Source organism: Brassica rapa, chromosome A01 (genome assembly GCF_000309985.2).
Source record: "Brassica rapa cultivar Chiifu-401-42 chromosome A01, CAAS_Brap_v3.01, whole genome shotgun sequence".
NCBI lineage: Eukaryota > Viridiplantae > Streptophyta > Magnoliopsida > Brassicales > Brassicaceae > Brassica > Brassica rapa.
The window spans coordinates 17,537,148-17,595,322 of NC_024795.2; the positions used below are offsets into that span (position 1 = coordinate 17,537,148).

Genomic DNA, 58,175 nt, shown 5'->3' on the forward strand with positions numbered 1-58,175 from the left:
AATAAAAAGTTACATTGAAATATAAAAACAATTTTTATAGTGAAACAAAAATTATTTTTACACAAAGGAAATATTCAAATTATATTGAAACATTAGAATAGTAAGAATAAGAAAAGCTGAAATCTCAACGTCGATCATTTATGTCGGTCATGCCTTAGACCATCTCCAATGTATTCCTCTATTTTTTTTTCTAAAATAGAAGAATTTCATAATAGAGATGGATTTGTCTCCGATGTATTTTTCTATTTTCTCTCATAAAAAGAATATTCTTGATATATTCTTTTCTAAGTTTACAAATAATATTTTTTATTTGTGAAAGTTATAAACCAGTCCAATTTATTTTAGTATTTTATAAAATTATGATATTATTTACACTAAATATTTATTTACAAACTATTATGTAAATAAAAAAATATAATTATATTTATATAAATATTATATTTCACTAAAAATATTTTTGGTTATAATTGTTTAAGTAAAAAGTTAAAGGATCATTTTGTAAAAACAAATAGAGGAGATGTCATGGCAAAAACATAGTTTCTCATTGATCGATTATTTTCGTCTATGTTGACATTCTATCTGAGGCTTATATCCTACTTTTATTACTCTCAGTTCATCTACGCCAAATTGCTTGCTGAGTTCATCCCCTTCCCCGTCGTCCTCTCGCCAAAGGTAGTGAATAGGCCACTTTGATATTTTTAATTGTTTTCATGATTGCTATTTGTTGCTTTTCTAATTTTACGTTCATATTTAATAAGAAAGGAGTATATTTGTGAAATCATGCTACTGAAAATCTGATTATATCTTTCTTGTAAGTCTGAAAGTAAGGCAGGGAGAGTGAACTGTTTGGACTGATTAGAATGCTGATCGATGATATTCCTAGGAATCTGGTAATCTTTTTATATATTTCCATGGTGTGATTTATGTGTCCTTGTATGAATCAGACTCCTCTTCTTACCTTTTTCCTACAAAATATGTTAACCATGGATGTCATTATTTGCTTAATTTCCTATTTACGCAGAGGCCTTTTGAATGTAAAAAAATTGTGTCATCTAGTTTTCAGCGAGGTTGCTGAATATTTCTTTGTAGACTATATTGGTGATGCCGTTTTCACCCTTTGTTCCTGAAGACTCCTCAAGTATATTGGCAAAGTCACACAGGATAATGCAACTTGTTTGAGACTTTGGCCCTGACTCTTGTTAATGGTCATTGCATAACATAGCTACTGACGGGGGCAAAAGGTAAAGGGATGAACAGACTCGTTTGATGACAATTAGTGTATTAATATCAATTTACTAACCATAATTTTACTGACTTTTGTAGCTATTATTCTTTTTTTATTAACCATAATTTTGCTCAGGTCTCGAGTCTTCAAGATTTGATATGATTCTCGCTACTGCTATGTTTGAGTGCCTTTAGTTGACTAATAATGAGGACAGAACCCTGCGTGATTTTAATATATGTTTCATATACGTATCAAGTCATGTATTCCATAAAAGTGGGTTCATTATAAAATAAGAAAAGAGTAATATTAAAAACTTCAAACGTCTAGCAAATAGAAACAAAAACAAATGAAATTAGATAGTGGACCAACTGTCCTAGCATAAACTGAACGACAAAGACAAAGCGTATGTCAACACGTTGGCAAAGTTCCTCATATCTGCTACTTAAAGGACTTTGCATTCCGACCCTTTTTCGGTGGATTCCCTTCAGGTGAATCTGGTGGGACGTTATAAACAGTCTCAGAAGTGTATTATGTGTGCTCATGACTTGCTATGGTTTCCTCAGCATCAGATGGTTCCATGGGGTCTTCACCACCCTCAGCGGGATTACCGCCAGATGAGACACCAACATTGAACTTGGAATGCATATCATCATCAGGGGTGTGGCCACCACCCTGTGGATCAACAATATTACCTATTACTATCTTATATAAGGAGTCAAGTAAATAAATAAGTTTTGTTGACATACATGTGGTGCAGAAGAAGGGTTAAATGGTATAAGATGTGTGAATACAAAAATTAAATTCATAGCGACGAAGTACAGATGAAGACATACCTGGAAGCTCAACATTAGTATTAGCTAAAGACATGAGTTGCTCAATAGATCGAAACCTAAACATCTCAGTAGAAATCAGATGAGCAACAGCAGGAACTTCAACCATCTTCGTAAACTCGTTTAGATGGATGGCCACAGGAGAATCACAAAGCTTGAAATAATTGTTGCTTCTAGTCACATCGAATCCACTAAGCTCAAACATAGCTCACTCCCTAAGAAGTTCTAGGAATGTGTTCAGGCGATGGACATATACAGATGCTTCGATGAGATAAGACAACAAAATAAGGATATTTGTAATCAGAAGCTAGAATCCGAAAATATGGACGACATGACAACGAAGAAGTAAGACAGAAACTGGAAAAAAAAATACTTGATCATCCAAAAAACCTTATCGACGCCCATTAGTTCACCCCCTTCTAAACATTCCTTGCTTCCCAAAATCAGAGTAAGCAAGCGTGTGACAACGGTTCGAGTACAACATCATGTCTTCAACTCGGAAAGGGAGATCTGGGAAGCAGCCATCGTTATTGCAGGACTTTGTATGAGTTATGAGCTGGAAGGAGCGATGAATCTGTGAGGACCATCAAGCTGGAGACGCTTATTATAGGTTCATAATCCCGAAGAATCTGAAGAGATAGAACTTTCTGGAGTAAAGAGACGTAGTGGAGGTCGAATTAACTGTGATTAATTGCAAGGTTTAATGGCACGAAGGTGAAGCCGTTACAAAGATCTGCAGTTCGACGAAGAAACTGTGATTAGGGTTCAAAGGAAAGCGGCGATGAAGACAATAGAGAAAGGTTTTTTTACGCCTGGGCCATATTAACCGGGGGTCGAAATATAACTATTATACAAACCCACACAATTCAATATTTAGAAAGCCCAAATAATACATACCGTAAATGAAACAAAACGCAGGAGAGAGTTTGCTGACGTGGCAAAAGGAAGTCTCCTGATTGGCTGATTTAATTGCTGACGTGGATAGGCTCAATGGAGCTCATATATCCCTTTTAATATAGTATAGATTTTGGTCATTTTTATTTTTAGAGGCTATATTTGTGACAAAAAAAATTTTAATGCTATCCTAGTCATTTTCTCATATATAAATTATTTTAATGAATAATCAGTTTAGTCCCTAGTATAAAATAACTTTTCAACTAAAATAAAAAAGTTGATTTTTTTTCCAATTTTTAACTCTTATTTTTTAAATAATTTTAGAACAAAGTTTTAAGAACCATTTCCTATAGGTATGTAAATTATTCGTGAAATTAACATATTTTCAAACATTTTAAAAATACCTTTTAGACCTTAAAATATTCACAAAAAATATTTAATATATATATATATATATATATATTTATTTATTTATTTATATTCTAATCATATAATTAGGATTTAAAATTACATTATGCATGTCAAAATTATTTTCAAAAGTTTATTGTATTTTAGGAATCACTTTAAAATATGCAACTAATTCCTTAAAATTACTTTAATTTTTCTATAAATTTAATGACATTATATTAGGCTTCACAATATGGAGGATTTTCAAAAAACAATGTATCTAAAAATTAATTTTGAAATACATCAGTATACATTTTCTTCACTAGTTCACAAAAATTAGGTGACAAATTAAAAATCAGAAAATTATTTTTATAATTTTTACTTTGCAAATTCTGACACATATAAAAAGTCTACTCGATATATTCTATTTACAATCCAATCTATATTTTATCTCACAATTTATAATTTTAATTAAAAACACATTTGATTAAAATTGATATAAATTATTTAAATATGAAGTTTTTAAAATATGTAAATTAATATAATTTATTAAATTTTTGGGGTATAAAGAAAAACAGTTGATTTATAGTTTAGAGGAAACTTGTCATATCCCCGATCCTAGATAGGATCACTGGGATATACCATGGGACAGGGGAACATAAAAACCAATTGCAAAATACAAAGGTAAATGCTTCATTGTCTGAATATTGGGTTTATTTTGAGTCATGTTTGAGCATAAACAAGGAAACAAAGGAAATTGAAGAAATAGAGTTAGATCGAGCTAAAGAAATAGTGAGACTAGTTAGCCGACCTAGAAAGAACTTACGTCTGAGCTCAGTTAAATTAGGTCAGCTAGATCAGCTGATAGTCCGAGCTCAACTACCAGCTGGCGGAAGCTCAACTCAGCTAGGAAGAGTGTTCGGGGGAAATTATGGACCAGTGGTCGAGCATGGTTTGATTATAATCGGTCCATACTAAGGTGACAAAGCCTTAGCACATGTGGCAAGAGTGCTAAGCAGTTGAGGCTGTTTTTGTCCGAAGAGGCGCGTATGGACATGTGTTTCACCTAGGAGGTAGTTGGACGAGTTTTCTCTATAAATACAAAGCTTTTGATGCGATTTTGGACACATAATTCGTAGGAAAATACCCAAAAATCAGAAAGGAATGCAAAACATAAGAGAGAAACTTGGTCGTGGAAAGGGGAAGAACTGATTAGAGTCACGCTAAGAAAAAAATCCGAAAACAGTTGTTTGAGAGCAATCTGAACATGGATCCAAAGGATAAAGGGAAAGATGTGGGCACTCCTAAGTACACATCCAAGGTGAGTGGATGAACCGTCTATGTCATCGGCCATATAGTGGATCGATCAAATCGGTTCTAGGGTTGAGCGGTTGAAATCGGTTATATTCTTCTTTCTAACTTGACTGTTTAGTTCTTTTTCTCTGCATCTTGACCAATGGAGTTAGCCTTAGGGGCGAGTAATGGACCATGGAAGTAATCCGGTCCGATCAAGGGATCCATGTCATAAGGGCTGGACACGTTAGATCACAGATCATGGTCGATTGGCTTAATCAATTTATGGGTGACTCGGTTGTTCAGTGGTCATGCTAGTTGATCTAGATATGAAAACTGAACATATTTGACTTGAATAAGTGACTAAATAAGTCAATATTTATAAATGGGAAACTCATGTTAGACTTAGAAACAATCTGAATGTAAGATGCATGATAGAAACCGAACTCACTAAGCTATCGTTAGTTTGCTTATGATTATGTTGGTTTCAGGAACCAAAGGTGATTGTGGGAAAGAATTGTCTTAACCATGAAGACTCAAAGCCAAGGAAGATGGGTAGGGTGATAGACTGGTTTAGGATCAAACATTATAGTAGCTTATTATGCAACCTCAACAATTGTATTGAATCTTTTGTTTTATAAATAAAGAAATCAGTTTATCCTATCTATCTAAATTATTCATATTGACTCTAAACAATGAATAATAGAATGACTGGACTGAATGTTTTAAAGAATAAGACCTTAAATGGACTGATTGGCTTAGACCACTTAATGGTCAAGCAGTAAGAACTTCATTTGGCTTAGAAGCCGGGTCTTACATGGTGAAAGGTCTGTTTTACTGGAAAGAGTTAGCAAAAGGTATACATATGTATTTGAGAAGTTGTGTATTTTGTCAGAGATGCAAATATGACATTGCGAGTCCGAATTTATTACAGCCTCTCCCTATCCTAAGAACAGTTTGGATTGATATTTCAATGAATTTCACTGATGGTTTACCAAACTCGTTTGGTAAGACGGTGATATTTGTGGTCAACAGACTGAGCAAAGCTGGTCGTTTTGTGCTTTCGTCTCACCCTTTTACTGTCAATTTTGTCGCTCAAACATTCTTGGACAATGTTTTCAAATGGCACTGATTTCCTCCTTCCGTTGTCAGTGACAGAGATGTAATCTTCCTCAGTGATTTATGGCAAGAACTATGCAAGTTGCAAGGTTGTTCTCTGAATATGTTTACAGCTTATCATCCTCAGAATGATGGGATAACTGAGGTGGTTGATAGATGTTTGGAAACTTACCTTAGATGCATGACGAGTGGTAAGCCTTATATTTATATGTGGAGTAAATGGCTACAATTAACAGAATTTAGATATACCACCAACTATCATTCATCTACCATTATCACTCCATATGAAGGTGTGTATGGACCCCTGTTCGGAAACTCGCTGTGCTTTCCTCGTACGCTCGGGCTGGGCTTAGCGCCGAATGAAAAAATCGAAGATTTTGTGGGGATTAATCGGCGATTTATTTTCGATTTTATATGGTGTATTGGTGAAAAGTCCAAAGAAGTTCACTTGGTGTAGCGGTTAAGGGATGTTTTAATTACTTAGCAACCCGACTTGAGCAAGGATGATGGCTTTTTGCCATTTTTTAGCTATAACTTAAATGAGGGGTAAATTTATCATTTACTTAGCATTTTCTTCATTAGGTTTTCTAGGTTTTCTGCAACAAAAACTCGACGGCTGTTCCAATTTTTACGAGTTTTAGATCGATTTCTTTGTTTTTTTTGTTGTTTTCAAGTAAACTTCATGAATCTTATGTAGATTAGTTGTTTTGTAGGTTAAAACGAGTGAAATTGTAAGACATTTTAGGAACTCCGATTTTTTGGCCGAATTGCTCTAACTTGCCACGGTACTCAACCGTTCAGCGATTTTCCGGGAGTTGACTCGCTAACTCGGCCGAGTTTTAGAACAGAGGTATAGACAAAGTCCGCTGGTATTTTAGAAATTTCATCTACTCAGGGTTCAACATTGTATGTAGCAGATGACTGTTTCTCATAGAAGTGAAAGAAGTTTTAAAATTGGTGACTGGGTTTTCTTGAATTTGCAGCCTCATAGGCAGCAATCAGTGGTGATTCTCACTTCATAGAAGCTTTGCTCTAAGTACTATGGGCCATACAAGACACTAGAAAAACATGGAAAAATGGTGTATCGTCTGCAACTTCCGAATTAATGGTCAAAGATTACACTCAGTTTTTCATCTATCACAACTAAAGAAGTTTGTATGAGGGAATCATCTTCTACTTAATTACCATCCATAGCTCATTATAGGGGTGAATCCACTAAAAAAGGAATGGTGTCACATGACACCCTATAAATGTAAAATCATTTAATTGTGGTTGTTTACTATATAAAACCAATATCTCAAATGGTAAGTTTCAGGCAATGAACTCATGAAACTCTGGTTCGATTCTTCTTTTGACCCCTTTTTCATTATTAGTATAAATATTAAATGCTCATTGTCTTCGTTGTTGTTTTTCTATGAACAACCATTTTGATGTGTAAACATTTTTTTTCTTGAAACTAATAGATGTATCAAAATTTTGCGCTCATTGTGTTTGAAGATTCATCTATAAAAAAATGTCTACAGGTAAATAACAATTCCGTGTTTGTTGAACATTGAATTTTATCAGTAGAGTAAATCATATTTTCCCTGTCAGGTCACAACATGTCACGAAAATAGTATTATCACATATAATCAAATCTTGCGAAATCTGGCTAATCTTGAATCACGCCGAACCAACGTTTTTTCTTTCTATAATTCGATTCACTAACATCATTCTTTAACCAAACTCAAGGATAACTATTGTTGAAGATGGACTTTCGACCCCCACATAGCTCCACCTACATTGGTCCATTATGAAAAGAAAAAAGTCCGACTCAAAATGAATAATCCATCACTTTCTCTACAAATATAGTCACTTCATTGAAATAGAAACACTTTTTAAAGAGACAAGTAGAATGTAATTTTATAAAAGTCTCATCAGGAGATGTAGAAGGTCATGAGCCTAGCGGTCATGTGCCTCCGGCAAGATGCGCTGTCATGTGCCTCCGGCGAGATGCGCCCTCATGTGCCTCCGGCGAGATGCAGCGTCATGTGCCTCCGTCGAGATGCACTATTATGCTGGCGTCATCACTTTGACGACGTTGCTATCCAGCAGTGTTATCCCATGAAGCATCACTCTGGATTCACCATCCAGCGTTATTATTCTGATGGTGTCAGTCTGACGTCAGTTTCCAAAATTGTTATTGTGGCAGCATAACTGGTGCCGTCGTATGGTGTTACTCCCACGTTATCATTCTGCTTCGTCTCGCTAACATCGCCATTCAGAATTATCAATCTGTGCCGTCTCTCCAGCATCATCTGGCGGTTGTTATGGGTTATCATCCAGTGTCATCACTCCATCATCACCATGGCGTGTTGTCCACATATCTCGTCGTTCCAACCTTGTATCATTCAGAATACCTACTTCGTCATTTAGATCATCTCTAATCTACCTCTATTTACATCTCAATATTTTTCTAAAATAGAAAATCTTTATTACTGAGGTAGATTTGCTCCAATGTACACATTTATAATCACCTTTATAATAGAGTTTCCCTATTTATAAATGAAAATATAGAAAAATGTTATTACCATCACTAAATATAAAGACAAAAAGTAGTATTCCTCTGTATGTTTCTCTAAAATAGATGAACTCATTATAGAGTCATACATTGGAGCAAAACCAGCTCTATTATAGAGATCTATATTTTAGAAGAAAATATAGATATATACATTGGAGATGAAGATAAACTAAAATCACCTCTAAAATGAAATATAAATGGCTTAATCTTTATTATAATAGTTAGGCCTAGGCAAAAATACGGAACCAAAGAACCGTACCAGAATCGAACCAAATTACCTGAAACGGGAACCAAAACGAAACCCTTCAATACCCGAACGGTTTCTATATTTCTATATCTGAAATAACCAAAATAAACCGAGAACCGAACAGATACCCGAATATATAAAATATTAATTATATATTCATATAGCATAACTAAATATATATTTATAATTTAAAAATTTATTAAAAGTATCCAAAATTATTTGAAAATAACTAAATAATTAAAAAATATCCAAACTATCTGAAAGTATCTGAAACTATTTGAAAGTATTTGGATAGTTTTATTAGAAATATCCAAATTAATCCGAGATATTCAAAAATTTAACCTAAATCATCGTAATTATTTGATATTTTACCCTGAATTTTTGGATATTTTGCGGTTCTTAGTTTTATTATCTGAGCCGAACCAAAAATAGGTCAGGTAGTAAATGGATCCTTTAGTCCTCTATCTGAACTATCTTATACCCGAAATGCTCGAATCAAACTGAACCGATACCTGAAATGCTCATGCCTAATAATAGTACATAGACAATCTTTTCACAAAGGTGCAGTTATAATTAGCAAGATTTGCTGAAATTCTACATCTTACATTGATTCTTTGTCTTTAATCGAATATAATGTTTGTTGATTTTACCCATTTTCCCTTTTAGTAGTGTCTTTTCCTTCATTTTGTCAGAAAAGTTTGCAAAATATTGATGTTGTCTGGCGCCGGCCTTACGTGGAAGGAGAGCAAGAATGTGCTTGGAGCCTTTCATCATCATAAGTATTTAAAGGGGCAATAATTTCCCAAGTCTGTGTTGGATCAGTTAGAAATAAAAGATTTTGGTGTAGAGCTGAAAGTTTCGGTTCCATCCAACATTTCTCAATGTTTTTGAATTATTGGATGTCACGTCAGGGCAGGCGCCGATGTTGTCCGTATCGCAGGTTTTCTTTGCACCATAGGTCGACGTCATGGTAGTATCATCGCAGATGCCAGTGTCCCGTATATATATACATATATGTTTGAATTTTAGAAAATTGAGTACCTGCGAATTTTGATTTGTAAAACTCATATACAAAGCAGATTTCCACATCATCAGTCTCCAAAAATACCTTTTTGTACATAAGTAACATAACTATAACTTTTTGTTTGTACAACTCTTCCAAAGATAATCATGTGTATCCTTAAACCTATATATAAAAGGGGGAGAAGTTAAAGTCTTCCGCCAAAACCTCCTTGGAGATAACGATCTAATTAAATAACAAAGATACTCAAGATTTGTTCGTGTTGATTTCCCACTCATTATGTCATCATTCAGCAATATCCTTACCACAAGTCAAATGACTTGAAGATGGGTATAATCTAAAGGAGTTCTCATGTGTGTTGTAGAACTACAAACTCTATTCCCTTGTTTATTAGATTCTCACAAACATGTTGGTGTTCTCTGTACCTCGATTTTTCTTCACAACATGGGTTATTGTAGTTTCCCTGCAGATGCATGGATATAGAAGTTGCATCGAGAAGGAAAGGAAGGGATTGTTAGAGCTGAATGCCTATGTCAACTCCGAGTTTCCGTATGATTGGCCTAATGACACGGACAGCGACTGCTGCCAATGGGACAGAGTCAAGTGTAATTTTACAACTGGAAGTGTGGTTGGCCTCTTCTTGAATTCTACATACACCGTTCGTCCCCTGCTAAATCTTTCATTGCTCTATCCTTTTCGAGAACTAAAGACTCTAAATTTAGATTATTTCAACTCCACAGGCTGGTTCGATAATATCCATGGTATATCTCTGGATTCAGTTTTTTTTCATCTCTGTGGCTAACTTTCTATCTACACATTTCAAAATTTTATTGGGTTTTGTTTTGTAGGTTATAAAAGCCTTGGGAAATTGAAAAAGCTTGAGATCCTTGATCTAAGAGTGTGAATGGTGAGGCAGATCGTTAGCAGATGTCCTGCACATTAGTATTTTTTGTACTGCCACAGCCAATCACAGTTTTTAACTTTTCCAGAAAAGAAAAGCAGGAGACCTGCCCAATGGTAACTTTTTTTGTCTTTATCTATGTAAAAGCAGATGATCTGCATGTCCTTCTACCCTCTCAACTTTTGATGCAGTTCACGGATTCCACCATTTTTTCATCCAATAGAATTTTTTAATAAAATTAAATTAATTCTGAAAATATTAATAATTCACCACTTATAAATAAAGAGAGTAAGAACATACGTAGTTTCATACTTCTTCGATTAAAAGAGGTTCTAGACAACCAAAAAAATTATGTACACTACCATTCTTAGAAAAAATAGTGTTGTAGTTCTTTTATACTAGTACTGTCGTAAGCTTCATTCATTCTTACAGTAAGTTTCATTCATATATATTAATTTGATCACATATATAATACATATATTAATAATTCAAAATATAGTATAGTTAATTAGAAAAAGAATCTTGTGTTGTAGGGTGGGAGATAAAAAAAGAAGGTGCATTAACTTTGTGCTGTCTTGTGCCTCAATCATTATTTTCAGCTTAAGGTAATAATAATTTTTAATTTAGTTTTATTATATTTACGTAATTATATAAATATAAATATATATATACATATATGTATTAGTTTTTGTCAAATATAATATATTAAAATTGAAAATATAGTATATGAAATTCGAAAACTCTATATGTCTGATATAAATTTTATAGTTTTTTGAACATTTATATTTTAGAGTTTTAATCTATAAAATATGCATGTAAATAAATAATAATTATAATTGAAAATATAGTATAGTTAATTGGAAAAAATTCTTGTTTGTAAGGTGGAAGATAAAAAAGGTGCTATAACTTTGTGTTGTCTTGTGTTGTACCTCAATCATTACGAATTACTAGTTCTCACACATCCGGTCACCCAAAAAAAAATCCTTAGACAATAAAAATGAAACTCTCGTGTTGTGTTCTGTATTATGGAAATTAAAACAAAAGTGCAGTAGTTTGTGTTGTGTGTACTGGTTAGGCTGTGTTGTGCAATATTCATTTTGTCTAGCTTAAGGTTATATTATCTTTTATTTTCATTTTGTTAAATTGTATCTATTTATTTATATTAGTTTCAATTATTAATCGAAAAACTCTTGTGATGTAGGGTGGAAGTTAAAAAAGACTGTCGTAGATTTGTGCTATCCTCTGCTAATAGTGTTGTGCCTCAATTCTCTCCAACATAAGGTAAATTACTTTTTATTGTTATTGTTATTTATATTTAATTAATTATATTAATTATTTTTGTTCAAATATAATATATCGTAATAAGAATATTTATTTGGAAAACTCTCTATATATATGATACATTTTGGTTTTTTTGAACGTTTTATTTTAGAGTTTAAGCTATATTTTATGCATGTAAAAAAATAATATAACTATATATATATATATATATATATATATTAACTGAAAAGAGAAAATGTGTCATATTTTAATTCAACCTATTAAAAATTGAAAGTATATATAAAAAGAGAGATATTTTGAAAAATATATTTTCAATGTAAAACATATACATGTAAATTATTAGTATAATACTTTATACTTGTATCAATTGGAAAAAGATATGTGTTACATTTTAATTCACATAAAATGTAAAACCGAAAATAAAAAACAAATAAATATAGATGACATTATAATTATTTTTTTAGAAAGTAATACATTTATTATTAAGATATTATTTCTAAATTTATCAGTCATAAATTAATATGATTTTGTACGAAAAAATGATTTTGTATTATAAAATCAATATAAACATCTCCATTTTTTTAATATAGATTTTATGGTTAAATTTAAATATCAACTTGGAGATCATTTTAGGAAATCATGTGCTATTCTTGATTCCAACGGTCTTTGATATCTACCAAAATCCACATGCATGTTTAACTATCAAACTGATTTTAAATCTATGTTTTCATGTTTTGCTTATAAAGATAGTTCCTAATTAGATCGATCTAATATTATTTATAAAATTTTAAAATTGTAGATATGACGTCAAATCATCGACAAAGTACAACATTTTCTGATGAAGAAGATATAAATCTACCTACTGAAACGTCAGTACGGGTAATTATATATTATTTTTTTAACGTTTTAGAATAGTTAATAAATACTAAAATAAAATGATTCAAAATTGTGTAAATTTATAGAGGGAAGACAATTTTAAATGGAATCCTAACCGAGAACGAGTATTTATTGAGTTGTACGATCGAGCGATTTCCATGAGCGATTATCGTTTCAAAGATCCTACATCCGCCGGTAAAGAGTTTGTCGTTGCTAAGTTCAACCAAATGTATAATATCAGCGTAAACTACCGGTTCTTCAAAGAAAAACTTGATCAGCTGAAAAGAAAATACAAAAAGTACAAGCATCTAATGAAAAATTCTACGGGTATTTCGGTTGATCCTACGACATCTGTGATATCTGCGTCTGATTCATGGTGGAAAGATCGTGAAGTAAGTACAAACAATATCCATTACAACCAAAATATATTTAAAAAATAACATATCTATAATATTTGTAAGCTAAAAACTACATAATCTTATTAACAGGTAGATAGGATTGTAAAATCATTTAAACGAAAACCACCGGAGCTTTGGGATGTGATGCAACGATGTTTCGTATTATACGACGTCCAATCACAATCTCAATACTCCTTGCACCAAAGAAGAGAAGAGTTGCTGAATGATGGTCAAAATAATGATGAAACTGAAACATATGGCGGTGATATGCAAGACACTCAGGTCCAGGAGACACAAGAAAGCGAAGAAGTCTATCGCGTTAATATTGATGATGAAATGCGTCATTCAAATCAGTTCACCCGTGAGAATTTGCGTCAGAATTCTTCACCAGCTGCTGATCATTTTCAGATTCCTACTTCTAGAGTTCAACAACGAAGTGGACTAAGGCGTGGAAGTAGTTCACAAAGAGGTGCAGGAACCTCCCGGATCGCTGCCAGGAGTGGATCCCAAGGAAGTCGTAGAAAACAATCATTCGAGACAACTCTGACAGATACGATGACGGGCTTTAGAGAGTTTCAGCGCCAAAGTTTGCAACAACTACGTCCAAATTCTTTTGATGAAGATGATTACAATGAATTCGATAATGCGGTGAAGATATTCGAATCAATGGATCTTCCAAATGACACCAATTTCTATTGGGCGTGCATTCATGCATTTAAAGAAGAAAGATTTTGGCGTAAGTACTTTATTGACAGAGCCGAAAGAACCACATAAGATAAGTTGAAGTTTTTACAAGCTCTTAGTGGATATACACCGGACGGCGAATTCGTGGGAAAGCGGTTAGAATCTGGCCAAAAGTTTGGTAGTCCAACTTGTGGGCAATGGAATTCTGGTTTTCAACAATGGGGAACACCTCCAAGTGCCCCGCAATGGGGAACACCGCCAAATGCGCCGCAATGGAGTTCACCTTCAAATGCTCCGCAGTGGGGTCCACCGCCAAATGCTCCACAATGGGGTACACCGCCAAATGTTCCGCAGTGGGGTACACAACCTTTTCCACAATGGGGTGCGCCTCAAAAGGAAGTTCCTGTTTCCGAGAATGTTATCAGAGGAGTTTCACCAGAATTCACAAACTATGCTTCTACAAGTAAAGCATCACGTCCACGAAGACGAGGAGGATTATTCAATATCTGGGGAACTGAACGAGGACTAAATCTAAATGAAACACAAGAAAGTGATTCCACATCGGATAACTAGCTTAATAAGATTCGTGCTTTGTTTGTAGTCGTTATGTTTTGTTTTATATTTTCTTTTGTAATGTCTGTTATGTATTGTATTTTTGATTAAGGATATTTCTCATTGATTTAATTTTTTATTTTGTGGTTAAAATTTTCAGGCTTTTCGTATATGTCAGTTGCGATCACAAAATCCCCACAGTCTAAATCACGATGAAAGACTTGAGTTATGGAATTTAGAAAATGAGCAGTTTGAAGAGTTAATAATTCAACCATCATTGAGTTATTACAATCGTTTCTTTGAAAGAGGAGCACCTCAAACCGATGGTGGTTTAGGATGGAGAAATATTTGGCGTCGACTACAGGAAGATGATGCTGCGTGTCTTCAGTTACTACGAATGTCTCTTGGTGTTTTCAGATCTTTATGTGTCATATTGGAATCAAAATATGGTTTACATCCCACTCTTAATGTTAGCATTGAAGAGAGTGTGGCAATGTTTTTGCGAATTTGTGGGCACAATGAAGTTCAAAGAGATGTTGGATTACGGTTTGGACGGACACAAGAGACAGTGAATAGAAAATTTTTTGAAGTTCTTAGGGCGACAGAGTTACTTGCTTGTGATTATGTTAAGACTCCAACAAGACGAGAACTACTTCGAATTCCTGAAAGGCTGCAAATGGACAGAAGATATTGGCCATATTTTAGTGGATTTGTAGGAGCTGTGGATGGAGTTCATGTATGTGTTAAAGTGAAGCCTGAACTACAAGGAATGTACTGGAATCGACATGATAGGACATCATTTAACATCATGGCGATATGTGATCTCAATATGTTGTTTACATATGTTTGGAATGGAGCACTCGGATCATGTCACGATACAGCAGTTCTCACGATGGCACAAGACGGTGATTCTGATTTTCCTTTGCCTCCAGGAGACAAGTATTATGTAGCTGATTCTGGGTATCCGAATAAGCAAGGTTTTTTGGCTCCATATAGATCTTCTCGGAATGGTGTTATTAGGTATCACATGTCTCATTTCAACAATGGTCCTCCTCCTAAGAATAAACAAGAACTGTTTAATCGATGTCATGCATCTCTACGTTCCGTTATTGAAAGGACATTTGGAGTTTGGAAGAAGAAATGGAGGATTTTGAGTGAATTTCCGAGATATGATATCGCAGTTCAAAAAAGAGTGGTAAGTGCTACAATGGGATTGCATAATTTTATCAGAATTTCAAATTATTTTGATGAAGATTTTGTTGAAGAAATGGGACATACAAATACCAGCAACGAAGATTCTGAAAATGAAATAAGTGACATGGAAACAGCAAATATGGCTGATGGAGATCATATGACAAACATTAGAGACAACATTGCCGATATGTTATGGGCAAATCATTAAATTATTTTACCTTTGTTTATGTATTTTTTATTATGTGTTTTGATATTTTGGTGTAATCTTTATTGTTTCAATATATGATCTGCACTTTTGAACTGCTTTTGCCATTCATAACTTTGAAACATAACTTGTTCTGCTTGATCTGCATCTCTCCTGCATGATCCGCTTGATCTGCACTTGTCCTGCTTGATCTGCATGATCTGCTTGATCTGCACTGCTTGATCTGCTTTTACCATTCGGAACCTAAGTCACAACTTCGTCAATAACAGTGTCTTTCTGAATGCTGCTTCACCGCTTAAAACTTTGATTCTTCATGGTAATAATATGAAAGGTCTTTTTTTTTTTTTTGTAATATGAAAGGTCTTTTTCCGATAAAAGGTACGCCCAGTTCTTGTTTTTACTAATGGAAAAACCAGTGTTTTGAAACCCGATCCGGATCCGCGGTTGAACCGGTAAACCCGGTAATCCAAAAAAATCTGGTTTGGGCTTTATTTAAAAACCCACAAAAACCCGCAAAAATTCACTAAAACTCGGAATCCGATACCGGTTGAACCACCATTTGAACCAATAAATACCTTTTACGTCATTTTTTTTAGTTTTTAGATTATGTTTTATATTCTAAGTTTCCAATTAAGAAGTTAGATGCTGACAAAAAAAAAGAGTTAGGTTTTCCCTTTTCAGTTTTATATCTGTGATTTTTAGATTTTGATGAAGATTTCACTATGTCACTTGAAGAAAATGAAGTCAACAATGGTAGAGAAAACCATTAGTTGATGTGATTTGGTGTTAGTTTATTTATGATATTGACAATTTATTACAATGATCTTTTACTTTTGGTTTATTTTGAATTTGAAGTTTACTTTATTATTCACATTAGAAATTTAAATATTTATGAATCTTATATCTTGATTTTTTTAGATGTCATAACTCTTACTTTGTTACAGAAAAATTTAAATAATCTAAACTATTTTTTGATATTTTATATGTCAAATAAAAATAAAAATATCAAAATTAAATTAAATATTTTCTAAATACTTTTTAAACAGAAAATATATACGTATCCAAACTATTATTTTATGTTTTAAAAAATATTTAAAAAATATTAAACTTTAGTTTTTGTATATTTATTTTCATAGCTAATAGATTATTATATAATAAAATTAATTTATTTATTAACCCGCAGTGACCCGCGGTCGACCCAGTGACCCAGCTATCCGGTAAGATATCCGGTTCAGTGTCCGGGTCGGGTTTAAAAACATTGGGCAAAACATAAAGATGGATATTATCAGTCCTCAAACATAGTTTCATTTATTAATCTTTTTTTTTTGTGGCCACCTGTATTGCAGAACTAAAAGATTTGAGAAATCTAAAACTGCTAGATCTAAGCGGGAACATGCTTAGTGGCCCTTTGCCAGGTAAAGTTAGCATAAAATTTTTTTTGGGAAATTACCTCTACTAACTCACATTTTATGACTAATGACTAGTAACACACAAAAGAAAAGATAGAAAATGTATCATTAAGACTGAAATGCCCCATCGATTAAAAAAAATTAGTTCCCAGTAAAAATAAATTAAGGCAAAATTACTCTACTCTTACTTGACCAAAAAAGGTGAAACCTCTTAGAAAAAAAAAATACCTCCACAATAACTTTTTCTTCCATGACCCCAAGAACCCTAAATCCCCAAATTGTGAAATCCTCAAACTCTCGACTCTCTTTAGTTTCCATCATGATTTCTCATCAATTTCTTCATCTCCACACCCTAATCAACCACTAAAACCTTCGATTCACATAGAAAAAGTGAATCCAAAATCCAAGTGACGAACCCTATTTTCGTTGATTTCGACACTCTTACAAGCTCCTCTCCACATCAATCAGTTTAATTCACCTATTTTTGCCATCAAAGGTTAGTCTCTGTCAAACGATTTTTTTAATATTGAGTATCAAATGAATTCGATTTGGTTTTGATACAGAGTAGATAGAAGTGTTTTTCGTTTGTACATTTGTTGATATCAATTTGGGTATCGTCTGGGTCGTTTGTGTTCTTCAGTCTTGGTCGTTTGTATGTTTTTGGAAAAATTAAATTTTCTAATACTTACTACATTTTACAAATTTTCAGACGGATGACTACATCAAAAAGTGGAAAAAAATATCCAGCAAGACTTTATGAAGAGGAGAAATGTCCATTGCAAAGTGGAAGCATGAATCATAACTGTCATTTGGCTAATTTCCAGATGGTGGAAGAAGTAGTTGGTTTAGATGCATGGGAATCCATTAAAACATCATCTTTTGGAGTTATTCTGAGGCTGAAAGAGCTGAATTATACCTGGTCAGCCAAGGCGGTTCACCATATTTACTTACAAACCAATCGGTGGTTAATAATATCCATGAGGTTTGGTCTTGAGATTAACGTGAAAATAGTCACTTGTCCAAAAAATGATCGTGACCTGGAGAACAAGAAGTTTTATGGAATCTAAGTTTTAATAACTAGTTGAAGGTATGGTCAAAATTTTGGTTAATTAGAGCAAACCGGATTTTTTTTCTTCTAATTAGTTAACCAATTAAGTTGTTAACTGATTCTGGATGAAAAAGTCTGCCATCCCTTGAAAACCTGCGGAAACTAGAATAAAGCATGCCGTAACTAGAAGCATACTTATTCTGAAAGTTTGTTGTTTGTAAACGTAGAAGTATAAGTCTGCCATAACATGAAAAGAAAATCTGCTAAATTATAAAAAAAGTCTACGAGATAAATCTGCATGCCAGTACAAAACTTTCGACATATTACAAAACCTGCTGTCATAGGAAACAAATCTCCCACTAAAAGTCTGCCAACATAAAATAAATCTGCGAGTGTAATCAAATCTACCATCATGTGAGGTAGACTTGTTTTTGAAAGTATGTGATGGTATAATTCTACGATACTAAATTTTCGGTAAAAAATAAATCTGCAACAGTTAATTAAAACTGCCATCAAGTATTGCAGCTTTTTTATAGCAGACTTATTTTATTGTTTCGTTAAAAAAAATTTGATGACGTGCAATAAATTTTTTTTTCTGTAATTTTCTTTTGTTAACAAAGAAAATAGGGCATTGTAGGCATAAAAAATATTTTAGTAATTAAAAAAAAAGTTATTCTAGTAATAATAACATAATTTGATGTTTTTTGGGAAATTACCTCTCATTCTCTTCACGGATCGACAAAGATATTTTGGAAACAAACAATTTTCAATCTCTGCTCATTTTTGTCTTATCATAGGTTTTGCGGATTTCCATAAGCTCAAGCTTTGGATTTAAGCGATAACAAATTTTCTGGAACATTGGAAGAGCAAGGTATTTAAAAAGAAATCAAACTTTTAAGTTTTTATTTACAATATTAAATTTGTTTTTATGAGCTGTTTGGGAGTCTATTATTTACTGAATGAGGTGTCTTTCATGTTATTGTAGGACTTTGTCAGTTGAAAAATTTACGGGAGCTTGATTTGAGTCGAAGCGAGGTTATTGGTCGACTTCCTCAGTGTTTTAGTAGCTTAACTAAACTCGAAGTTCTTGATATATCTTCAAACAAATTCAGTGGAACGAGTCCATCTCTTATCAGCAATCTTAGTTCTCTTCAGTACTTATCACTCTCAGATAATGAGTTTGAGGGTGTCTTCTCGGTGGAGTTAATAGCTAACCTCTCGAAACTCAAGGTGTTCAAACTTTCAACAAGAACTAGTTTTCTGCAGATAGAGAATAAAATATCATTGCAACCTAGATTTCAGTTGAGTGTCATAGAGTTACAGTATTGTAACTTGGAAACAGTTCCTAGATTTCTTCAACACCAAAAAGATTTGCGTCTGATCAATCTTTCCAACAACAAGTTGACCAGAATATCTCCATCTTGGTTTCTGGAGAACTATCCAAGACTTCAGGTTTTGCTTTTACAGAACAACTCTTTCACCATGCTTCAGTTTCCAAGACTGCTACTTAATCAAAGTATGCAGATTTTGGATGTATCATCCAATAAGTTTTATCAAGGGCTTCCAGAGAGTATCGTTTGGTGAGATGAAAAAGACACATGAATCTTTACAATAATGGGTTTCAAGGGAATCTGCCATTTTCGTTTGGTGAGATGAAAAAGATCGAATTCTTGGACCTATCTCATAATAATTTCTCTGGGACTCTACCAATAAAACTTCTTACTAGTTGTTACAAGCTATTTACTTGGAAACTTTCATACAATAGTTTTACTGGTCAAATTTTCTCACAACCAACAAAGTTGACGTCTATGATGGTTTTGATTGCAGATAACAATCAATTCACCGGAATTGGAGATGGGCTGCTTAATTCAACGGGTCTAGTATATTTCGACTTGTCAAATAATCTTTTACAAGGTGTCATCCTAAGCTGGTTTGGAGGCTTCCATTTCATGTATTTTTCTGTTTCAGATAATCTTCTAAATGGTACAATACCAAGTTCACTGTTTAACATACCCTTCAAACTTCTGGACCTCTCTAGAAACAAGTTTTCGGGGAGCTTGCCTTCCAACTTTAGTGGGAGGGATATGGGTCTGTTGTACTTGTACGACAATGAGTTTAGTGGGCCGGTTCCAAGTACATTGCTAGAAAATGCCATGCTCCTTGCCATGCGTAATAACAAGTTATCCGGGACGATCCCACATTTTATCAGCAATAGATATATTCTTTACTAGGGTCGGTCCGCGCTTCGCGCAGGATGTTTGCTTCGATTGGTGTTGAGGCGAAACTATTTGTGTGATCTAAGTTGTTGGATAATTTGTTTGCATGAAACTACATGTCCTGTGATTTTGGCATATATATCATTGTCTTTTTGCGGTTGTGATGTTTGATTCATTTTAAAATTTTGCGCCTAGCAACTGGTAGATTTGATTGAATTTTTTAATTGGTTTGGTGGAAATTATTTGAATTAGCTCTTTTCATGGTTATATGTAGGCATGTTTCTTTTTTTTTTTATTTGGCAAATTCTTAGACGATGGTCGATAATGGTGACTTTGCGTTATTGGCTTGAAATTATATTTTGGATATATGATTTTTATTGTACTTAATTTGAATTTCATTAACAGTGGAGGGGACAATCAACACGAACTTTTAATTTAAATTTCTTGTACTTCTATATATTTATTTTTTTATTACTTTTAAGTGTATAAACTAAATCTTTTTCATACAGGTTTATAGATGTAATGTGTAGACTAACATAGTTATGGATTTAGGTTGGTTTCAACATGATAAAATATTGGTTCTCACCCTAGTGCTGATTAGGTTGCGCTTTTTGGATAATTTCAGAAAATCTAGGTAAAAGTCAGTTTTTAGTTATTTTGGATTAAATATTTAATAATTTTTTTAAAAAATTAGATATATAATATTTGGGTAATTCAATTCTTCTGATTAATTGAATAATTTAAAAACATTTATGATAAAATATCAACCGGGTAATTCGTTTGTTTCGTGTATTTCAGTTAATAAGCAGTGTTTTAAAAATAATTGGTAATTTTAAAACTAATCATAATTAATAACTTTAGGTATATTAACTATACTTTAAATATTCGGCAACCCATTTGGTTTTAAGTTTAATTCTGATTTTTTTTTCCATTTTTTGTTTTTCTACTCTACAAATATATGAAAAGTTTGGTTATTTATAAAATTTCTTTTGGTTTCAGTTTGCTTTAAGTAACAATGTTAGGAATGGACTATTGTCCGATAAAATATTGGTTCCAATTTGGTTCCGGATTTTCGGGTAATTTCTGATAATTCGGATAGTAAATGAGTTTTTAGTTATTTTGCATTAAATATCAGGCATTTTAGATAGCTTTAGATATAAATTATTCGGTTAATTTGGTTCTTTCGGCGATTTGGAAAATTTTAAAATATTTTGTATAAAATTTTTAGGGTAATTCTTTTTTTTTTGTTGTGAGTGTATAAGTAGTATTTTAAAAATATTTGGTAATTTTAAAACTAAAAATATTTGGTAATTTTCTTGGTTGGGAATCGGTTTGGGGTTAAGTACATAACTTTTTGGTATTTGTTTATATTAATATTACATTCCTAATATTTGTTTTGAAAATATTAATCTATCCTTCTTGTAAGTTTAATTTTTTTTTTTGATGTTTCCTTTCAAATAAATAGTAATTTCTATAAACTCTTTGCAACATGAAAGACAATCTTTGGCTTTAACGATCCTTGTTGAGGAAACAATACTATATATATATATATATAGATATAAATTTTTGATTTTGACTATCTTATAAATGTTTAAATTCGTTCTTACTTGTTGCCCATAAAAATTGATGAGCTTTATAATCAAACTTCTTGAATATGATCTTCGTTGGTTTTAAATTTTAATGTAAAATAATTATTTTATCAACAGTAGGGCTGTTCTTTTTGTTGACGCTGCCGCAGCGTCCAGCGTCTCAAAAAATACACTTCATCGTGGATAAATTCTTCATCTCACTGATTCTAAAATAGACGCTAACAGCACCGCGACTGAAAATTGACCGAGTTTCGTGACGTCATAAAAACCAGCGACGGAAAAGGTGGAGGAGCGGCTGTGTTTACAAAACCCAGCGTCACCAATTAAATGACTGATGCCGTAAAAATAGTTATTTTCTGTATAATTTTTGAAACGCTGAAGCTGGTCAACAAAAAAACAGAGCTAGTGGAAAAAAGTTCAGGACTTTTCTTCAAAAATAAATCAGTTGAGGATTTTATTCATTTGAGATGGTAAAACTATTGAGAAGAAATTATCTCACACGTGTTGGTCTCACCCAAAAATAATAATCAAGTCATCAAGTGTTTGGATTTTAAGTTACAAAAAAGTGTGTGGATTTTGACCCATTTAACGTGTAACTGAAACCACTTGTGAAGCTAATTTGCGAAAAAAGTGTAGCATACGACACTGTACATTTGATTTGCCCGCTATGTTCGACGGGTGGAGATTTTAGTTTTACTTCCTCGATCTGATTATATGGGTTGGGAGTAGGGTCTAATATATCAACTGCGAGTGTATGTTCATTTCCTCCTCAGTTTCGAAGTTGGGTTCTTATGTGTTTAGCCTAAGAAACTGTGAAAAGTTAGTTTTTTTTTAATCAGTTCCAACAGGATTCATTTCAGGAAATTGGAACTTGTGTATATGTGTTAGCCTGAGATCTCTGTAGTGTCCGGAAATGATATTTAAAAATTATCATTAATTTAGTTCGAAGAGTGAAGCTCAGTGTTGTTGGACTTGTGTATATGGAGCTCGAAGAGTCAAGCTCAGTGCGTTTTCATCTGCGGATGATGATGATGGAGCTAATGTGCTGAGCAATGAGAACTCGAGATGATAAGGCTTGAGGGACATGCCAGTGAGTGAAGAAACCGTCGGGCTATAGCTTAGTGAAGAAGAAGAAGAAGAAGAGCTCGTGGAGTGATCAAATTATAGATAATATAAGTTATTAGAAGTTCAAGGTCTACTTTGTAAATATGTTAACCTAGAGTGCTCAGTTATGTACGTGTATATATACTCTACTACAAGTCTAATAAGAGATATCACTTTTCATAATCCTATATGATTTCACACACCGGTTCCTCAACTCTCTCAACTCCTACTCGCAACTTATCATTGCATAAAATCTTATATGTTCCTGATGTTGACAAGAACATTATCTCTGTCTATCGTTTATGCAATTCTAATGGAGTTTCGGTTGAATTTTTCTCTGCCTCCTTTCAGGTGAAGGATCTCAGCACGGGGGTCCCATTGCTCCAAGGCAAGACTAAGAATGAACTCTATGAATGGCCAGTCACTCCTGCTCAGGCAACGGCACTGGTTACTGCATCCAACCCCAAAACCTCTCTGTTTTCATGGCATTCTCGGCTCGGCCATCCATCTTTTTCAATTCTAAACACTATTGTCTCTCAGTTTTCACTTCCTATTTGTTCAACTACTCAAAAACAGCTTTCTTGTTCTCAATGTTTGATTAATAAGAGCCATATATTACCCTTTACAAACACATCTATTACTTCTCATAAACCCCTTGAATATATATTTTCAGATGTATGGTCATCTCCTATAACCTCTGTTGACAATTATCGGTATTATGTTGTCTTTATTGACCACTATTCTCGCTATACATGGCTCTATGCTTTGAAAAAGAAATCACAAGTGAAGGAAGTGTTCATCGCATATAAAGCTTTGGTGGAGAACAGGTTTCAAACAAAAATCAAGACACTCTTTTCTGACAATGGCGGAGAGTATGTTGCTCTACGAGCATTTCTTTCAGAACACGGCATCAGTCACCTCACTTCTCCACCACACACACCTAACACAATGGTCTTTCGGAGAGGAAACATCGACACATTGTCGAGACAGGCCTCACACTTGTTTCAACTTCAACAATGCCGCGAGAATACTGGACGTATGCCTTCTCTGCTGCTGTCTACCTGATAAACCGCTTACTCTCCCCAACAATCGCAATGCAGTCGCCATATCAGAAATTATTTGGTCAGACACCAAACTATGAGAAGCTTAGAGTATTTGGATGCCTATGCTTCCCGTGGTTACGGCCTTATACTGATCATAAGCTGCAGCCTCGGTCAAAAGAATGTGTTTTCATTGGCTACTCATTGACACAAAGCGCATACTACTGCCTTGATGTGTCCACTGGTCGTGTCTATACATCTAGACATGTGCAGTTTGTGGAAACAGAGTTCCCGTTCACCAAACTGAGTAAAGCTGATCATCCTAAGTCTTCGTCTTCTACTACCTATGCTCCTCCAGCCTCCACCATACCAATGGGAAGAGTGGGACCCTCGAGCACAGACCTTCACCCGTCGCAGTCACAGACTCCCACAGCTCAGGTATTGCCTTCTATCTCTGAACCTACACTCTCTTCTTCAACCTCTGAGCCCACTGCTCATTCTCAAAATGAGTCAACACCCATGACTCAGCCACAACCTATTATCACAGAGCCCACTGCTCAACAACAAAATGAGTCGACACCCACGACTCAGCCATTACCCACCACAAATCAACCTGCTCCCTCTCCAGCCGTGCCTTTAGAAACCAGTGAAACAGAAAATCCAGTTACAGAACAACCACAAAATGTCCACAAAATGCAAACTAGAGCCAAAAACAAGATTATTAAACCGATACAGAAACTCACTCTTACTGTTGCAGGAAAGAAAGGTGATGCTACTGAACCAACAACAATTATACAAGCTATGAAACAAGACCGTTGGAGGAAGGCTGCAATCGCTGAATTTGATGCTCATATAGCAAATCATACTTGGGATCTTGAACCACCGAATGAAGCACAAAATGTTATTGGATGCCGATGGGTATTCACAACAAAATATCTCGCGAATGGTGAAGAAGAGCGTTCCAAAGGAAGATTGGTTGCTAAGGGCTACACACAAAGATATGGAGTGGACTACTCTGAAACCTTCAGTCCGGTGATTAAATCTACAACCATACGCCTTGTCATTGACATTGCAGTCACGAAGTCTTGGCCACTCAAGCAACTGGATATCAATAATGCATTTCTACAAGGTGACTTAATAGAGGAAGTCTACATGATGCAACCCCCTGGTTTCGTAGACAAAGATCGTCCTGGTTATGTTTGTCGTCTGCGAAAACCAATTTACGGCCTTAAACAAGCTCTGCGCTCATGGTATATGTCACGTAAACGCCATCTCCTCACCACTGGCTTTGTTAACTCCTCTGCTGATGCTTCCCTGTTTGTCCACACCACTGGCAACACGATCACTTATGTCTTGGTATACGTTGACGACATTATTGTCACAGGGAACGATAATCACCAAATACAAACTGTTCTCCACTCTTTTGCTGCTCGCTTCTCAATCAAAGACCCTGTTGATCTACACTATTTCCTCGGCATTCAGGTTACTAGAACCGACTCTGGTGTACATCTCTGTCAACAGAAATACATCAATGATCTCCTACATAAGGCCAATATGACAGATGCGAAACCTATCGCTACACCGGTTCCCACTACACCTAAACTCAAGCTTGATAGCGACAGTCCTCTTCAAGATGCGACACAATATAGGTCAGTGGTTGGCAGCTTACAATATTTGGCCTTCACCAGACCAGATATCTCGTATGCCGTAGCTCGACTCTCTCAGTTTATGCACAAACCAACTGGAGATCATTGGCAGGCAGCAAAGCGAGTCCTCCGATACTTGTCTGGTACGCGATCACATGGTATCTTCTTACACAAGAAAACACCTCTTACACTACATTCTTTTTCTGATGCGGATTGGGCCGGTGACACAGACGATTATGTCTCCACAAACAGGTATATCATCTACTTAGGACAGAATCCGATCTCCTGGTCTTCAAAGAAACAGAAAGGGGTGGCGCGCTCGTCTACTGAAGCTGAATATCGAGCTGTAGCAAATACAGCTTCCGAAGTCACATGGCTATGCTCGCTTCTATCAGAACTACAAATTCAGCTTCTCTCTCCTCTGGTCATATATTGTGATAATGTTGGAGCTATGTATCTGTGTGCTAACCCAGTTTTCCATTCCAAAATGAAGCACATTGCTTTGGACTATCACTTCACACGAAACATGATTCAAGCAGGTAGGCTCCGGGTAACACATGTATCTACTCATGATCAGTTAGCGGACACGCTCACAAAACCACTCCCAAGAAGTCAGTTTCAGCATGCTTGTTCCAAGATTGGAGTGTGCTCAGCCCCTCCATCTTGAGGGGGCGTATAGATAATATAAGTTATTAGAAGTTCAAGGTCTACTTTGTAAATATGTTAACCTAGAGTGCTCAGTTATGTACGTGTATATATACTCTACTACAAGTCTAATAAGAGATATCACTTTCCATAATCCTATACAAATTTGCAGGTATGCCCAAACTTGCCAATCCCACATTGTGGAGAATGGCTGCATTTTTACCACAAAGCTGTTTCTGTGGAGCCAAAAATGAATGGAGGATAGTAAAACAGAACGTCATAATCAAATCAAGAAATTTTAACTTTTTTGTCAGCACAAATTTCAACTTTATCTTTAATTATTTACCAAAACATATTTTGAAAACGGGGTTAATGAATTTGATTATTATGTATTGCTCTTACCTTTTCCTGAAGTGAAAGAACCAATGGCTTTAATTATTTGTTGACAGAAACAATCTTCTTCCTGGCCAAAGCAACTTATTTCCTCGTGAGGTTAGTTAAACCTTCAAATACCTGATATGTAATTCCATTACTAAGCTAGGTTGCACGGGTACGCCCACTTGGTGCCGTCTCACGTACCGGGTTCGCTGGGGGGACGGGTACGGCTCGGGTACGCCTGGGAAACGTCCCCAACACATGTATGGTGAACCCGAGACGGCCTGACTCAACGGGGATGGCTTAGTCAGAGATTGGAGACGTCTCAAAAACGTTTCCAAGCAAAATAGACGTATCCGATTGATTTTTTGTGTTATGAAGTTTTAACGTTAAACCATATTTGTTTATTCTATTGAGTCTGAAAAGATTAAAAGATATAATTAAAACTTTTAGAGGGGTAGATGCTAATAGTTTAGAGGCGTATTCTATGTCCTTTGTTTCTAGGTTCCTGGATTTACCACTTGAGTTTTATCTAGATTACTCAGGATACTGGGATTTTTCAGTGGAATTTACATCAAAGAGAAGATATGATTCTTACATCGGAGAAAGTTTTGACTTCATATTTGGACTGGATTTTTCGGATAATGAACTTAGTGGTGAAATCCCACGAGAGCTAGGAGATCTTCAGAGAATGCGTGCTTTGAATCTGTCTTATAATTCCTTGTCAGGTCTAGTACCTGAAAGCTTCTGTAATCTAACAGACATATAGAGCATTGATCTTTCTTCCAACATATTGAACGGATCAATACCACATAATCTAACCAAGTTGGATTATTTGGTTATATTCAATGTGTCACACAATAACTTGTCAGGTTCTATTCCAAGTCAAGGAAAAATTTTCACTTTGGATGAAACAAATTACATTGGTAATCCTTTTCTCTGTGGATCACCTGTAAATAGAAGTTGTGATGATAACAATACTACCGGTGAAAAGGAAACAAACTATCGAAGAAAAGATGGTGGTGTCGCAATTGATATGGAGATGTTCTACTGGAGTCTTGGAACCAGCTACACTGTGATATTGATGACATTTATTGTGTTTCTTTTCTTTGCTTCATCTTGGCGCAAAGCATGGTTTCGACTTAATGATGCTTTTATATATTGTTTCAAATGTTTTTAATTTGGTGTATTTTCACTGGTATGTAGACTACATTTTTGTGTCACCAATTTTTTTAAAAGCTTTTATATTAAAATATTTTGGGAAATTGAATCCTATAACCATACATAAAAATATAATTCACAAAGTAACCATATCAACCTTATGGCTATGATATACTACATAGTAATAGATTAGCAGACGAAAATATCCTTCTACGATGATCAAAACTTCAAACCGTAATTACTCTTGTGAATACATCGATGTCCGTCACTGCAAGTGACTGAATCTGCGTGAAGCTTCAGAAGAAAAAAAATGAAACGATAGACGTGATGAATAGATGTAGACGAATACACAATTAATTGATACGAGAAAGGGAAAGTCAAAGCATAATGAAATTTGCCAGGCGGTATTGCGAAGAAGATCGGTGGCAAGATTCATGTCAATGTTAATGGATCTAGATCTTAAGGTGAATCACGTGAGCATGTTGGTGGTTGATGATTCAATAAACGACAATGAAGATGGGATTCAGATTTGGAGAAGACGAACAGTGTTAATATATTGTACTATTCTATTAAATGATCACATTACAGTATGTATTTTCTTCTCTTCCACCTCCTATTGTGGTTTCTTTTACTCATCCCGCAATTATATTGATAATGCCACCAATGACAATGACACTATCTTCTCACTTCTGAAGAACAACGATTAACATTGAAATGAACTATTTGTTATGTTTTATTTTATTTGAAAACATAATCTCTCTCTCTCTCTCTCTCTCTCTCTCTCTCTCTCTCTCTCTCTCTCTCTCTCTCTCTCTCTCTCTCTCTCTCTCTCTCTCTCTCTCTCTCTCTCTCTCTCTCTCTCTCTCTCTCTCTCTCTCTCTCTCTCTCTCTCTCTCAAAAATTAACATTATGATGTATTGCTTTGTTGTATTTCATTCTATTATAGAAGCATAGAATAGAAAATGTAAGTGGTCCAGTGCATCAATATGTATTAATGTATTATGTTTGTTGCAATGATATTTATATGAACCAAATTGTATATATATATTTGTTTAATATATATAGTATTGTATAATTTTCAGTTGTGCAAACAGCGTTAAACGCACAGTCACGTATGGAAAAAAGAGTTTCTTGTCTATTATTGTGTCAAATTGACATATCTTAATTAAATCTTTACATGGTTACTTTCTCAAATTTTCAACTCATTATGTATATCTCGCTAATTCATTTAAATATTTTTAGTATTTTTTCACAAGAAAAGCAAGAAAAAAATACAAGGATCATCAAACCTCTAATGAGCTTGGAAATTGACAAGTCCAAAAGAAAACAGAAAACTCACAAAATGACTCGCCCTTGAAATTTTAACTGCTATTCAACGATGCTCTCTACCACTAATGAACATGCGACCACTAGAACAAAAAACCCACCGAAGCCACTTTGACGGAAAGAACCCTAAATAAAACGAAAGAACCAAAAACAAGAAACACCATCGCACCATACACCAAAGAGATCTAGACCACCACTCACCAACAGAGGACAGCGAGCAAAGAGACTCATCATAGGTTGCTAAATGATCGAGAGGAAAAGATGACAGAACCGAGTTGTCGTGTTCTTCTGTTGAGGAATAACAGATTAAGGGGTCATATTCCTTAGGATCTATGCAGTCTAAGTAGCATCGAGATTTTGGATCTTGCCAATAAAAAATTGAATGGATCTATACCTTCATGTCTCAACAACATATCATTTGGAAGGGGTTCATCAAGTCATGATAATGATGGATATTCATCATCCTTTGGCCTTGGCACGGATAATGAATTGGGAGTGTATTCAGGGTCCTTGGATATACAACCTGAGTTTGATGGCATATGATAGCAATTTGAAGTTCATATTCGAATTTGCTTCAAAGAGTAGATATGAGTCTTACAGTGAAAGAAGTTTAGACTTATGTTTGGAATGGATTTGTTAAACAATGAACTCAATGGTGAAATCACGGATGAACTAGGAAATCTTTAGAGAGTATGTTCTTTGAATTTGTCTTGCAATTCTTTTTTAGGTCTAACACCTGAGAGCTTCTCCAATCTAACGGATGTAGAGAGCCTTGATCTTTCATTTAACATGTTGTGGGGACCAATACTTCAAAATCTAGGAAAGTTATACAACATGGTTGTATTCAATGTGTCATACAACAACCTATCAGCTCCATTCCAACTTCCAAGTCAAGGAAAATTTTCTACATTGGATGAATCCAACTATATTGCTAATCCTCATCTTTGTGGATCAGACATAAAAAAAGTTTTGATGATAACAAATCTGTCATTTTTGAGGAACCTTATTTTCAAGGCGGAGATGACGAAACATCAATTGATTTGCATTGATTCATCTCGGCGCCGAGCATGGTTCCGTCTTGTTGATGGTTTTATCAGGTGTTTAAAATGTGTTTGATTTGGTGTGTTTTGTTTTGTATTTACAAACTACATGTCATGTTATTTCATTTGGTATCTCTAAATTCAAAGTTTGCAACGCACTATGTGGTATATTTTCTTTGAAGTGTTCCCCTTGTAATTAAATAGTCTTCTTGATCCTGATGAATTTTCAAAGCACAAAAGAACTTCAAACTATCCAAAACAAATTACCTTATTGGTTTATATATTTTGATTAATTTAGAAATCCATATAGTATTTATAAATCCAAATAAAATATACAAATTTTCAAATTCTCTCAGATTAGTATTTATAAATCCGGAGGTTTTCCCTCGGATTTGGGCCTTTGTATTTTTAACAAAGAAATCCATGAAAATCCATTCAAATACATTATGAAATCAAATCTATTAGTAAATCCGTATGATTGAATAACATTTGATTTAAATTAAAATTTATGAAAAATTAAAATTTATAAAACATTAAGCGAATAAAATATGATGTTAATACATATTTTAAAATCATGAAACCAATAACTCTAAATTTAGTTTGGATTTTCAAATCCATCGAAACACACCAACCAATAACCCTACTTAGAGTTTGAGTCACTGATATAATTTACACAGATGAAATGGCTCATTTCTTCGTTTCCATTTCTACTTTATACAAATGTACTAAATTGCTTGGAACACAATTTGATTTTACATTCACTAATTCCGATCCAACACCAAGTTCTTAAGACTACATTAACGAACTAGATGCCTCGAGTTCTTCATCAATCGGGAGTGTACGTTTTGAGCCATCCAAAGCAACACCGAGAACAATATTTTCCTCTAACGAAGAACTTGTACCAGATCCACGAACATCTCTAGCTTTCTCATCTCCATTGCTCTTTTCGGTCCCTTGTCTTGCTTTTGGTTTCAGTGTCTGCTCTGTTGCACTTTCGCCATCAGAAACGTTCTCCTTCTCTGATTTGGTTGACTCTCCTGCACTATCTTTCTTCTTCTCTTCTGATTTGTGTTCTATAGACTGGTCCGTTGACCCGGTTCTCGAACCTTTATTGCCTGTACTAGAGTTGGAATCAAGACTTACTTTGGGTTTCTCATTTTTAGTGTTTGATCCGTTGTTTTCTGTTTCAGCCTTGGAGTCCGTTGCTTCTCCTTCAGGGTCTTTTTCTTCACCTTTCTGCTCTGATGATTTAGGACGGGAGGACTTGGCATTATCATCGCCATTGATTTTGTAGGATGGCTCAATCAACATGAGTCGACGGTTCATAGCTGCTTGATTGAAAACTATGTCTGAAAATGCTGCACTGTCTGCCTCAGTCTCATTACGCATCCTCTGAACTGTGCGAATTGGGGTTGCTAGACGTGCGCCATGATGCCTGATAACTCTAAGAAGGTCCAAGAGAACTTCTTCCTGTTTAAAAAAGTTCATAATATTCAACAATGACACATAAGTTACACACACAGACACCAAACACATGTGACAAAGGTACATATGCTCAGAAACACATGCACTGACGCATTACACGAAACCATGTCTGGGGAACTAATTAAGTGATGTTGTACACGCATGCGGGTATGACATGCACCAAATTGCATACAATTCTTAGTTGAAGTGCACAGTTTAGATGACATACATTAAGGTTATGAAAAGGTATATGTAGTTAAGTTTTACATACCTTAACACAAAGGTACTCTTCAAAACGCGAAGTCTTCACAAAACAGGATATGAGAATCTACAACAGAATTAGATATGGATGTTAAATCTGATTAAAGCGAAATAGATGTATTAGATGTTGACAGAAGGGCATCGTCTTACCCTAAGGGCTTGGTTCTCTGGATCTACATCCTCCAAAAAGACTCTTCTGTGTATTTTTTGTTGCTCGATTTGAGGATTTTTGGACAACACCTTGCGCATATCAGCCACAATACTCTGTAAAAGTTCAAAAATAATACATCCACTTGTCGCATTAGCTACTCTACAAGTGCAGGGATAAAAGAATGTGTAAACAAGAATATTTTCTTACATTAATTTTGCTGACATCAAGATGGCTGATGGCAAGATGTGTTTTGATGCGCCAATGTGTCCTTTGAGTTAGATTCCTCACAATGTTAACACTGAACTGGTGGTTAGGAATATGAACCGCTTCACGGTCATCACCTCTGATAATCGTAGGTGACCACCAGCCAACGTGCTGATAATGAAGCAAAGTCAATTTCCATGGAACAAAAGTCATATAAAAAACAGACTACTGTTTGAACTTTGAAGCAAGTGGCGTGATTATCAATTAAGAAAATCAATCTAAGGCAGCCTGTGATGGCTAAGATATATTGACAACTTAACAGACCTCTACTGTGCCAGAAACTTCATAACCTCCTATCTTGGTCTGGATCCACTCATTCAGAATAAAGGGCCGTGTAGCATGAATCATAATGCTTGAAAGGAAGTTAGTAAGTATCTGCACTATCCACAAAAGGTATTATTGTCCCACTGTTATTAGGTTTAGTATGCCAAAGTATTGCACAAAAATGGATCTTGCCTCACGACCAGCGAGAGTAAGCAGTACTGTCCCCAGACCTCCAGCTGTTAGCCATTTTTGGGTAGAGAAACCCAAAAGCTCCATAAACAATGAAGCAGCAGCGACCCACGCAGCAGTGTAAACAGCTTTCCCAGCAAAACTGAAACCCATCTGGCATAACAAAAAAAACAGATAAACATACTTCCGAATAAACGAAATTAGCTAAAAGATATCCAATCTCAAGTACAACTTGTGCATCAGCCAACTGAGTTTTTCAATATCGATGTTAAAGGAGTTTATTCTTTCAGAACACCTAAAATAAACGAATGCAAATTCACAAAAAAAAAAAGAATACAAGTTCGGAGGGATAAAATGCTTATTTTTCATGAGAATCGCGATCTGACATACAGTTCATATATAGTATATATCCCTTTCATTAATGGAAAGATTAGACGTGATACAATAACATATTTAACTCTTCCTAAGATGTAGCTACTAAGGAAAACTAAGCCCTACAGCTGAAGTGTATCATATCGCATCTTACGAGGGCCAATAACCATCAACAGAAAAAAAGTCATCGATACAAAAAAAAAAAAGAAGTGTTCAAGTCCGTTTAAAGATAGGGGAGACATACATTTCTGGTATCGGCAGGATTATTTGTCTCCATAAAAAATTTCTGCACCTGCTGAAGTAGGCTACAGAAAAGACATTGTATAACATGCTCAGAAACTAAATTTACATTTCAAACTCAATAAAGCTAAGGTATGATAGATATACAAGGACCGAAACAAAATATACTGCACTATTTCCAACTGATTGAAAGAACCTAATGCTGAAACTGTAGAAAGAGCATTTAGGTCTTTTGAAGACATCTATTCTGAAGCAAGTACTTAAGTAGTGAAGCTCAACTTAGCAGTGTTCTTATAAAAGCAGACTAGCAGTATTCAGAAACTTCTCACCTTGATAAACAGCAGGCAAATGCCAACACTGTTGACATGGACCGCGCAAAGCTAAGAAAGCGAGTTTTAACAGCTTGGCTGGCACTTGAAGACAATACTATTGGGTCCAATGTTCTGAAAGACAATTCCATATTGGTTTTAGTAAAAACATATAATAGTTAAGAAACAAAAATATTGTCAACCTGCAGAAAAGGAGAGCTCCACTCCAAAGCAGCAAAGGCTGAAGATATGACACAACAATGTATTGTGTGCTGCTCTTTGGTGAATTTGCATCATTTCCCTAGTGGAATCAAAATTGCGTCCACTAAGAATAAAGTATACCAAGTACTCTTAAGAAGGGAAGGAATACATAAGAGAGAAGACATCTCACCTCAAACAAGGTAGCTCTGGTTAAGCCCAGGAGGGGCCTAATTCCCCATGTACCAAATGCAAGAATCGCAACTGCTGAAAGTAGTTTCACTAAATGAGGATTTCCATGTAAAGCATCACATGCCCTACTATCAATGACGAAATTTGAGGTAAGATGGCATTATATAGAAAATGTATTTGAAAGACAGACGAAACATGGAATGTATATCCTACTCCCCTTATTCAAATATGAGATCTTTTGGGTGTCTCAGTTGTAAGCAAGAACATGTGATGCGTGTGCAAGTAGACCCACATCAGCCACATAACAGTATAAGTGAGTAAAGGTTAAGGAATATAACCTTGTGAGTACTAGTGCAGTTGATTTAACAATGGGGCCGTGGCTTCCACTCCCTGGAAAGAGAGCTGCTCGGCAAACGAATGCATTAGTACAAGATGATACAGGGGCTTTTGAACCACGCAAGGTCTCGAGAAGCTGAAGACTCCAAACGTCTTCTTGTCTCTAAGACAAGAGGAAAGGAAACAAAGAAGGCCAGGTGAAGGTTATACAAGTAAAGAATCCATATAACACTTGGCAAGGGACCCTCAGATGAGAATCTATTTTCATATTTTAAACTGAGAGCTATATATATACTTATTGATCGGACACAACCAAAGTTAAATACAATAGGAACAGACACACAAGCATTTCTACGGAAGTTACTAATAAGAAAAAAGTGGTAAAGTTCCTCACAACACCGAAAATCAAATAAAAGCACTAATAGGTGGACGATTCAAGAAACGAAACGAAACCATAAAAACAATGCATGGTATGAGCAGAGATGATACCGTGGAAAATGATGAAAGACGTGTCAGTGTACGATTTTTACAAGCAATAAGACACTGCAGGAAACAGAAAAATTGTAAGAAGATATCAAAACGCAGGGGATTAAGTAAGTAATAATTGACACATTATGGTATCCAGAAGCTTGATGGATCTTATGATGAGAGAGTGGTAGAGAGACAGTTCGCATCATCATCATCACAACAATGACCCTATCTATGTATGTATGTGTGCAATCTCAATTAGCCGAGCTAGCTAGCAACCTGCACAAATAGCATACTTATTGAACTAATCAAAGCCAATCTCAGATTACTCCTTGGAATCTTTATAGTTTCTCGCTAAATCATACCTACGACGTTCGGAAAAGAGGAATCCAGAGCGATCGGAAGCAAACGACGATGAGATCGGAGAAGATAGGGTGAGCTTCTTTTGATTATTACTTTCTTCTGAGTACAAAACTAGAAGACAATTCATCTACGCCTATTGTGGCAATCATCAGCCTCAGCCTCAGCCTCAGGGTAAATGAACGATGATGAACAACTCTTTCTTTTTTTTTTCCTTTTACGAAAAAAAAAAAAAAAGAGAGGATATTTCTATTTTTTATTTTGTGGTCCCGCCAACTATACAATTTTTACCAAACGCATATTTGACTCTTTATAGGCTTTTCCTCTTCACCTACCAATTCATATGACTCGGCCCAATTTTGGACCCAGGCACAACTACGGGTTCATTTTTTTTTTTTTTATCATCTATTAGATTAATAAAAGGTTCATTTTAAACACAAAGTCAGCAAAAGTATACAACCTTTCTGAAGTCATAAGCCCGCGTAGAAACAAGATACTACCCAAAAACAAGGACTGAAGCAAACACTTACCTCCAAGAAACTAACTTAAACTAAAGAGAACAAGATAACTAAGCGCCAAAGGAGAATAACCATACAATCAAGGAAGGCGAAGCAACCAGCGTTAGAAGCAGGATTGATCGACAAAGCGTAGCAGGCCTATATTATTGGGGTTGAAGGAGGAACCACGAACAGACACCACACTTACCATTGCTTCACCTCAAAGAAGACAAAGAAACATCAAATTCCAACCCGAGCAGCCAATGAAGATGCATGTTTGGCAACCCGGGTTCATTTATTTAAACTTTTTTTTTTTTAGAATTTCTCGAATGTGTTTTTTTGGAATTAGTTTGAATTGGATTGTACATAATTACTGCATAGAGCATCTTATTATATAACTAGTGGCGTGCCCATCCTAAGAGCAGGGTCAGAGACGTGCCTACAGTGTATTAAAAAAAAACTTCATCTTAGACCCTCGATTAATATGAATTTCTTAGAGCCCCGGAATTTAAAATAATTTTTAATTTTAATGATCTAAACTTTTTTTTTAAAAATCCTTTCCATACAGTAGACTAACTAACCTTCTGAATTCATGTATTTTTTACCTATATGACATAATATAGCATAAACGTATTATTTTGCAGTGTTAAACATGTGTATTTGGTGAAAGTGATATATCATATTGCAAAATTGTTTTCATTAAAGTTGTAAATAAGTTTATTTTTAAAATTTGCTTTAGGCCCCTAAAACTCTTTGCACGGTACTGGGCGGGGGTATATTGTCATTGTAAATTTAAGATTGGTATTTGTTGCTCTAAAAATTTTAAATGTGGGTGAGCTTTTTTTGTTTAGTGTGATCAGGGTTGGGCCTGACCACAAGCTGGTCAAGCATGGGCTTGGGGCCAATATCTTTATAAACAATTTTGGGGACCAATTTGATAAGAAATTGTGTTGGTCTAGTGGCTGAATAAGCTGTTTCATTTGTCAAAGTCATGAGTTCAAACCAGCTTAATTGTTTTTGGGGCCAAATTTTTTTGACTGCTTTTAACCTTAGAAAACTCAGGCACTGCCCTGAGTGTGATAGTACTTAATCTGATGGTTTTTGGCTTTTGTACGCAGAGGTAAACTTTTTCAGAAAAGTAGAAAAATGACGTTGGTAGAGTGTGAAATTTAGCAATCATTTGAACCGATAATTTATGTGTTATTTGTTAAATAACAACTCTATTTTGTGATAATATCGTCTATAATTTTTTTTAGTAAAACATGCAGATAAAAGTTGTTTTATTTGTAAACGAAAACAGGAGGACTAACAGTTGTGCAATTTAAATCAAAACTTAAGAAAATGAGTTTTATGAAATACACAAATTAGTGATGATAAAGTGTTTAATTGGTGGTTTTTCTGTCGCTGGAGATACTCTTGCATATAGTGAGTTTGGACGTTACCAACAAATAGACATCTTGGTTGTACAAGATTTGCTTTTCCCGGGTTTAACGCATTTGGCAGAAAAGATTAATTTTACAAATTTGCCGATCTCATTTTCTTGAATGACTGGTTAGATCAGGTCAGTGCTGTTAGAACATCCATGCTTAAGTGCTACCAACTGGGTAATCCGGCCATCTACTTGCAAGGTATGTATGAATACTTCATCCTCCATTTACTTGATGAAAGAAGGGAACAAATTCATCTTGCTGGTGAGAAAGGATGTTTGTTGGCCAAATATGTAGATGATATGATGAACTTAGCATTTAGCGTTGATCATAGAGGATTGGTTCACAACTATCCTGATTTTACTCGTGAATATGTTGATCGGATGTATCACATGACCACTAGTTGGGCGCTCTCTGGCCGTTTGGGTTACGATAAACCTGAGATGTTTATGTCTCTATTGGAAAGAACATATCCCAACGTCTGCTATGATTGCTGGTTCTCCGCAATAATAGAACCAGTGTTTGTAGTCTCCATATATGGATCAAGAACACACTAGAAATGCAATTGTTGTTTCTGGCAATGTGCAGCTTGGGACTTCTGCAATGAAATTCACTTGACTGCTCGTGGCTGGCCAATTGGAGATTAGTTGTGTGTTTATGAGTTATGACATGTAATTTTTATCTATTTTTGTTAAGTTTATGTAAAATACATTTCCTAATGTAATGTCTGTAAAATATATTTCATAATCTATTGTCTCTACTTTTCCTCTATAAGATTATCTTTTTTTAATTTAACTTCAATAAAAGAATATATTGTCAATGTAAAAGATACAATAGAAGAGCGTATTGCCAATGTATTTCACGAAAATAAATATCAATGTAAAAGATACAATCAAAATTAGTTGAACTTTTACTAAGTTTTACGGTTACGAAAAGTGTGATTTAGTTGAAGTTTTATTAAGTTACACAGTAACACAAATGTTTACAGTTACACCAACTCTTACGGAACTTATGGAGAAACATATCCAAATTTTATGGGTCGGATCTGGATGGTTTGTGTCAATATCTTTGGTTGGATTGTAATTAGAGAAATTGTACTCCCTACACACCATTTTTCCCCTATTTACACTCCATACCCTATATCCCTCCAATTTTTTTCCCCCCAACATTACTATTTTCCCCCCATTCAATGATATCCCACCTTTGTTAGTATATTTAGCTAATTTATTCTTGTAATTATGCAAGTTCCTTTTGGTTTCGTAGTTTTTTTTTTGCTTATTTTTCAAATTTAATTAAAGTTTTATTTAATTAATTTTTTGGGGGAGTAATGGAGAATTATTTTTTACTGGCATTGGAGCAATTGATTCAAGAGAGAGAGACTTCTCTTCGAGCTCATTGGAAGTTTATGAGCATTTTGCTTCCATTTCTTTTGTTTTTCTCGGGATATTCTCCAGACGTCTGGTTCTGATGGCGACCAAGTCAAAACTCCAGTCACTCTCAGCACGCCGTTCCTCGCCGCGTACTCGCTCGGGAGCTGTGCGAGAACCTATTTCCACACCGGCGGCTCCTTGCTCCAGATTTGTGCCAAAACCCAATTCGGACGAGATCCCCCCACGCACGCCCTTCTCCTTCTCCCTCAAGTCCATCACACCCACCACCACCCTAAAGTCCGTCTCTTTGTCCGACTGGTGGCTAACTAAGAAGGCCAACGAAACGGGTTTGGGCGTTTCAGGCTTCGAATCAAAAGGCGGGCCTGAAGTGCGACTCTTCTCATCAGCAACAATCTCAACAAGACATGACAGTACCACTCTCGAAACATCTGATGGCCTCACCGTCTCTATCAGCGGCTTCATCAACCGATCTCGTTCTTTCCAAAACGGGTTTTCGTCTGAGGATTGCAACCGTTTCCTCTTAGGGTTTCCTTACCACTGGAAAGACTACACTGAAGAAAGGTTCGTGGAGGAGGAGAAAGATCACTGCGTTTCCTTTGATGATATTCCTGTGAATAGGTTGCAAGATGTTCTCTTTACGGCTTCTCCTCGCTTTCAAGCTAAGATCTTGGATGATGCTGTTGACAGTTTGAGAGATTTGCTTCGTTCTTGTACTGAGAAGCCGGACAAGGAGTGTCGGACACCAAGAATGGACGGTGGAAACGAGGAGAGTTTGGTTTTGAGTGTTGTGGGAGTGAAGACTCGAGGGATGGTTAGAAGGAGAGAAGAGGGTGAAGCTTCCGTTGGGGAAAGAGTCCTCAGATCGTCCAAGAAGAACAAGTTTCTTCTGAATTAGCTTTTAGTAATATATTTTTTTGGATTGTTTTGTAACAATGTGGAATGTGAAATTTCTTATTTTATTGGTCTTGTCGTTTTTGTTATTTGTCATCCTAGAAATGAGGTTGATCAAAGGATCCACCAAAATACTCGGACAAAGACTATTTCTCTCTTTTTGTCTGATCAATGTTTTATATTTTACGCAAGCATATACGCCCATGTTTGATTCTTCTTTGTCAAGCATCACATTCGGCCTCTGACAAAAACATGTTGCAGAGAGCAGCGAGCAATGCGTATTCATGGTGGTGGGCCAGCCACATTCGTACAAAGCAATCCAAATGGCTCGAACATAATCTTCAAGGTACCTTCTATTTTTCATCATGTGTGTGTGTGCCCATTGTTTTGTTTAATCTCTCACTAAACAAAGAATCCTCTTGTGATTTAGATATGGAAGAAAAAGTTGAATATACTCTTAAGATCATAGATGAAGATGGAGACACTTTCGCCAGAAGAGCTGAGATGTACTACCGTAAAAGACCAGAGATTGTTAGTTTCGTGGAGGAGGCTTTTCGATCATACCGTGCATTAGCTGAACGCTATGATCATTTGTCTAGAGAGCTTCAAAGCGCAAACCGCACCATCGCCACTGCCTTTCCTGAACATGTTCAGTTTCCTTTGGAGGATGATGAAACTGAAGATTTCGAAGGGAATCCACGGAAACAACCGCATCTTCATCTGATTCCCAAGGGAAGCAACATCCCTCAAGTCCCGGAGATGCCAATGAAAGAATTCAGGAGTCAGTCTATGATGTTGTCAAGAAAAGGACCAGCTGGTCTGAAAAGGACAGTTTCTTCTGCTTTAGCAAAGCGGGAAGCGGCGGTTGTGAGTTCAGGATTGAGTAAAGAAGAAGGGTTGGAGGAGATTGATAACCTTCAGAAGGGGATCTTGGCGTTGCAGACGGAGAAAGAGTTTGTGAGGAGCTCATATGAGGAGTCTTATGAGAGGTACTGGGATTTGGAGAATGAAGTTGCTGAGATGCAGAAGAGAGTTTGTAGCTTACAAGATGAGTTTGGTCTCGGTGCTGCCATTGATGATAGTGACGCTAGGACATTGATGGCGAGCACCGCCTTGAGCTCTTGTAAGGACACACTAGCTAAGCTTGAAGAGAAACAGAAGCAATCTGTTGAAGAAGCAGAGATTGAGAAGGAAAGAATCACCACTGCTAAGGAGAGGTTTTATGCCTTGAGGAACAAGTTTGAGAAACCGGAAAGTGATGATCATGATAAGTTCATTAAGACAGAAGCAAAAGTAGATGTGGTTCGAGAATCGAGCTACGAATCTGAGAGAGAAGATTCAAATGAGAATCTAACTGTTGTGAAGCTTGCAGAGAAGATTGATGATCTTGTGCAGAAGATTGTTTCGTTGGAGAGCAATGCTTCGTCTCACACTGCATTAGTGAAGACATTAAGATCAGAGACAGATGGTTTACATGAACATATACGTGGTCTAGAGGAGGACAAGGCGGCTCTTGTTTCAGATTCCACGGATATGAAACAGAGGATAGCAGTTCTTGAAAAGGAGCTGAGTGAAGTTAGAAAGCTATTCCAAAAGGTAGAAGATCAGAACAAGAGTCTACAGAAACAATTCAAGGAAGCCAATTGGACTGCTGATGATTTATCTGGCAAGTTACAAGATGTGAAGATGGATGAAGATGTCGAAGGAGCCGGAATTTTCCAGGAATTGCCAGCTGTTTCAGGATCAGAAGATTATCTGAAGTCAATCACGAAGGAGACAGAAAGGGAAAGTAGTGTTGAAGACAGGAAGAAACATGCCATTGTAGTTGAAGATAGTGAAGACACTGAAGGAGCTCAAGAAGAGAGACCTGAGACTAAAGATTCCTTTGCTTTGTCAGAAACAGCAAGCACTTATTTTGGAACAGAGGGGGAAGAGCTGGTAACAGAAGACGAAGATGGAGCGACACCAAACTGGAGACAGTTGTTACCAGATGGCATGGAGGACAGAGAGAAGGTTCTGTTAGATGATTACACATCAGTGCTAAGAGACTACAGAGGAGTAAAGAGAAAGTTAGGCGAAGTCGAGAAGAAGAACCGAGAAGGATTCTTCGAGCTGGCATTACAGTTAAGAGAACTCAAGAATGCTGTTGCGTACAAAGACGTAGAGATTCAGTCTTTACGCCAAAAACTAGGCACGCTAGAGAAAGACTCTCCGCATCAAGTAGAAGGAAATAACCAGATGGAACATGATCAAGGACAGCGTGAAAGTGTGAGCATTTCACCAACTTCTAATTTTTCGGTTTCCACTACACCACATCATCAAGTAGGAGAGGTGAAGAGAATACCTGAAAGGACAAATTCAGATGAGGTTAGGGTGAAATTTGCAGACGTTGATGATAGCCCGAGAACAAAGATTCCAGCTGTGGAAGACAAAGTGCGTGCAGATATCGACGCTGTCTTGGAAGAGAATCTAGAGTTTTGGTTAAGATTTAGCACATCGGTGCATCAGATACAGAAGTTCCAAACAACAGTTCAGGATTTGAAGTCAGAGCTAACGAAGCTGAAAATCGAAAGCAAACAACAGCAAGAATCATCAAGAAGCAAGCACGCAGCTGCATCAGAGGCAAAACCTATCTATAGACACCTAAGAGAAATTCGAACAGAGCTGCAGTTGTGGCTAGAAACCAGTGCAGTTCTTAAAGACGAACTCCAAGGAAGGTTTGCATCGCTAGCTAATATACAAGAAGAAATCGGAAGAGTCACGGCTCACTCGGGTGGTGGTAAAGTAAGTGATTCAGAGATTAGCAGTTACCAAGCTGCAAAGTTCCACGGAGAGATACTTAACATGAAACAAGAGAACAAAAGGGTTTCAAGCGAACTTCAATCGGGTCTTGATCGTGTAAGAGTGTTGAAGACAGACGTAGAGAGAATTCTAAGTAAACTGGAAGAGGATATTGGGATCTCAAGTGCAACAGAAGCAAGGACAACTCCGAGCAAGAGCTCTTCGAGTGGAAAAGCGAGGATTCCATTACGGTCATTCTTGTTTGGTGTCAAGTTAAAGAAGCAGACAAAACAGAAGCAAGCTTCAGCATCTCTCTTCTCCTGTGTTAGTCCATTTCCAGCTCCGCAACAAGAGTCTAGTTAGGTTTAACCTGGAAAGCTCCCTGAATAATCAATCAAGTCATGTGTCTGTTACTTTCCTTTCCTTTTAGTTCCTTGTTTTCTAGCTTTACTGTCTTTGTACCAAAACTATTGCTTTAAATCAAACTGTATCTTCTTTCTGCTTTTACTGTTTTCTACTAGACCTTAAAAATCTCTTTGGAGTAAGTAGTGAGTGTTGATCAAAAAAAAAAGTAAGTAGTGAGTATTACTACTGTACATTATCGTATTCCAGTCCTAAGAAAACACAAGAATAAAAGCACTAAAACAATGCACGACATATAAACTACAACCCCTTCTTCTCGGTCCCTGTAACGGTTGCAACATCCAGACTTTTCCCTTTACTTTCTTCACCCTTGGATTTTGATTCAGCCTCAGCCACCACAAGCGGTGAAACCGTGGTACTACTCTCTTTTCCAGATGGTTTAGCCAACGAACTTTTCTCGGTACCACTACCAACTTCAGTCTGAGGTACTTGGGTATGCTTAGGCAAAAGACTAGGAGTCTCCACCTTTGCAGCCACCGGTTTTGCTGTGGTAATCACTGAGTTCGTTGAGATGGCTTTATATGATCGAAGTGTTGGTGTAACTATGGGGTTTGCTATGTTTCCCTGTGTCTGCACACCAACAGGCTTGCAAGTAGCAGTAACTCCCGCTCCCGCATTTGGCTTTTGTGGAGTTACATTAGCCGCAGGAACTCTCTGTGTAGGGGCCAATCTTGACGACTCAAAATCAGGAGATGGATTATTCTAGATTGTAGGCCCTTTGGAGAAAGGAGCCATAGGTGAAGAAGATAGCACGTGTCTTGGGCTTCCAGTAACTGCATTCCTTACATTCGAAGGTCCAGCGGCAGCAACACTCTTTACTGGCTCAGCCTTCGATGCTGATATAATACTTGATGGACGAGGCAAAGACACCGCGGAAGCGGCTTTTACAGGCTCAGCATTTGGTGCTGATATAGTACCTGACGGACGCGGCAAAAAGGCTACCGGAGCGGTTTTAAAGGGCTCAGCCTTTGATGCTGATATAACGCCTAATGGACGTGGCAAAATGGCTGCTGAAGCGGTTTTGACAGGCACACCATTCGGTGCTGATGATATACCTGATGGACGAGGGAAAGAGGCTGCAGAAGCGGCTTTTATACGCTCAGCATTCAGTGCTGATGATATACCAGATGGACGAGGAAAAGACGTGGTAGCAGGGGAAGCATTCTTTACGGGTTCAGCATTCAGTGCTGATGATATAGCTGATGGGCGAGGGAAAGATGCTGCGGCAGGGGAAGCCTTTATTACGGGCTCAACCTTTGGCACTGATGCGGTAGTTGCCAGGCCAGACATACAGGCTGCAGCAGCTACTGAATTAGCTGTTACCATTAGTGCTGACCTCGAAGTGGAATTTGCTGTTGTTTTCTTTGCAGGTACTCGAGATTTTGTAGTTGGAATCGATGTTGCTACCCGGGGGGTTGCTTGAACTACTGGCTGAGACTGTTGTTGACCTTGCAATGAATTACCATTGTTAGCACCATTGGCTTGTGCTCCCGTGATGGTACCGGATGTACGCACTGGAGGTATGCCTAAACAAACAGTCATATGACAAATCTAACTCAGAGAAGTGTTGGGACTTGAACAATCAAAGAAAGTATATTATAACATAACTAGAGCCTAGACGAACTTATAAATAATAGAATTAGCTAGAAAGGATCTTCTGTTAGCCATACCTACTGCAGCCTTTTTTGAGGGAACTCGATTTCCCACTGCCAAAGATAATGCACGATTAGCTGCCATTTGTTCTTCTGTTCTGTGTAGGCCAGATTGGGTAGAAGAGTTTGAAGTATCACCCCTTTTCCTTAAAAATCCCCACCGCTGCAAATAAGAAAATTCAGTTTGTTACCACCAACACGATGAAAGAAATATGCTATATACTAAAACCATCATAGATACTCATCCAAAATAGTCCTCGTAAATCTTTCTTCACACTACTATACCTGACACCATCAAATATAATTTGACGAGAAAAAAAACAAAAATGGTGACAGGAAAGAATGCATAAACTACACAAGAACGCTCATTCATGCTGACACAAGAGGATGCACAAAGTATATGGAGATTATTCAAAAATATGAAACAAATCAACTAAGTAAAATTAAAAACCTGCGAGAGTTGTGAGACTGTTCTCTCTCCTTCAAATTCTTCCTTAGAAATAGTCACCCAGCTTCCTTCACCATGTCGTTTCACAGCAGCGATCAGCTCCTCATCCTCCTCAGCTGACCATTTTTTCCTTTTCTTACGAGCAGCCACGCTACTGGCTAGCCCATTTCCATTATGTCCCTCAGCTGCTTTCTGAAGGGAAATAGGAAAGGTGATATTCATCCCTTTTGACGACCAATACGAGTCTGATGGTTCCTGAGGCCCCCTGTGGCCATAAGGTATATTTATGGTCAAGGGAGCCTCAAAAGTTGAGTCTTCAGGAATGTCTAAATCACTTGGCACAAAGGAAGAAGCAATCACCTAAAACGGAGACAAAATCAGGAAACTTAGCATTTGAATCATTAGGAACCCAGAATAGGCAAATTGATATACCCAAGAACAGTAGTCACCACTTAAATTATTAGGAAAATTGCATGGTAGTATGGAAGCCACTAGCTGAGACTCTAATAATAAATGCTCCACCAATTACTTTGGAACTTAGCATGATAAAAATTCAAGAACAATACTGCCGGAGAATGAGAAAACTAGAGAATGAGGATACAAAAGTAAGCTCCTTGCCACAGGAAGAATCCAATCCAATTTTGGTGAACATAATACTGAACGTTTCTACTGACCTTCATGAGCTTATCAAAAAACAAAACTGAAAGATCCAACCAAAGGAAAATGCATTCATGATCTGCTAGTTCTCTCATAAGTAGGAATATAAAATCACCAAATCATTTCTGAATATCGAGAAAGCTATCAACGGAATCATATATACGAATATAGTATAATACAGAATAATAAATTCAAGGAAAATAGATAAACATCAGGAACTCATATATCTCTCATGAGATAAAATACCACAGAGAAACAGCAGTTATGAGCAAAGGCATAGAGAAGCAGCTCTCTTTTCTAGAAACTGAACAAGAGGGGGGGTTCAAGAAAAAAGAACAAGGGTCTCAGAATAGTTATCCATCTTACTTTGACATGCGCAACAGCTTCGGATACTGCATCAACATTGACTGCAGGGGAAGTTTCCAACTCACACTCCATGTCACTATCATCATCCTACACAAGCAAGAGTTTGCAATTAACGAACAGCAGCTATCTGCAAGGATACGCTATTAATAGGGATCCCGTTATGAATAGAATCATTAGCAATGCTAAATTGAGTTTGTAACAAGATGCATATATAAATCATGGTAGAATGTAAAGCCCACAAAAGCACAACAAGACAAATGATACTACTAATAATAACAGACCAAAGATTGAGCATTGGGGAGTAGAGAGTCTCGATAAGCAAGATGCCGCCATAGCAACTGATAATCTCTAGCACTGGTGATTCCAGTACTAGTCTTCTTCACCATCTCGTTCCAGTCCATCTTGGGTTCAGCGTAATAGGCCATTTCTTGAAGCAGTTGCAGTATCGTCATGGTGTCGTATCTGTAAATAAAAGAGTGTTCCTTCCTGGAATCAATGGAAGCGGGGAGAAGGAAAGCGAATAACGAAAGTTAGAAGAGAGAGAGACCTTTGCAAAAGAGTGGCCATGTCTTCTTCACTGATGAACTCTTTCCTCTTCCTATCAATCATTTTTGTTCGTGTTTGTACGGCGGCGAAAGAGCAAGCAATATTGGGGAAGGAGAGCGGTTGGATGACAGGAGAGAAGCGGATGCTCGAGACAAAGAGAGGATAGTGGTGGCGCGTGGGTTACACGCGTACGGTTTGGGTTCTTTGTTCTGAGGAACGGTTACAGTATTGCTCAGCGACTAAACATATCAGAATCTACTGTTTACATTCCCACCGAACAAAGTTTCGTGGTAACTTGTTGATGTCTTTTCTATACAAGAGTAATTATTTGGAAACAACCATAAAACTATAAAAGTAAAAAACTAGGTAAATTTAAAATTTTGATAACAGACTTGCTAACCTTCACAGAATATACAATAACAAAATGCATATATTAAAACCTTTATATCTTTTAATATAAAACTTAATCTAATCGGTCGATGCAACATTAGTATTTTTTTTTATTTTCACAAAAATTTAGAGGGTGTATTCAGTTGCGAATTTGAATTGATTTGTATTGAATGACTAATGTATTATTTAAATTTAAACTTTTATAAAGCTTTTTACTTTTTTGAAAAAAAAATAGTGTTATTGAACTTGTATTTAAGAAATTATTTTTAAATTCATTATTATTGAAGTATTTTAAGTTGTGAACCTTTAAAAAAATAGTAATTTTAAATTATTTTAGTGTGTTTTCTTAGTTAAAAATAATAAAACTAAAATTGCATGGTTTTAAATGAGATTCTATAACGATTTAAACTAAAATTATGTAAACTCTCTAATTCATCTACAATCATCTTACAACTCACTCAAAACAAAATTATTTAAAAAAACAATCATCTTACAACTCACTAAACGAAATTATTTCAAAAACAAATATTTGATAACAAATGATAAATAAAAATGAGATGTGTGGTTTTCATTTAAACCCACTCCCAATAATATACATGATATGTTTTAGACTCAACAACACTTCATATTACTACCTTAGCGAAATCATCCCATCTGCCGGTTGCCTTAATCATAACCTAACACCATATGCGACCCATCGATCCATAAGGATAGGACCATACTTAGGGTCTATAGGCTAATATAGCTGGTTTGAGTAGCCTACATGAATGCACCAGACAAAGATAATACACTCGGCCTCAACTCTCAATCATCTAACCAAACAATCCTAATCTAACCCAAAGGCCATGACCATGAACCGGCCAGCCATAGACCTTCGTTCCTAACCATCGTAGTCACATTAGCCAATCAAAGAGAATAAGAAGAATAAGAGAACTCACAAACACAAAAAATACCCTTTCGTTCCTTTTCCAAATCCGACAAACCATCTCGCCGGACAGCCTCAAACCAACTGAGCACTCGCCTAACTGAACCCACCACTCGGCCTTAACCCTTTTCTGATTAGACCTCTCTCCTCTCTCTCTCTCTCTCTCTCTCTCTCTCTCTCTCGCTCTCTCTCTCTCTCTCTCTCTCTCTCTCTCTCTCTCTCTCTCTCTCTCTCTCTCTCTCTCTCTCTCTCTCTCTCTCTCTCTCTCTCTCTCTCTCTCACTGATCTCTCTATCAATCTCTCTTTCTCTTTCTCCTCTCACTCTTTCTCTCACAATTTTTATAGTCAAATAGAACTTATGCCAAAAAAGGAGGAAGTGGCGATGTAGATTATATAGACAAGGGAATCTGGTCGATGGGACACCAATGGCAAGGGCTGTGTCCACTAGTCCCAACCATTGTGTCCCTTAACCCAAATGTTGCAACCATTCGACCCAAGCATCACGAACCTTCAACCAAGGCATCACGACCCTTCACCCATACCCATTCCCATCTTTCCTCTACCCCACAACCACCTCGGCTAAGCCCAATCCTAATCCAACCCGAGTCATCCTGGCCCAGATCTCGCACCCCTCAACTACCACCGACCAGACCACACCGGACCCAGCCTGTACTGCACACTACTTAACCCAACCGCCTTAGCTTGTTGAGCAGGCCGATCTGGTTAGCTAACTATGATGAGCTGACTACAATATATTGACCTAACCTCAGCTTTCTACACTGCCATATACAATCCTGAGCTAAACGGCAACTTAGTTTAGGTCGAGAAAACTACCCAAGCTTCTTATTTGACCTAAGGATTACGCCTATGGAGTATCTGGGTCGACGGTTCAATCGAACCTTGACTACGCTTGTCCATAGGACGTCTGCCTGACCCTTGACAGGATCTAGGGTGTTACAAGAGTCCTTCTCGTAATTTTTTGTACGCTAACTATGACTTCGAATATACATAATTTAACTATAGTATGTACACTCTATGAGTTTAGTCTATTTGGAGTTTCTTGTTTAAGATATTAGATTTGTTTGCTTAAACTAGTAACAAAAAGTTAAAGGGTTCAACATTGTTTTCATTTAATGTAATAAATATAATTGAATAATAAGACAAGTATAGATGTCATCCGGATACAGAAATGTGCTTTTATATGCCAAATTGAAATTGTGTGGATGTTGTGGCTAATTTAATCGATCTGTGGAGTCATAGATTAAGAAGTTGATAAAACATCAATTGGGAAGTGTGTGGGCACTAATATCATGGAGAGAACCCTTTATTGGAGTGTGCAAAAACTAATCTAATAAATAAGACCATTTTTGTTCATTGGGTGTATTAGTGTCGTATTTGTTATATGTTAAGATTAAATTATTTATATCCGGCATGATATGTACAAATCTATAAACTTTGCGTTTAGTATTTCATATCTTACTGAATGTTCTATATTGCTCTCACCCCTTTTTGTTCTTCACTTCAAGTGAGACAAACGAATAGATGATATTCGGATGGATCGGTGTTATTTAATAGTTTTTCATTTGGATGTTATTTAGATTTGAAAGATGTGCAAATGAGTTATAACTTATTATCGGTGGCAAAGCTCTTGCAGCTCTCGAGAGAAAATAAGAAGGGTGTTAAATGTTAATTAAATGTTTGAGAAAATTATTGTTCCTGTGGAAGAAAACAAAGACCCAGTCTCGGAAAAATACATGAGCCTGGCCAAATAATTGTGCCTGAGAAAGAAAACAAAGAATAGTCTTGGACACTTTAGCCATTTAATGGTAGCCATTTAGGGATGGGCGTTCGGGTATCCATTCAGGTTCAGGTCGGGTATATCGGATTTTCGGATATTTCAGTATAGAGGTATAGAACTTGTTCGGGTATTTATGTACTTCAGATCGGATTCGGATATTTTTACTTCGGGTTCGGTTATTTCGGATCGGGTTCGGATATTTAGATTTTGAAAAAAGAAAAATTTAAATTTTGCATTTCTCAAATTTCTTGTATTTAAAAATATAACTTTTACTTAACTAATTTTTAATTTTTGATAGATTGAATGGTTAATAGATTTGGACATAACATTTTGAAACTAAAAAAGACATTAATTTGGTTATTGTTTTTGAATTTTGGATGTAACTTTTTGTTAATTTTTGAAATAAAAAGTTTGACATGCATTTCAAGTGAGTACCAAATCATTTTTTCAGTAATTCTATGTATATCATATGAACTTAAAGTATGTGTAGTATCAATATAAATATTTTAAATAAAATGAGAGAAGTAAATTAGAAATATATGGTTAATTATACATATGTTCAGTTATCTTCGGATATCCATTCGGGTTTGGATATTACATGTTCGGATTCGGATATCCAATCTCTCCTAATTCAATACCCGTTCGGATATTTTGCTACTTCGGTTCGGATTTCGATTCGGGTTTTTCGGATCGAGTTCGAGTGCGGCTTCGGATATCGGTAAAGTGTCCACCTCTAAGCCATTAAATGGAAGAAAACAAAGACATGGTCTTGGACACTTTGGCCTTTAAAAATGAATTTATGTTCTAAACAAAATATAAGAACAAGATTGGTCTAATAATGTGGCTAGTTAACAAGGAGCTTAATAAAAGGTTAGTAGAATAGAGGTAAGAAAGAAGCGTTGTTATCAATATCTAATTGGTGATAAACGAACTAAACAGTAATCTTTAACAAGCAAACAAAACGACTGAATAGTATATAACTAGTTTAAGTGAAAGAAATATGACATATAAAAAAAACAAAATACATACTTTTTAATTAAACTAAGGGTTAAGTCATTTCACTATAAACATACATGAATTCTTCAAAGGACACAAAGTCAACATAACCCATATTGTAAGTTACAGTTGATCAACAATATAAGTTAATCCAAGTCAAGCGTGTTGAGCACGATTAATCACTGTTTTGATGATAGCAACGGTCAACTATTTATCTTCTTGACTTGAAGAAACTTTGGAACCATTGGATCCATCTGCATCTTATATAAATAACTCATGTGAAGAGCTTAATATCACACTTCCTTCCACTTCAAAACATCACAAAAGTATTAAAGAAACACTTAAAAACAGAAGAAAGAAAGAAAAAAACAACAGAAGAAGAAATGGGTTTAAAAATGAAAGAGAGATCAAGAAAAGGAGGTTTTGTTGCGATATTGGTTCTAGTCTTTTGTTGCTTCTTCGAGAATATGAGTAAGTTTCCTCTCCTTCAAGATATAAATATATAATTGTTTAATTAAATTTATCTTGTATTTAAAAAGTTGTACTATATCTGAAAAATTCATAAATTAAATATATAGAATCAGAAAATACTATTTACAATTTAATGATCACATCTGTTATTTTAATTGCTAAGGTGATATCACTTATAGGGTGTTATGTTATTTAGATATGACATATCCTGCACATAACGAAATATTTTCTATATCAAACTGTCTCAAACGAAATAAGAGTTGTCTCCGAATTAAAGGGCCGGTCCTGGGCTAAAGTCCATAAATCATGGGCTTTAGGCGCCACAGAAAATGATTCGTTTAGGGGCACCAGATTCTTAGAAATCTTCTTTAGTCTAGTGGCCGGTCAATATATTATTTTGACTTACCGCCAACAGTTCGAATCCTGCGTCCTTTTTTTTCCCCTTGATAATAATAATATTTTTCCTTTTCTGATAATAATTAAAGATACAGAGGATTTCATTATATGTTCCAACGACCGTAGTTTTGTTTATTAGACGTTTTACTTTATTAGAAGACAATTTATCTTCTTTCCAGTTTTTTTTTTCTGTTGACAAGCAATAAACAATGAATTTGAATTATAAATTGTGGATATTCCATGTTTTATCGTGATTGACTTTAGTAGGACTGCTGCATCTCCTATAATTTTTTTAATTCATTCTTTTTTTTTTAAGTTCTTGTAAATTTTTTAGAAACTTTTGGAATTCAAATATAAAAAGAAAAACACATAGGTGAGCTCCAAATAACGTTTTTAATAGATTTAAGTTTTAATAATATTTAGCACTGTACTATTTTTTTCTTTTTATAATATTGTACTATTTTGATTACGTACAAAATATATTATAATATTTATAATAGAATAGCATATACAATTTAATCTATTTGGTACTTTTTGTTGCATCCGTACAATGTTGATAACAATAATAACAGTATATATTGTTAAAAAAAGGGGCAGTATTTTGTTTTATCCTCTTTAAGCGCCCAGACGAATCCGGACTGGCACTGATTAAATATTATATTCATCTTTACCAAAAACAAATTATATTCATCGTTTTGTTTTGTTATGTTCCAAAAAGGAAAACAAATCATTGTTTTGTTTTAAAAACTTATTGTTAGATATATTCTACCTTTTTTAATTATAATTCATCGTTTTGTATCAGCCGGGATCTCGATCGCTGTTTCACCTTATGAACCAGTTACAAGTTATATTTCGGGAAGGTTCTTTGTTCTCCACAACAAATATGAGATGCTGAAATCGTTGCCATCTTATAATGAGTACCACATAAGACTCAACCTAGCGACAGGTTTTTTCTTCTTTAAAGTATTTCTGACTTGTTCTTTCTATTAATGAATAGTACGGGACCTTTTTGCCCAAAAAAGAATAGTATGTTTGTTATAGATCTTGAATCGCTACTCATATTTCAAATGTTATATTTTTCTTTAAGAAATCACATATATAATTAATAAAAAGAACTAAAATAGATGTGTTGTCCAAAAAAAAAGAACTAAAATAGACGTACCTAACCAGGGATGAATCTAGACATAAAATTTACTAGGTGCATCAAGTTTATAAAATAAATTAGTGGGTGCAATAAAGAGAGTTTTTTTTATCTTATCTAATATTTTCTATCATTTTACCTTACAAAATAAACAAAAATTGAAAAAATAGGGGGTGCACATGCACCCAGTGTGCTGGCTGTGGCTTCGCCCCTGTACCTAACATGGAATTTTTAGTATTTTTGTACTAAAATGACAAATTATTTGCCACTCAAGCATAACATTTAAAGAAAAATATTTGTTATTGAGCTTATACTATTGAAAATGTTTAAATAATGCATATCGAGAAATTTAATATTATTGAAAATGTTTAAATAATGCACATCGAGAAATTTATTGTGCTTTTAAAATGTTTTGATGGATTTTTATAAGTTATCTAAATTACATAATTTTAGAGTATTTTTAACTGAAATCGTTGCAATTTCCTCGATATAATCTAATTATTAAAAATCAAATCCTTCCAAATTCTTCTAAATACTATACTAGAATATCTTTCTAATAATAAATTTGTATTAAAAACTTTTTTACATCAAAAAATTAATTTTCTGGTTTTTGCATATCATCTTCTTAGTTATTCTAACTCAGAGTTTACATTGGGATGCATGCAGTTCAAGTTTGGCAAACGATAAGAAGCAGGTGTAGAGATGGTTTCATCACTTTGAGCATCAAATCAGTGCATTTTTTCATCTCAAAGCTTATGCAATATAGATATTCAATATCACTTGTAACTCCAGTCTATCACTCTTGGACGTCTCGAATTATTTTCTGGGTTACATTAACACGATCAGTCTCGTCAATGTCTAACGACACCGCTTTATGATTTTTTTTAATCTTCACACAAGGTGTGGTTGTTTTATATGTACGCAAACATGTAAGTGACATTTGGATATATAAAGATATAGAAGACCTACATGGTTGATAAAATAATATTTTGTCAACCAATTGCAAAAAAGTTTAATATATTATTAAGTATGTTATTTTATTTTGTCAATAACCCATACAGTGAGATCAAGTTTAAGCCGATAGAAAAGTTGTTCGAATAACCAGCTTTAGTCTACTCGGTCTACTACATGGGAGAAACGCCTTGGTTCCTAGCCTCATTTACAAAAGAATCTGCATGAACATTAATTATGTTCCTCAGAATATGGATATCTAGTGGTAGTAGCGCCGGGTTCATATATTTTTATTAAATAAATTTACAATTTATTTTATGATTTTAGCAAAGAATATATGTTCAGAAATATAAAGATGAAAATATGTTGGAAAAGTGATTTTTTTTTCGATCCAATAATGATTAGCGGCCAAAGTGTATTTTTTTTTAAGTTGTTTAGATCAAAGTGGAATAATATAAGTGGTTGTGATCGATTTTAATAAAAGTAAAATAAAAAAAACTGATAGTCTTAACAAAATTAATTTAATTAAAATTTAAACTTAAAATAAAAATTGATGTTAAGGAAAAATGTATATACTTTCCAATTGATTTCAATGGTATGATGTAATGGGAAGTTTTAAAAGCCAATAGTTTGGAATTTAATTCATTACATGTGACTATATGTACAAACACATTTAAAAAAAAACTTGATAGAAATACAAATGCAGGCAATACTTGCTTCACCATTTAATTATAATCCAAAGAATTTAATCATAATCCAACTGAGTTTCTATCATATTTTATAATAATTAAAGGAATTCTCCCACAAAAATTTTTATTTTAAAAAGTTCAGAAAATTTATATATTTTAGGAGCTAAAAGAAAGAATCTGGAGTGTGATATTACAGCCTTAGTTATATATCAGCGTTTTGTAATCGTGAACTACTGTTCTCTTGGAAAAACCAAATGGCACAACCATGATATTACAGCCTTAGTTATATATCAGTGTTTTGTAGTCATGAACTATTGTTCTCTTGGAAAAACCAAATGGCACAACCATGATATGTTATCTATAGAACACATACGTATAGATTGCTATGAATTTTTTCAGACCATCCATCCACGGAAGAACCCGTTAATAATATTATGTGATGTTGCAGAGTTGCTTGCATTTGTCATACAAATGATTGTAATGATCTTTCCATAAAAACAAACAAACGTCCCATGTAAAGGCCTGAAGAAACCTGCTTCTTAACTCGGAATGTTTGCTTGATAAGAGCTCATCCCTTGTTGTTGCTGTTGTTGATGATGTTCTGCGGAAGAAGAAGCTCCCCATAGTGATTGATTAAGGGCTGCATCACTTTCCTCCAACTGAGATTTATAGAGAGAGAAAGACAGCAATGTTTTAAAAAATCTCAAATGAATTCAATTTCTTGGGCTATAAGATTTTGATGCACTATCTTTCTCTTAAGATCTATGTTGGCTTCCAATATCATTTTCTCCTGTGAATAAATCAATATGAGAGTGTTGTATTGAGATTATTGAACAATGTAAGGTTTTTTATGTATCTTTATTTTGAGGTCAGATAGTTGATCAAGCATCGACCAAGCATGCCAATGAGAAAACAAATCCAAGATTTGGTACTGTTTTAAATTCTCTTTGGACCAAATCAAATATAAGCTTGTGATTTCTTGAGATTGTGTATACCTTTGTGGATCATTTTTGCCTTAGTGATGTATCTACTTAAAGTTCTAGCTGCTCAAGCTCATCCACTCCCATACCGGGTCACCTAGCAAATGCCTAAAGACAGAAGAATTAAGTAGCTTGAGATTTGGAGTAAGCATTTACTTTAAGATGTGTAATGAATCAGTACCGTTCTGAATGTTGTAGGATTTCAACTCTTGATTTGAGCTTCAAGTAGTCCTGGTACTTCTCCTGTCATTTAAGAGGAAATAAATTAAGAATAATTTTAACGTCGAGGATAGTCCTTGACAATTCATATATATATATAGAGAGAGAAGATATAGAGAAAAAGACTAGGATAGCACCAAACCAAGTTTTTGTTCCCAAAGTAGCACTCAAGGCTCAAAGTCACAAAAATAGGTTTCATTAAAGAGGTAAATATACACTTATACCCTTTGGGTTAATTAATCCAAACCTTAAGGTTTAGAGTTAAGGGAGTGGGGTTTTGGAATTAGGGTTTTGGAATTAGGGTTTAAAATTTTATAAAAAATAAATACTAAAATAAAAAATAAAAATTTATAAAACAGTTTCAAAAATTATTTTTAAACTATAAAAAGAAAATTTGAAAAAAAAATAAAAAAAAAATTCAAAATTTTTTTTTTAAAAAGAATTATAAAAATTTCGAATCTGAAAACATATAATCTGAAACTATAAATTTTTATTTTTATTTATTTTTATTTTTATTTTTTTTTATTTTTATTTTTATTTATTTTTATTTGTTTATTTAATTTAAACCAAGGATATTAGGGACATTTTACCCTTCAACGAATGTCATTTTTGTGACTTTCTCCTTCTAGTGCTCTTTTTGAGAAATAAACTTCAAAAGGTGCTATTATTGACAATTGCCCGAAGATATACAAGCAAGTCTTTAGCTGATCTGTTTGGATCCATGATTGTTAGAATATAGTTTACTTTCCAATTTATTTCAATGGTTTACTGCTTTTGTGGACTGCTTGCCATATGCTCTGTATCAACACTTCTTGTCACCTATTAAACAAAAAGCTCAGAAATTAGCTATATAAATGTCTGCGAATATTTATAACTGAACTCAAGTTCCAGTTCTAACACGTCTTTTGTTATCTGTCCATCAGCGATTATGAGAAGAACATGGTACCGGCCTCCACTTTCTTCCACAATCGTCATGGCTCTTTCGATGATGCGTGCAAAAGATGTCAGACCTGCTACAAAGCCAGGAAAAAAAATCAAGAAAGAGTACTTCTCATGTGTTATCATCAAACTCTCCAATCATATAAGACCAATGAGTATCATCAAATGCTGAAGCATAGCTGCATATATATATATATATATATATATATATATATATATATGGAAAAATACCAGAGATAGGACTTCAATTGGTTTCACATGCTGCACAGTACCATTGGATCCAAGTCGAACTATTGGAGATCTACAACATAATTTGGATAATTTTTTGAGAAGACAAGTATTCTTACGCAAGAGTCGCGACTTTCACAAATGGTGGAAACAATATCATTGATTCAATCTAATGCATCTTCGGTCAGATTTTCATGAACTCAGAAATCTGATTCCATCCTCTTCTTCACATGGCTTGTCCGGTAAACCTAAAATCGCATCAATCTCAAGGAAATCCAGGAGTAAGTTATTTATGTCTGAAATCAAACAGAACCCAAAGAGAAAGAAATAAGCAATACCTGTAGATCTTCCAACCATGGCTTTAAAACAGAAATCATCAAAGGCAAGCCCTTCCAATCATGGAAGCTGAAGATGTTTCCAAAGAGGATTGTGGGAAAGGTAAGTTTTTATGAGATTCGCGAAGACTTAAGAGAATCATCAATAGATGGAAAGATTAGTGGTAAATCTGAAACCAAAAAAAAATCTGAAACGTCGAAGAGGCGTCTTAAGAGACAACTAGATTCTGACCCGCCCTTTCGAAGGGCGGATATATTTTTTGTTTTAATTTTTTTGAGTAATTTAATTTTTATATTTGTGTTATTTTTTTAATTTATATTTGTGTTTAATATCTTATATATTAAAACAGAAGTCACAACCTTGATTCATGTGTGATTTTTTAAAAAATGGACCTAATGGACCTATTCATAGAAATTCATACTGCATTTTAATTCAGACTAATAATAAATAGATTTCTTAAAATATTTTAATCATAATATCTTTTGATATCTTTTCATTTTAAATATAAATATATTTATTTTAAAATCTAACGAATCTGTTTAAAAAGATTTTTACAAGATCTTCATTTTCAAAATTATATTTAAATATTTTCACTAATTTCGAAATTAGTTTAAAATATTATTATACATTAATATATTCAGTTATATAAAATGAAAAATAAAAAATCTATAATATTTTATTTATTATATAATCATAATCAATCATATTAAAATAAAATTATTATATTGAGCTAAATATAATAAAATTGTATTAAATTTATATATTTATATATTTTACTTTCGTAATTATAAAATATTTATGTTCAAAAATAAAATTTAATATGTTGGTAAGATGGGTTAACATTATCAAACTATATAATATTTGTATAAAAATTAACATGTATTTCTTTAAATTTAATAATATAACATCTTTGTAACTACTTTAATCATAATATATTTTTATTTTAAATATAATATATATTATATTTTAAAAATTCTAATAAATCTGTGTAAAAATATTTAAACAATAACTTAATGTATTTTAAGTTATTGTTTAGAAATGAAAATAAATAAATTATATCCTATTTTATCTATTTTTATAGTCTTGATCATGTTAAAATATAATTATTATACTAAAATAAATATGATAAAATTATATTCAATTGATAAATTTATAAATTTTATTTTCATAAGTATAAACTATTTATTTAAAATATAATATGATGATAGAACGGCTTAAAATTAACAAACTATATAATACATGTCTAAAAATTAACAAATCTTACACTTTTATATATACAATAATAAATTATCTAAAATGAATAA

The 58,175-nt window shown here is 35.0% G+C and overlaps 7 protein-coding genes, 2 long non-coding RNA genes and 1 other non-coding gene across 13 annotated transcripts; 6 read left to right on the forward strand and 4 right to left on the reverse strand.

The window, feature by feature from the left end:
* Nucleotides 1-2,058: 2,058 nt before the first annotated feature.
* On the forward strand, nucleotides 2,059-14,434 carry LOC103849021. Its single transcript, XR_004450548.1, has 3 exons — nucleotides 2,059-10,593; nucleotides 11,011-11,082; nucleotides 11,679-14,434. It is a non-coding gene; the product is annotated as an uncharacterized LOC103849021 (transcript).
* On the forward strand, nucleotides 14,423-19,043 carry LOC117126781 (putative nuclease HARBI1; the record flags this gene model as incomplete). Its single annotated transcript, XM_033275886.1, has 1 exon — nucleotides 14,423-19,043. A coding segment is annotated over one exon (1,248 nt), but the record flags the coding sequence as incomplete, so codon positions are not given.
* Nucleotides 19,044-19,617: 574 nt separating this feature from the next.
* LOC103828783 (retrovirus-related Pol polyprotein from transposon RE2) lies at nucleotides 19,618-26,386 on the forward strand. Its single transcript, XM_033275892.1, has 2 exons — nucleotides 19,618-19,771; nucleotides 19,952-26,386. The coding sequence occupies exon 2, from the start codon at nucleotides 24,050-24,052 to the stop codon at nucleotides 26,384-26,386; it is 2,337 nt and encodes a 778-aa protein (XP_033131783.1). The 5' UTR covers nucleotides 19,618-19,771; nucleotides 19,952-24,049.
* A 762-nt stretch (nucleotides 26,387-27,148) lies between these two features.
* Nucleotides 27,149-39,694, forward strand: LOC103828816 (protein EMBRYO DEFECTIVE 1674). The gene is made up of 2 exons (XM_009104465.3): nucleotides 27,149-27,155; nucleotides 38,649-39,694. Exon 2 carries the CDS (start codon nucleotides 38,725-38,727, stop codon nucleotides 39,541-39,543), a length of 819 nt encoding a protein of 272 aa, XP_009102713.1. The 5' UTR covers nucleotides 27,149-27,155; nucleotides 38,649-38,724; the 3' UTR covers nucleotides 39,544-39,694.
* LOC103828802 (mechanosensitive ion channel protein 3, chloroplastic) lies at nucleotides 30,789-35,599 on the reverse strand. 2 transcript variants are annotated; one of them, XM_009104453.3, is made up of 14 exons: nucleotides 35,339-35,599; nucleotides 35,117-35,252; nucleotides 34,995-35,048; nucleotides 34,508-34,668; nucleotides 34,171-34,294; nucleotides 33,983-34,080; nucleotides 33,801-33,914; nucleotides 33,476-33,536; nucleotides 32,863-33,012; nucleotides 32,671-32,781; nucleotides 32,350-32,517; nucleotides 32,142-32,255; nucleotides 32,002-32,058; nucleotides 30,789-31,736 (listed from the first exon to the last, which is right to left on the reverse strand). In XM_009104453.3, exons 2-14 carry the CDS (start codon nucleotides 35,186-35,188, stop codon nucleotides 31,059-31,061), a joined length of 1,962 nt encoding a protein of 653 aa, XP_009102701.1. In that variant the 5' UTR covers nucleotides 35,189-35,252; nucleotides 35,339-35,599; the 3' UTR covers nucleotides 30,789-31,058. The 2 variants fall into 2 exon arrangements, with proteins under 2 accessions (XP_009102701.1, XP_009102692.1); XM_009104444.3 differs by having other exon boundaries at nucleotides 34,171-34,297.
* On the forward strand, nucleotides 39,648-42,824 carry LOC103828824 (protein NETWORKED 2A). The gene is made up of 2 exons (XM_009104473.3): nucleotides 39,648-39,885; nucleotides 39,970-42,824. The coding sequence occupies exons 1-2, from the start codon at nucleotides 39,711-39,713 to the stop codon at nucleotides 42,681-42,683; spliced, it is 2,889 nt and encodes a 962-aa protein (XP_009102721.2). The 5' UTR covers nucleotides 39,648-39,710; the 3' UTR covers nucleotides 42,684-42,824.
* Nucleotides 42,825-42,875: 51 nt separating this feature from the next.
* LOC103828832 (cell wall protein AWA1) lies at nucleotides 42,876-47,887 on the reverse strand. The gene is given in 6 exon segments (XM_009104479.3): nucleotides 42,876-44,269; nucleotides 44,414-44,558; nucleotides 44,847-45,203; nucleotides 45,867-45,953; nucleotides 46,148-46,328; nucleotides 46,414-47,887. Coding segments are annotated over 6 exon segments (2,118 nt in total). The 5' UTR covers nucleotides 46,476-47,887; the 3' UTR covers nucleotides 42,876-42,983.
* A 1,006-nt stretch (nucleotides 47,888-48,893) lies between these two features.
* Nucleotides 48,894-53,569, forward strand: LOC103828839. Its single transcript, XM_009104487.2, has 3 exons — nucleotides 48,894-50,992; nucleotides 52,191-52,334; nucleotides 53,196-53,569. The coding sequence occupies exons 1-3, from the start codon at nucleotides 50,905-50,907 to the stop codon at nucleotides 53,405-53,407; spliced, it is 444 nt and encodes a 147-aa protein (XP_009102735.1). The 5' UTR covers nucleotides 48,894-50,904; the 3' UTR covers nucleotides 53,408-53,569.
* Nucleotides 53,570-54,457: 888 nt separating this feature from the next.
* On the reverse strand, nucleotides 54,458-56,179 carry LOC108872217. The gene is made up of 4 exons (XR_001958989.2): nucleotides 55,959-56,179; nucleotides 55,331-55,392; nucleotides 55,165-55,257; nucleotides 54,458-54,828 (listed from the first exon to the last, which is right to left on the reverse strand). It is a non-coding gene; the product is annotated as an uncharacterized LOC108872217 (long non-coding RNA).
* Nucleotides 56,180-56,280: 101 nt separating this feature from the next.
* On the reverse strand, nucleotides 56,281-57,157 carry LOC103828847. Of its 3 annotated transcripts, XR_004450735.1 has the most exons (3): nucleotides 56,874-57,100; nucleotides 56,655-56,799; nucleotides 56,281-56,381 (listed from the first exon to the last, which is right to left on the reverse strand). It is a non-coding gene; the product is annotated as an uncharacterized LOC103828847 (long non-coding RNA). The 3 variants fall into 3 exon arrangements; XR_004450733.1 differs by having other exon boundaries at nucleotides 56,281-56,799; nucleotides 56,874-57,157; XR_004450734.1 differs by having other exon boundaries at nucleotides 56,281-56,783; nucleotides 56,874-57,149.
* Nucleotides 57,158-58,175: the final 1,018 nt, after the last annotated feature.

Bases quoted from the DNA above. Each gene is read 5' to 3' on its own strand.
- LOC103828783 (XM_033275892.1), top strand. From the start codon at position 24,050: ATGCCGCGAGAATACTGGACGTATGCCTTCTCTGCTGCTGTCTACCTG.
- LOC103828802 (XM_009104444.3), bottom strand. From the start codon at position 35,188: ATGATGATGATGCGAACTGTCTCTCTACCACTCTCTCATCATAAGATC. The intron at 33,537-33,800 runs GTGAGAAGTTTC...TCTTTTCTGTAG, and splicing joins TTTGCCTGCTGTTTATCAAG to CCTACTTCAGCAGGTGCAGA. The intron at 32,059-32,141 runs GTAAGACGATGC...ATTCTGTTGTAG, and splicing joins CAGAGAACCAAGCCCTTAGG to ATTCTCATATCCTGTTTTGT.
- LOC103828816 (XM_009104465.3), top strand. From the start codon at position 38,725: ATGGCGACCAAGTCAAAACTCCAGTCACTCTCAGCACGCCGTTCCTCG.
- LOC103828824 (XM_009104473.3), top strand. From the start codon at position 39,711: ATGTTTTATATTTTACGCAAGCATATACGCCCATGTTTGATTCTTCTT. The intron at 39,886-39,969 runs GTACCTTCTATT...CTTGTGATTTAG, and splicing joins GCTCGAACATAATCTTCAAG to ATATGGAAGAAAAAGTTGAA.
- LOC103828839 (XM_009104487.2), top strand. From the start codon at position 50,905: ATGGGTTTAAAAATGAAAGAGAGATCAAGAAAAGGAGGTTTTGTTGCG. The intron at 50,993-52,190 runs GTAAGTTTCCTC...GTTTTGTATCAG, and splicing joins TTGCTTCTTCGAGAATATGA to CCGGGATCTCGATCGCTGTT. The intron at 52,335-53,195 runs GTTTTTTCTTCT...GGATGCATGCAG, and splicing joins AAGACTCAACCTAGCGACAG to TTCAAGTTTGGCAAACGATA.